The sequence below is a fragment of the Mobula birostris genome, chromosome 27 (assembly GCF_030028105.1).
Source record: "Mobula birostris isolate sMobBir1 chromosome 27, sMobBir1.hap1, whole genome shotgun sequence".
In the NCBI taxonomy this organism is placed as follows: domain Eukaryota; kingdom Metazoa; phylum Chordata; class Chondrichthyes; order Myliobatiformes; family Myliobatidae; genus Mobula; species Mobula birostris.
This window is the reverse complement of record NC_092396.1, coordinates 3,309,207-3,381,295: the sequence shown is the minus strand read 5'-3', so window position 1 is coordinate 3,381,295 and position 72,089 is coordinate 3,309,207. Positions and strand designations below refer to the sequence as shown.

At 42.9% G+C, this 72,089-nt stretch overlaps 2 protein-coding genes and 1 long non-coding RNA gene across 6 annotated transcripts; 1 reads left to right on the top strand and 2 right to left on the bottom strand.

Moving 5' to 3' along the window:
* Positions 1-19,117: 19,117 nt before the first annotated feature.
* Positions 19,118-31,478, bottom strand: taf10 (TAF10 RNA polymerase II, TATA box binding protein (TBP)-associated factor). Of its 3 annotated transcripts, XM_072245305.1 has the most exons (6): positions 31,324-31,478; positions 28,519-28,667; positions 27,381-27,445; positions 24,876-24,990; positions 23,282-23,400; positions 20,790-20,879 (listed from the first exon to the last, which is right to left on the bottom strand). In XM_072245305.1, the coding sequence occupies exons 1-5, from the start codon at positions 31,379-31,381 to the stop codon at positions 23,320-23,322; spliced, it is 468 nt and encodes a 155-aa protein (XP_072101406.1). In that variant the 5' UTR covers positions 31,382-31,478; the 3' UTR covers positions 20,790-20,879; positions 23,282-23,319. The 3 variants fall into 3 exon arrangements, with proteins under 3 accessions (XP_072101405.1, XP_072101406.1, XP_072101407.1); XM_072245304.1 differs by lacking the exon at positions 23,282-23,400 and having other exon boundaries at positions 19,118-20,879; positions 31,324-31,462; XM_072245306.1 differs by lacking the exon at positions 20,790-20,879 and having other exon boundaries at positions 23,281-23,400.
* A 3,750-nt stretch (positions 31,479-35,228) lies between these two features.
* Positions 35,229-65,164, top strand: ppih (peptidylprolyl isomerase H (cyclophilin H)). The gene is made up of 9 exons (XM_072245302.1): positions 35,229-35,328; positions 44,128-44,192; positions 44,298-44,321; positions 46,965-47,009; positions 52,489-52,531; positions 57,760-57,852; positions 57,985-58,072; positions 62,187-62,227; positions 64,565-65,164. Exons 1-9 carry the CDS (start codon positions 35,263-35,265, stop codon positions 64,631-64,633), a joined length of 534 nt encoding a protein of 177 aa, XP_072101403.1. The 5' UTR covers positions 35,229-35,262; the 3' UTR covers positions 64,634-65,164.
* LOC140188730 (uncharacterized) lies at positions 38,733-47,431 on the bottom strand. 2 transcript variants are annotated; one of them, XR_011883367.1, is made up of 3 exons: positions 47,292-47,431; positions 44,714-45,609; positions 38,733-38,962 (listed from the first exon to the last, which is right to left on the bottom strand). It is a non-coding gene; the product is annotated as an uncharacterized lncRNA (long non-coding RNA). The 2 variants fall into 2 exon arrangements; XR_011883366.1 differs by lacking the exon at positions 38,733-38,962 and having other exon boundaries at positions 44,613-45,609.
* Positions 65,165-72,089: the final 6,925 nt, after the last annotated feature.

Here is a 72,089-nt window from a genome sequence, read left to right as displayed (position 1 = left end):
AAAGCTGCTATGCAGGTTGACTCTGTGGTTAAGAAGGCATACGGTGTATTGGCTTTCATCAATCGTGCGATTGAGTTTAGGAGCTGAGAGGTAATGTTACAGCTATATAGGACCCTGGTCAGACCCCACTTGGAGTACTGTGCTCAGTTCTGGTCGCCTCACTACAGGAAGGAAACTATAGAAAGGGTGCAGAGGAGATTTACAAGGATGTTGCCTGGATTGGGGAGCATGCCTTATGAGAAAAGGTTGAGTGAACTCGGCCTTTTCTCTTTGGAGCGACAGAGGATGAGAGGTGACCTGATGGAGGTGTATAAGATGATGAGAGGCATTGATCGTGTGGATAGTCAAAGGCTTTTTCCCAGGGATGAAATGGCTAACACGAGAGGGCACAGTTTTAAGATGCTTGGAAGTAGGTACAGAGGAGATGTCAGGGGTAAGTTTTTTACGCAGAGAGTGGTGAGTGCGTGGAATGGGCTGCCGGCGATGGTGGTGGAGGCGGATACGATAGGGTCTTTTAGGAGACTCCTGGATGGGTACGTGGAGATTAAAAAAATAGAGGGCTATGGGTGACGCTAGGTAATTTCTAAAGTAGGTACATGTTCGGCACAACATTGTGGGCCGAAGGGCCTGTATTGCGCTGTATGTTTTCTATGTTTCTATGTTTCTAAAAACTTCTATAGATGTACCGTGGAGAGCATTCTGACAGGCTGCATCACTGTCTGGTATGGAGGGGCTACTGCACAGGACTGAAAGAAGCTGCAGAGGGCTGTAAATCTAGTCAGCTCCATCTTGGGTACTAGCCTACCAAGTACCCAGGACATCTTCAAGGAGCAGTGTCTCAGAAAGGCAGTGTCCATTATTAAGGGCCTCCAGCACCCAGGGCATGCCCTTTTCTCACTGTTACCATCAGGTAGGAGGTACAGAAGCCTGAAGGTACACACTCAGCGATTCAGGAACAGCGTCTTCCCCTCTGCCATCCGATTCCTAAATGGACATTGAACCCTTGGACGCTACCTCACTTTTTTAATATTTACAATTATTTCTGTTTTTTGCATGATTTTAAAATCTATTCAATATACATATACTGTAAATTGATTTACTTATTCATTTATTTTTTCTTCTTCTTCTATATTACATATTGTATTGAACTGCTGCAGCTAAATTAACAAATTTCACAACAGATGCCGGTGATAATAAACCTGATTCTGATTCTGATATCTCGAATCGAGTCCTCAGCGTTCTTTATTACCGGAAGGGTGAACAGCCAGAAATAATGGTCCATTGTAGGTACCAATTATGTGTGTAGGATGAGTGACGAGGTTCTGCATAGGGAGTTCAAGGAGTTTGGTGCTAAGTTAAAGGGCAAGACCTCCAGGGTTGTGATCTGAGGATTTCTCACCATGCCATGTGCTACTGAGACTAGAACTAGGAAGATTAAACAGTTTAATACGTCGCTAAGAAGTTGGTGTAGGAGGGAGGACATAAGATTTTTGGATCATTGGGCTCTCTTCCAGGGAAGTTGAGACCCGTATAGAAGGGACAGTTTGTACCTGAACTGGAGGGGGACTAATATCTTAGTGGGAAGGTTTGTTAATGCTGCACAGTGGGGTTTAAACTGGAGCTGCAGGGGCAATGGGAACCAGAGTGCCGGAAGACGAGATAGCTGGTTTACGAACAGAGGCAATGTGTAGTGAAGAGAGGCTGTTGACAGGGCAAAATTGCAGTCAAAAGGATGAGTTTCAATGTAAAATGTGGATAAAATCAAAAAGGGTGAATACAGGACTGAAGGTGTTACATTTGAATATGTGCAGTATATGAAATAAGGTAGATGAACTTGCTGCACAGTTACAGATTGGCAGGTATGAAAATGCATGCCAAAAGGGCAATGTTACAATAGATATGGGGGATTTCAATATGCAAGTTGACTGGGAAAATCAGGTAGGTGCTGGATTCCAGGAGGGGGAGTTTCTAGATTGCCTGCGAGATGTTTTTTTCAGAGCAGCTCATGGTTGAGCCCACTAGAGGATCAGCAATTCCAGATTGGGTGTTGTGCAATGAACCAGAATTGATTAGAGAGCTTAAGGTAAAGGAACCCTTAGGGAAAGTGATCATAATATGATCGAATTCACCCCGAAATTTGAGAAGATGCATCAGTATTACAGTGGAGTAAAGGAGATTACAGAGCCTTGATAGAGGAGTTGGACAGAATTGATTGGTAAAGAATGCTGGCAGGGATGACGGCAGAGCAGCAATGGCTGGATTTTCTGGTAGAATTCAGAAGGCACAGGATATATACATCCCTAAGAGGAAGAAGTATTCTAAAGAAAACATTACACAACTATGTCGAACCAGAGAAGTCAAAGCCAACAAAAAAGCTCAAAGAGAAGACATATAATAGAGCAAAAATTAGTGGGAAGTTAGAGGATTGGGAAGCTTTTAAAAACCAACAGAGGGCAAATAAAAAGGCCATTAAAAAGGTAAGAGTGGAATACAAAAGTAAGCTAGCCAATAATATCAAGGAATATATCAAAAGTTTTTCAAATACATAAAGTGTAAAAGAGAGATGTGAGTGGATATCGGACTACTGGAAAATGATGCTGGAGAGGTAGTAATAGGGGACCATGAAATTGCAGATGAACTGAAGAAGTATTTTGCATCAATCTTCACAGTGGAAGATTTAGCAGAATGGAGGAAGTTCCAGGTGTCAGGGGACATGAAGTGTGTGAAGTTACCATTACTAGAAAGGTAGTTCTTGGGAAACTGAAAGGTCTGAAGGTAGATACCTCACCTGGATCGGATGGTGTACACCCCAGAGTTCTGAAAGAGATGGCTGAGGAGATTGTAGAGGCATTAGTAATGATCTTTCAAGAATCACTAGATTCTGGAATGGTTCTAGAGGACTGGAATATTGCAAATGTCACTCCACTCTTCAAGAAGGGAGAGAGACAAAAGAAAGGAAACCATAGGCTGGTTAATCAATCTCAGTGGTTGGGAAGATGTTGCAGTCAATTATTAATGATGTAGTCTCAGGGTACTTGGAGACACAAAAACTTGTGGTTTTTGCATTGCTATATTTATGCTCTATTCTTGGTTGGTGCGGCTGTAACGAAACCCAATTTCCCTCGAGATCAATAAAGTATATCTATCTATCTATCTATCTGACACATGATAAAATAGGCCATGGTCAGCACGGTTTCCTCTCGGGAAAATCTTGCCTGACAAGTCTGTTGGAATTCATTGAAGAAATAACAAGCAGGATAGACAAAGAAGAATCGATTGATGTTGTGTACTTGGGTTTTCAAAAGGCTTTTGACAAGGTGCCACATATGAGGCTGCTTGACAAGCTACAAGCCCATGGTATTACAGGAAAGATTCTGGCATGGATAAAGCAGTGGCTGATTGGCAGGAGGCAAAGAGTGGGAATAAAGGGAGCCTTTTCTGACTGTCTGCCGGTGACTAGTGGTGTTCCACAGGTGTCTGTGTTGGGACCAATTCTTTTTACGTTATATGTCAATAATTTGGATGATGGAACTGATGGTTTTGTTGCAGAGTTTGTAGATGATGTGAAGATAGGTGGAGGGGCAGGTAGATTTGAGGAAGTAGAAGGACTCAGACATATCAGGAAATTGGGCAAAGAAACAGCTGATGGAATACAGTGTTGGGAAGTGTATGGTCATGTACTTTGGTAGAAGAAATGAAAGTGTTGACTATTTTCTAAATGGTGAGAAAATACATAAAAAACTGAGGTGTAAGGGGTCTTGGGAGACCATGTTCAAGATTCCCTGAGTGTTAATTTGCAGGTGAGGAAGGCAAATGCAATGCTAGTGTTCATTTCAAGAGGATTGGAAAAGAAAAGCAAGAATGTAATTTTGAAACTTTATGAAGCACTGGTGAGGCCTCACTTGAAGAATTGAGAGCAGGTTTGGGCCCTTATTTTAGAAAGGATGTGCTGAAACTGGAAAGGGTTCTAAGGAGGTTCATGAAACTGATTCCAGGATTGAATGGTTTGTCATATGAAGAGTGTTTGATGGCTCTGGGCCTGTATTCACTAGAATTCAGAAGAATGAGGGGTGACCTCATTGAAACCTATCGAATAGTGAAAGGCTTTGACAGATTGGATGTGAAGAGGATGTTTCCTCTGGTGAGCGAGTCTAAGACCAGAGAACACAGCCTCAGAATAGAGGGGTGTCTTTTTAGAACAGAGATGAGGAGGAATTTCTTTAGCCAGAGGGTGGTGAATCTGTGGAATTCAGACAACTGTGGAGGCTCGGTCTTTATGTACATTTGAGGCAGAGGTTGACAGATTCTTGATTGGTCAGAGCATGAGGAGATATGGGGAGAAGGCAGGAGATTGGGGCTGAGAGGAAAGTTGGATCAGCCATGATGAAATGGCAGAGCAGACTTGATGGGCCAAATGGCCTAATTCTGCTCCTATATCTTATGGTCTTTTGATCAGGTTCAGTTCCCACTGCTGTCTGTCGGGAGTTTGTACAATTTCCCTGTGACGGTGTGGGTTTCCTCTGGGTGATCCAGTTTCCTCCCACATTCCAAAGACATATGGGTTAGAGTTAGTAAGTTGTGGGCATGTTAGTGCCAGAAGCATGGTGATACTCAAAGACATGCTCTCTATTCAGACAGCGTCCTGGTAAATCTCCTCTGCACCCTCTCTACAAGTTCCACATCCTTCCAAAAATGAGGCGATGAGAACCGAGCACGATATTCTAAGCACAAATAATAGAAAATCTGCAGAAGCTGGAAATCCGAGCAACACACACACAAAGTGCTGGAGGAACTCAGCAGGTCAGGCAGCATCGATAGAAAAGAGTGAAAAACGGTTGATGTTTCTGGCTGAGACCCTTTAGCGGGACTGGAGAAAAAGCAGATGAGGAGTAGAGTTAAAAGGTGGGGGGGAGGGGACAGAGAAACACAAGGTGATAGATGAAACTGGGAGGGGGAAGAATGAAGTAAATAGCTGGGAAGTTGGTGAAAGAGATACAGGGCTGGAGAAGGGGGAATCTAATAGGTGAGGATAGAAGGCCATGGAAGAAAGAAAATGGGAGAGGTGCACCAGAGGGAGGCGAGGTGATGGGCAGAGAGTGGAAAGGGGGTGGGGAATGGTGGCGGGGGGGGGGGTGCATTACTGAGAGCCTGAGAAATCAATATTCATGCCATCAGGCTGGAGGCTACCCAGACAGAGTATAAGGTGTTGTTCCTCCAACCTGAGTGTGGCCTCATCACGACAGTGGAGGGAGTCATGGATTGACATGTCGAATGGAAATGGGAAGTGGAATTAAAATGGGTGGCCACTGGGAGATCCTGCTTTTTCGTAGGTGTTTGGCGAAGCGATCTACGTGGTGTCTCACTGATATACAGGAGGCCAGGCCGGGAGCACCGAACAGTTTCTGACCCCAGTAGACCCACATTTGAAGTGTCGCCTCACCTAGAAGGACTGTTTGGGGCTCTGAGCGGTAGTGCGGGTGGAGATGGGTGGAGGTGTAGCTCTTGTTCCGCTTGCAAGGATGAGCGCCAGGAGGGAGATCAATATTCTAAGTGTGGTCCAAACTGAGTTTTATAGAGCCGCAACATTACTTTGTAGATCTTGAACTGAGTTCTTCAGAGGATTTGAATACGTTCTTTCATCTTTACCTGTATCTGCCTGGTAGGCTCTCTCCGCTGGCAGCGGATAGAACCGAATACGATCTAATCTCGAGTCCATTTCACCGAAATAAACCCAGAAGTTTTAAAAGAGGCTCTACTGCGACGCCCAGTGGCCACTGAGTGAAACTTCAAGACAATTATTTAATTGTCTCGTATCAAACTAAACTAGGCAAGAGTGTTAAAAAAATACACGTGGACTAAGATGTTAACTGTCCTGTGCTATCACCAGTGGGATCATCAGTTGATCTGCCACCTGTCTTCAGGAGACTTGGCCCACTTACGATCAAGACTCCTTTGAGGTGGTGGGCCAGCAGTGCTAAAGCACCGCCTCCCACTGGTGAGCTTAAAAACTTGGCATCTGCCTCTATCAGAGTTGTTGGTCACTTCCATCCAACAGATAGTCTGTTCTTCAGGTGTCTATGCAACTACTGAAGGGTTTGCAAAAGATGTATACGCTGTCCGACTATCTGCCCCTCTGGACGTACTTGGTCCACACCCATGCTGATCCTTTCTCTGCTGCCTCAGCTACAGCCCTGCTGGTTGACTTGATCTCTCTTCTAGTGAAGCCAAGGTCACGCAGCCACTTCTGGAGAGTGAACGCAATAAACCCACGGCAGCCTACTTCGAATGGATAGCATGAGACCTTCCACCCTCTGTCTCTGCACTCTGATCTTAATTCTGCATACTTGGTTAACTTGCGCTCATGGGCTTCATCGATGTGGTCTTCCCAGGGGACTGTGACTTCAACAATAACCACTTCTCTACTAGGCAAGAATAGAATCAGAATCATTGTGACATCGGTTGTGTACATACATCTATTGATGCTTCCGGACACATCTTCAGTGATTTTCCTGGAATCATCGGGTGTTTCGGGTCTTTCAACATCATACAGGTGACCCAGCCGGGGCTGATCAGACCCCAGCTTGTGTCCAGATGGCTAGCTACTTATGACTCCATGGCTCCCCTCTTTTGAGCCACAGCCATCTTGAGGCCCTCTCTGCCGCATCGGTGGTACTGCGGATGGCTCTCCTCTTCCTCTCTCCCTCGATGCCCAAAACGCTGAAGGCTCTAAGTAAAGAATGGGCTACGAATCCCCTACAACCAACCTCCACTGAGCTGACAATGGTTGTTGTCATGGCGTGCAGCTTCCTGTCGACCCCTCCCTATCATTATCACTGACATATGTGGTGAAATTTGTTGTACTGCAGCAGCAGTACAATGTAGTAAATAACAAATACAAGATAAATAAATAGTGCAAATGAGGAATAGTGAGGTATAGTTCATGCACCAGTCAGAAACCCTTTTAGAAGGATTATTACAAAAATCTAATCAGATTGATTATCCTTGACTGAAATGACATGAAATGTGCTGTTTTGCAGCAGGGTACAGGGCAAATATATCACATTACTATAAAAAATTACAAAAATAGCAGACAAGGAAGTAAAGTGTTAGTGTCCGTGGACCATTCAGAAATCTGATGGAAGAGGGGAAGAAGCTGTTCCTGAATCACTGTGCGTGTGTCTTCAGGCTCCTGTACCTCCTCCCTGACGGAGGGCATGTCCTGGGTGGTGCGGGTCTTTAATGAGGGATGTCCTCGACGGTGGGGAGGGTTGTGCCCATGATGGAGATGGCTGAGATTGACAATAAACTGGACTGGTCAAAGAACACTGAGGCTGTCTACAAGAAGGGTCAGAGATGTCTCTATTTCCTGAGGAGACTGAGGTCCTTTAACATCTGCCGGACGATGCTGAGGATGTTCTATGAGTCTGTGGTGGCCAGTGTTATCATGTTTGCTGTTGTGTGCTAGGGCAGCAGGCTGAGGGTAGCAGACACCAACAGAATCAACAAACTCATTCGTAAGGCCAGTGATGTTGTGGGGACGGAACTGGACTCTCTGACAGTGGTGTCTGAAAAGAGGATGCTGTCCAAGTTGCATTCCATCTTGGTCAATGTCTCCCATCCACTACATAATGTACTGGATGGGCACAGGAGTACATTCAGCCAGAGACTCATTCCACCGAGATGCAGCACTGAGCATCATAGGAAGTCATTCCTGCCTGTGGCCATCAAACTTTACAACTCCTCCCTTGGAAGGACAGACACCCTGAGCCAATAGGCTGGTCCTGGACTTATTTCCTGGCACAATTTACATATTTACATATTACTAACTATTTATGGTTTTATTACTATTTAATTATGGTGCAACTGTAATGAAAACCAATTTCCCCTGGGATCAATAAAGTATGACTATGACTATGAGATTACAACCCTCTGCGGCCTCTTCTGATCCCGTGGAGTGGAGCTTCCATGCCAGACAGTGAGAGTGCTCTCCACTGTACACCTGTAGAAATCTGCTAGTCTTTAGTGACGTACTAAATCTCCTCAAACTCATAATGAATATACTTCAATTGTCATTCAACCATGCAGCCAAACAAAACCATGTTCCTCTGGGACCAAGGTGAAAAACACAGTCCATGCAGTCAAACACAGCACATATAATTATGATAGAACAAAATCCGACAGTAACAAAAAAAATAAAATATAATAATCGCACCAGTTTGCATGATGTTATTAAAGCTTGAGGTGGCAGAGTTCAGAGTTCAATTCCAACATCATCTGTAAGGAGGCTGAACATCCTCCCCATGCAAGGCATGGGTTTTCCTCTTGCCTGATATCCTCCCACAGTCCAAAGATGTATCAGTAGGATCACTGGTCATTATAAATTGTCCCGTGATCAGGTTAGGGTTAAATTGACGGCCGGGGGGTGTTGCTGGGTAGCATGGCTCAAAGGGTCTTTAGAAGGGCCTATTCTGCACTGTATCTCTAAATAAATAGAATCTAGCCCAAATCCCTGAGGGTCACGTCCTGCAGGTCGATGATGCATGGAATATTGTCCTGGAGCCTCGTTTCTGCAAGAACAAGCCCACAGCACACCAGACTGATTTTGTCACTAGCACGTTAAACATGATCACATGCATATTTAGTCAATCTATAGTAGAGATATTTGTGTACTTGGAGTCAGCCCTCACAATGGTAACTTTGGGTGTCTGTGTTCTCTGTCCCCAGAAGCTCTTAGACCATCTGCGTAAATTACTTAGTCGCAGCAAATGTTTTTCAACATGCAGAGCTGTCTCCCATTGTAACTCAAAGGAAGCATTGTCAGGCTCGGTGTATTACATAGAAGAGTACAGGCCCTTCGGCCCACAATGTTATGCTGACCACTCAACCTACTCACTTGAGTTAAACTATTTTATTGAAGCTATTGAATCACCTGCTTTTACCTTTGACTCTAAGAGGAATTTCTTTAGCCAGAAGGTGATGAATCTGTGGGGTTCATCACCACAGACGGCCGTGGGGACCGAGTCACTGAGCATCTTTAAAGCTGAGGTAGATAAGTTCAGGGCAGCAAATGTAACGGGGAGAAGGCAGGAGAATGGGGCTGAGAGAGATAATAAGTCAGCCATGAAGAAACGTTGGAGCAGAGTCAGTAGGGTGAATGGCCTAATTCTGCTCCTATGTCTGATGGGCTGAAGAGAATAAAAATTGGTTGTACTTTGAGGTTGGGAGACTCTCCCAACAGGATTTCCAGGAGAATGTCTCCTTGTGGTGAATAAGGGCTTCTAGATCACCAGCTTCAGTGTTTCTCTGTCTCAGATCATAGTCGTAATATTAAGAAGTATTTGCTGAAATTCAGGTGAGGCAAAGTGCCGTGGACATATCACCTGATCTCATCCAGTGCCTCCCCTACATCAGCGAGACCAGGCACAGACCGGGCCACCATGGGCGACATTTGCTCCCCTGACTCATCAAGAGCACCCACACACTGTCTGCCCTAATCATCCGAAGCTCCCAGTCGCTGTCCATTTCATCTCCCCTCCCCATTCCCACACTGACACTGATCATTGAATCTATTGTATTTCTCCATTCTGCTGTGGATGCCTTCAGGTTGCTGGAGCCTGGGGAGGTGGTGGGGATAAAGACCCACTAACTATTAAATGCTCCCAGTGGCGTGCATCTCAAACAGCCTCTCACAACAAGTCCAGCTCCTGGTCTTCACGTGTGGTTTAGCTACTAATCCTGGCAGAATTGTTTCTACTAACAGGAGAAGGGGCAAAGGCAGGTTACTGACACCCTAAGACCAGTCACTTCGGGCAGGTGAGGTTCATCAGCCGTGGTTGGCAGCTCATCTAGGAGAAGGAAAACTCTGATCTCAAACCTCCGCTGCCTTGTGACTATACCCACTCATGGGGGAGCCTTTGGGAGAGAACCGTGAAGAAAAATCTGGAACACTGACTGGCAGATCCTGTGGTGCTGCTGGTGCCAAACTGTGTCGGTCTCTGCCGTTCCTTCAGCTGCATGGAGAGAGGGAGCCTGCTGCACGAGCAACAGTTTGCTCTCCATATTGTACTGCCCAGGCTTGCATGCTGGCTTATATATCACCCACATAACCACTACACAACATCTACGATCAACCCCTGCCAACAGAGCGCTTCACTATGAATGCCTGCAAGAAAATGAATCTCAAGGCAATGTATGGTAACATATACATATCAAGATAATAAATTTAATTAGAACTTTGACTTTCCCATCCTTGCCCTTCACTCCTTCCAGAATGAAAGATGGGAGTGGTGAGTGGGCTGGAGTTGGGAACGGGCGAATGATAGATGCAGACAGCCAGTGGCTGTTATCTGCAATCCCAAATCTCTTGACTAATGACTGGGGCACATGTCAGAACCCCACATTAGTAGCAAAGGGAATTTAAAGTCAATTAATTAAACACACCAAGAACTAAAATGTATTTTTGCAAGACTGACCATAAAGCAGCTGAATTGCTAAATAAAACACCAAGATGTTTTGTAAAGGAAACCCTCCATTCATATACAAGGTACACGTAAACTCTTAACTGCCCTCCAAAGATACCATTTAACAGGTGTGGGCTGAACTTTGACAATCTCAGCTCCTCCTCTGTGTCAGTTCTCCACAGCCCCCAATTCCCTGATTGGTCAAAATCTATTTACTTCTACCTTAAATACTTCTAATGACCTAACTGCTTTATCTCTCTGGGGGAAATCACAAATGACCATAGCTTCTGAATTAAAAACAATGAATCCTTATTGAATTGAAACTCTGCCGTGGATGGTCCCAAGCCCGGCTGTGAAAGGAGAAGGGTTTGGCACAGGGCTAGTAACCCCATCCCGTAAAAACCCAGAGCTACAGAAGCACCAAGAGAAGCTCCACGGATCTCATGGCTGGGAGAGGAAGGATCTTTTATGGGCTACACCTTGAAAGACTGGCCCAGGACCAAAGTCTCTGGCAAGCTGTTGTCAGTGGCTTGACACCCCAGTAGGGTTGATGTGCTTAAGAAAGTGAGGTATTGAGTTAAAATTATAGTCTGCATACTGCAGTCAGTGTTTCTGAATGTTATCCTTTCCTATTGGAATCTGGTTTTCTGATTACATTAACGTCGTGTGGAATCTTCACCAGCTGAACGAACTGTGCGGTGGGCAACACAATAATGTAGTGCTCAGTGTAATGCTCTATGGCGCCAGCAATCACCATGCTGGGTTCAATTCCCATCCCTGTCTGGAAGGAATTTGTACATTCGCCCTGTGACCACGTGGGTTTCCTCCAGGTGCTCTGGTTTCCTCCCACAGTCCAAAAATGTATGGATTAGGTTAGTAGGTTGTAGGCAGGCACGCTATATTGGCGCCAGAAGTGTGGCAACACTTTGGGCTGCCCCCCAGCACAATCATCACACTGTGCTGATCATTGATACAAACGTTGAATTTCACTGTGTGTTTCGATGTACGTGTGACAAATAAAGCTGATCTTTAAATTACCCATGTTTCAGAGTGCCACTGATCTGAACAGTGACAGACTTGGCATCCCTGAGTACCTGGAAATTCGCAGAACCTAAACCACCAAGTGGTTCAACGCTCACTTTCACAAATTAATGAGTTGCATCACCGCCCACTAAATCTACAGTAGGCACTGACTCAGCAAGGCAACATCCATCATCAAAGGTCCTCACCATCCTGGCCACGCCATCGTCTCATAGCTAGCATCGGGCAGGAGGTACAGAAGACTGAATTCCTACATCACCAGGTCCAAGAGCCATTACTGCCCTTCAACAATTTGGTTCTTGAGCCGAGCAGCGAAACCCCAATCACCACAGTATAACAACGCCGTACCGTGTACCGCGGAGAGCACTCTAACTGGTTGCATCACTGTCTGGTACGGAGGGGCCACTGCACAGGATCGGAAAAAACTGCAGAAAGTTGTAAACTTAGCCAGATCCACCATGGGCACTAGCCTCCCCAGCATCGAGGACATCTTCAAAAGGTGATCTGGGGGCTAGATAGGCGATTCTGTGGACACAGTCCAGAGACCCGGATGGTAGTTTGCCTCCCTGGTGCCAGGGTCCGGGATATTTCTGATCGTGTCCAAGATATCCTGAAGTAGGAGGGTGAGGAGTCAGAGGTCGTGGTACATATAGGTACCAATGACATAGGTAGGAAAAGGGATGAGGTCCTGAAAGGAGAATATAGGGAGCTAGGAAGGGAGTTGAGAAAAAGGACCGCAAAGGTAGTAATCTCGGGATTACGGCCTGTGCCACGCGACAGTGAGAGTAGGAATGCGATGAGGTGGAGGATAAATGTGTGGCTGAGGGATTGGAGCAGGGGGCAGGGATTCAAGTTTTTGGATCATTGGGACCTCTTTTGGCGCAGGCGTGACCTGTACAAAAAGGACGGGTTACACTTGAATCCTAGGGGGACCAATATCCTGGTGGGGAGATTAGCGAGGGCTACTGAGGTGACTTTAAACTAGAATGGTTGGGGGGTGGGAATCAAATTAAAGAGGCTAGGCGTGAGGAGGTTAGTTCACAACAGGGGGATGGGAACCAGAGCAGAGAGACAGAGGGGTGTAAAGTGAGGGTAGAAGCAAAAAGTACTAAGAAGAAAAGTAAAAGTGGCAGGCCGACAAATCCAGGGCAAGCATTAAAAAAGGGCCACTTTTCAACATAATTGTATAAGGGCTAAGAGAGTTGTAAAAGAGCACCTGAAGGCTTTGTGTGTCGATGCAAGGAGCATTCGTAATAAGATGGATGAATTGAAAGTGCAGATTGTTATTAATGATTATGATATAGTTGGGATCACAGAGGCATAGCTCCAGGGAGACCAAGGATGGGAGCTCAACGTTCAAGGATATTCAATATTCAGGAGGGATAGACATGAAGGAAGGGGAGGTGGGGTGGCGTTGCTGGTTAAAGAAGAGACTAACGCAATAGAAAGGAAGGACATAAGCCGGGAAGATGTGGAATCGATATGGGTAGAGCTGCGTAACACTAAGGGGCAGAAGACGCTGGTGGGAGTTGTGTACAGGCCACCTAGCAGTAGTAGTGAGGTCGGAGATGGTATTAAACAGGAAATTAGAAATGTGTGCAATAAAGGAACAGCAGTTATAATGGGTGACTTCAATCTACATGTAGATTGGGTGAACCAAATTGGTAAAGGTGCTGAGGAAGAGGATTTCTTGGAATGTATGCGGGATGGTTTTTTGAACCAACATGTCGAGGAATCAACTAGAGAGCAGGCTATTCTGGACTGGGTTTTGAGCAATGAGGAAGGGTTAATTAGCAATCTTGTCGTGAGAGGCCCCTTGGGTAAGAGTGACCATAATATGGTGGAATTCTTCATTAAGATGGAGAGTGACATAGTTAATTCAGAAATAAAGGTTCTGAACTTAAAGAGGGGTGACTTTGAAGGTATGAGATGTGAATTAGCTAAGATAGACTGGCAAATGACACTTAAAGGATTGATGGTGGATATGCAATGGCAAGCATTTAAAGGTTGCATGGATGAACTACAACAATTGTTCATCCCAGTTTGGCAAAAGAATAAATCAAGGAAGGTAGTGCACCCGTGGCTGACAAGAGAAATTAGGGATAGTATCAATTCCAAAGAAGAAGCATACAAATTAGCCAGAGGAAGTGGCTCACCTGAGGACTGGAAGAAATTCAGAGTTCAGCAGAGGAGGACAAAGGGCGTAATTAGGAAGGGGAAAAAAGATTATGAGAGAAAACTGGCAGGGAACATAAAAACTGACTGTAAAAGCTTTTATAGATATGTAAAAAGGAAAAGACTGGTAAAGACAAATGTAGGTCCCCTACAGACAGAAACAGGTGAATTGATTATGGGGAGCAAGGACATGGCAGAACAATTGAATAATTACTTTGGTTCTGTCTTCACTAAGGAGGACATAAATAATCTTCCAGAAATAGTAGGGGACAGAGGGTCCAGTGAGATGGAGGAACTGAGCGAAATACATGTTAGTAGGGAAGTGGTGTTAGGTAAATTGAAGGGATTGAAGGCAGATAAATCCCCAGGGCCAGATGGTCTGCATCCTAGAGTGCTTAAGGAAGTAGCCCAAGAAATAGTGGATGCATTAGTGATAATTTTTCAAAACTCGTTAGATTCTGGACTAGTTCCTGAGGATTGGAGGGTGGCTAATGTAACCCCACTTTTTAAAAAAAGGAGGGAGAGAGAAACCGGGGAATTATAGACCGGTTAGCCTAACATCGGTGGTGGGGAAACTGCTGGAGTCAGTTATCAAAGATGTGATAACAGCACATTTGGGAAGCGGTGAAATCATCGGACAAAGTCAGCATGGATTTGTGAAAGGAAAATCATGTCTGACGAATCTCATAGAATTTTTTGAGGATGTAACTAGTAGAGTGGATAGGGGAGAACCAGTGGATGTGGTATATTTGGATTTTCAGAAGGCTTTTGACAAGGTCCCACACAGGAGATTAGTGTGCAAACTTAAAGCACACGGTATTGGGGGTAAGGTATTGATGTGGATGGAGAATTGGTTAGCAGACAGGAAGCAAAGAGTGGGAATAAACGGGACCTTTTCAGAATGGCAGGCGGTGACTAGTGGGGTACCGCAAGGCTCAGTGCTGGGACCCCAGTTGTTTACAATATATATTAATGACTTAGATGAGGGAATTAAGTGCAGCATCTCCAAGTTTGCGGATGACACAAAGCTGGGTGGCAGTGTTAGCTGTGAGGAGGACGTTAAGAGGATGCAGAGTGACTTGGATAGGTTGGGTGAGTGGGCAAATTCATGGCAGATGCAATTTAATGTGTTTAAATGTGAAGTTATCCACTTTAGTGGCAAAAATAGGAAAACAGATTATTATCTGAATGGTGGCCGATTAGGAAAAGGGGAGGTGCAACGAGACCTGGGTGTCATTATACACCAGTCATTGAAATTGAGCATGCAGGTACAGCAGGCGGTGAAAAAGGCGAATGGTATGCTGGCATTTATAGCGAGAGGATTCGAGTACAGGAGCAGGGAGGTACTACTGCAGTTGTACAAGGCCTTGGTGAGACCACACCTGGAGTATTGTGTACAGTTTTGGTCCCCTAATCTGAGGAAAGACATCCTTGCCATAGAGGGAATACAAAGAAGGTTCACCAGATTGATTCCTGGGATGGCGGGACTTTCATATGAAGAAAGACTGGATGAACTGGGCTTGTACTCGTTGGAATTTAGAAGATTGAGGGGGGATCTGATTGAAATGTATAAAATCCTAAAGGGATTGGACAGGCTAGATGCAGGAAGATTGTTCCCAATGTTGGGGAAGTCCAGAACAAGGGGTCACAGTTTGAGGATAAAGGGGAAGCCTTTTAGGACTGAGATTAGGAAAAACTTCTTCACACAGAGAGTGGTGAATCTGTGGAATTCTCTGCCACAGGAAACAGTTGAGGCCAGTTCATTGGCTATATTTAAGAGGGAGTTAGATATGGCCCTTGTGGCTACAGGGATCAGGGGGTATGGAGGGAAGGCTGGGGCGGGGTTCTGAGTTCGATGATCAGCCATGATCATAATAAATGGCGGAGCAGGCTCGAAGGGCCGAATGGCCTACTCCTGCACCTATTTTCTATGTTTCTATGTGATGCCTCAAAAAAGTGGCATCCAGCATCAAGGACCCCCGTCACCCAGGACATGCTCTTTTCTCAATGCTACCACCAAGAGGAGGTACAGGAGCCTGAAGATAGACACTCAATGTTTTCAGAACAGCTTCTTTCCCTCCACCGTCAGATTTCTGAATGGACAGTGAACTCAGGAACACAACTCACTACCTTTTTTATTTTTTTACTTTCATTTTAGACTGCTCAGTTAATTTTTTTATATATACTTCTTACTGGAATTTATAGTTTTTTAAATTATGTATTGCACTATACTGCTACCACAAAGCAACGTATTTCATGGCATATGCCAGTGGTATTAAACCTGATTCTGCCACTTTGTACTAACATGGACATTTTGTTCAAATTGTGTAAAAGTCATGTCTGTTTTTCTCGGGAAGGTTGTTAAAATGATGCTGTGTGCCTATGAATGTTGTATTTTTTTTCATTGCATCTGCACATACATGTACTTGTGCATATGACAACAAACTCTACTCGGAAAGGAGATCCGCAGCAGGACATGGGGACCAGGGACTGAACATTCACTGATCCTCGATAACAGCTATGAGGTTATTTTCCTTTATGGGAAGATCTTCTAGAACTATACACAAAACCAGTCAGAACACAACTAGGGCACTGCTAGATGTGATGTAATGGGGTGATTGCAGTGATACACAACGGTGTTAAAACCAGAAAGTGGTAGCTACGGAGGGAAGATTGGGTAGGGCGGGATATTCTTTTAAAGTGGAAGCAGAGAGAAGAACAATTTAGGTGTATGAAATATCGAGAGTCCTAGTTTTAAAAAAATATCCATTTCCCTTTAGCAGAGTGCTCAAGTGGGTAATTCCCTGAGCAGAGGGCTCACAGGCTAGAGAGTGGGTAAATAAAGAAATTGGAAGGATTAAAGTGGAGATCGGGAAAAAACAGATTTCACCCAGAAGGTGAAAGGGTTGGGAACTCATTTTTTGAATGGGCTGGTAGACCATAAACCTCAGTATGGAAAGCATTTGATGGTTTTGAACCTGTACTCACTGGAGTTTAGAAGAATGAAGTATGGGGAGGGAAAATCTCATTGAAACAACTGAAAGGAGCAGATAGAGTGGATGTGGAGAAGATGTTTCCTATAGTGGGGGAGTCTAGGAGAGAGGGTACAGCCTCAGAATACAAGGATGTCCCTTTATAACAGAGATGAAGAAGTTCTTTAGTCAGAGGGCCCTGTGGAATTCATTGCCACAGACAGCTATGGAGGCCATCCACTTCCTAAGGTTGAGGCAAGCAAGACTCCCACCCCACCACCGCCCCCCCATCTTGACTGCATTTTACAGGAGCACCATTGACAGCATCCTGCCAAGATGCATCTCCATCTGGTATGGGAGCAATCCACCTGAAGTCCCCACAAAGGACACTGAGAACAGCTGAGAGGATCATTGGGGTCTCCCTACCATACATCGGGGGGCATTTATCAGGAGCGCTGCATACGCAGGGCCCTTAGTATTATCAAGGATCCCACCCATCCATCCAGCATCCTCTTTGACTTTCTACCATTAGGCAGGAAACGATACATTAAAAACAAGGATGGTCAGGATGAGAAACAGTTTCTTCCCCCAGGCCATTAGGCTTCTGAACTCTCGGCCGCATCATATTCCGAGTGTCACTGCTTAATCTGTTCAGTACTTCACAATATTTAATAGTAATGCACTTTAGTTTGTTATTTATTTATGATTCATCTGTAGATTTTATCCTTACCTTCATAAGTTATCTGGTGTTGTGTATTATGTGTTTTACATGCTGGTTCAAAGAAACATTGCCTCATTTCTATCTACATTATATACACTACGTACATATATGTAGTTAAATGGCAATAAAACTCACTTGTCACTTGTTGTCACAGTCACTGGGTATATTTAAAGCAGAGATTGATAGGTTCTTGATTAGCAAGAGTGTCAAAGATTAAAAGGAGAAGACAGGAGAATGGGGTTGAAAGAGAAAACCAATCAGCCATGACAGAATGGTGGAGCAGACTCGATAGGCCGAGTGGCCTAATTCTCCTAGGTAGAGGAGATGTACCCAAGAAATACAAGATCAAGTGCTGATATGTGGCATTAGGCTGGGCAGCTCCATTTTTGACCACCACAGGCACAGCGGCTGAATGCCCTCCCTCCTCTACCATAAATGTTCCACAATTGCAACTCCAACCTCGGTTTAATTCATCAAACCACTAATCCTATCAAAACTAAAACATTCCTCAGTACTTGACCAGCTGTTATTTTGATAATGTCATCAAAACATGAAGTGCAAATTTATTCTAAGAACTTTAATAGAATTAAGTAATCTTTCTTAGTACAGGCTTGAAACCACAGATCTGCATTGGTCGGGTGATTAATAAGCCCTTGATTCTAAAAGAAGAGAAATATTTATTTTGTTTTAGAGATACGGAACAGCTCAGCCGCACCACCCAGCTATTTAACCCTAACCTAATCACAGGACAATTTACAATGACCAGTTAACCTTCTAACCAATTCATCTTTGGACTATGGGACGAAACTGAAGGAAACACACACAGTCACAGGGTGAACGTACAAGCTCCTTACAGACGCAGTCGGAACTGATCTCTGGTGCCCTGAGCTATAACACCACCACACTCACTCTGCAGTACCGTGGCACCCTAATTCCTGTTCTCAAAGGCTCATGGCGCATGCATCCAGACAGGGGATATGGGATCCTGAAGACACAGACTCAGCGTTTTAGGAACAGCTTCTTCCCTTCACCATCAGAGTTCTGAATGGACAATGAACATTACTTTGCTATATTTGCTCTCTTGTTGCACTGCTTAGTTTTTTTATTGTATACACTTAGAGGCCACTTTTGTCAGGTACACCTGCTCCTTGATCCAACTACCTAATCAGCCACTCATGTGGCAGAAACTCAATGCATAAGAGCATGCAGGCATGGTCAAAGCGTTCGGTTCAAACATCAGAATGGGAAAGAAATGTGATCCAAGTGACTATGACCATGGAATGATTGTCAGTGCTATATGGGGTGGCTTGAGCACCTCAGAAACTGGTGATCTCCTGGAATTTTCACACACTACGGTCTCTACAGTTTACAGAGAATGGTACAAAAAGCATAAAACTTCCAGTGAGCGGCAGTTCTGTGGGTGAAACCGCCTTGTTGATGAGAGAGATCAGAAGAAAAAAGTCAGACTGATTCAAGCTGACAGGAAAGAAGTAGCAACTCAGATAACCACACATTACAAAACTGGTGTGCAGAAGACCATCTCTGAATGCACAACACACTGAACCTTGAAGCAGCAGAAGACCACACTGGGTTCCATTTTTGTACCAAAAGTGGTCACTGAGTATAAATTTCTTATTGTAATCTATAGTATATTTTATGCATTGCACTGTAATGCTACCACAAAACAAATTTCAAGACACATATCAGTGATAATAAACCTGATTCTTACCCACTTTACAGTAAGAAAACCCAGGGCAATTCAAGCCAAATCAAATGAACACCAAAACACTTAAACAGTATTAAAGTAAAATTAGATTAAAACAATAAGTTATAGGACCAGAATTAGGCCATTCGGCCCATTGAGTCTGCTCCATCATTCCCTCATGGTTGATTTAATATCGCTCTCAAACCCATTCTCCTGCCTTCTCCCCGTAACCTTTGACACCCTGACTAATCAAGAACTTATCAACGTCTGCTTTAAATACACCCGATGATTCGGCCTCCACAGCCGTCTGTGGCAATGAATTCCACAGATTCACCATACCCTGGCTGAAGAAATTCATTCTCATCTCTGTTCTAAATGAATGTCCAATTACTCTGAGGCTGTTCCCTCTGATCCTGGATTTACCACTATCAACTATCTGGATTTACCAATGTCTCCTCCACATCTACCCTAGCCAGACCTTTCAGTATTTCATAGGTTTCAATGCAATCCCCTTCATCCTTCTAAACTCCAGCGAGTACAGGCCAAGATCCATCAAACATGCCTCATATGTTAACCCTTTCATTCTCAGAATAATTTTCATGATCCTCCTGTGACTCTGTCCAATGCCAGCACATCCTTTCGTAGATAAGGAGCCAAAAACTGCTCACATTACTCCAAGTGCAGCCTGACCCATGCCTTATAAAGGCTCAACATTATATCCTTGCTTTTATACTCTAGTCCTCTCAAAATGAATGCTAACATTGCATTTGCTTTCCTTACCACTGACTCAACCTACACATTAAACTTTAGGGATAGTTGAAACAAAAAAATTCACTACATATGTCAGTGATATTAAACCTGATTTTTAAAAAAAACATTCCCGTTCTGGGGGAGGCTAATTATTTTTATTGAGTTTTATATAGAACCAGACGTGTCTACATTCTGATAAATATATCTGCAGTGGTAGTTTGATAAAGGCTTCTCCCTCACTTTGTCTATAGCTAACTTCATTTAAGATGAACAGGAGGGGCACAATGCAAAACTGGAGCAGAGTAGAAAGGGCTTTGATTGCATCCACACACACCCTCTCCCTCCAGTACACATAAAAGGATTAAGAGTTTCCTTTCCCTTTAATCGACTACACAAATCATTTATTTTGCTCTATATCCATAACACATTTACAAGTAGACACTTTTCAAATGCATCTATTGCAAAAAAAGACACTATTGCATCTGAATATAACATTACTCTCTTCTTAATGAATGACTAAACTTGTTATTTAAAAAAAACTGTTATACAGATCAATCCTCCAAAGGCCATCAGATGTAGTTATAATTTTGATACTAATCTCATTTTTAACTTATATCCTATTCCAAATTGGATCCCAACAAAGCTTCACAGAAAGGAAAATAATACCTCGCAAACTCATCCTGTAAGATTTAATAGAAACGTCAAATCTGTTTAATCAGCTGACCTAATAATTCAAAAAAATATGCTACCATAATGTGAGAAAAATAAGCAATCCTTCAAACAATAAACTATGTTGGGTGGAGATTCAAAAATACTACAGCACTTGTCACACTAGGAAAAGTCCAAGTTGGCAGCATGAGTCCTGTTGCACTGCCATTAGCTGAAAGCATTCAGAGCTGACGGTATACAGTCCTTCACAGACGTTGGCAAGTAGTTAACAGTTTGCTGAAGGTGCTTTCAGGTCTTTATGTAAAGTAATGAGGTTTCTTCACATTTATCCCATATTCAGAGAGAGCAGGAATTAAATCCTCCATGGTGAGGGTGTATTTTTTATCCTGAAAAACACAAAAAAAACTTAAGCATCTTACAAGATACGATTTCCTTCAAATCACCAATTTAGGTTTTTTTTTCCTACATCTCTTCCATGAAGGCAAAACAAAATGGAACAGGAAATAACAGCAAATGATTTAGGACGCCATGGTAGTGTGGCGATTACCCCAATGCTATTGCATCTCGGAGCATCAGAGCTCAGAGTTCAATTCCAACACCGTCTGTAAGGAAATTGTGCGTTCTTCCCATAAACCTCGTGGGTTTTCTCCCATGGTCCAAAGACATATTGATTGGTAGGTTAATTGGTCATTGTAAATTCTCCTGTGATTAGGCTAGCACTGAAAGTAGAGTGCTGATTTCCAGAGAGCTTATTTAAAGCAGGCTAGGAGAGGTTTTAAGTATTAAGGGTTGTACTCCTGAGCTGCATTAGTTATTATGATACACAAAATTTATGAGAAGGCAGGAGAATGGGATTGAGAGGGATAATAAATCAGCCACGATGGAATGATGGAGCAGACTCGATGAGCCAAGTGGTCAAATTCTGTTGCTATGTTTTGTGGTCATAGTAAGAGTTCTTATAATTACATGAGAAAAGATTAAGGGATTATCTGATAGATGTTAGGATTACAAAAATGAAGCAATATAACCGTGTATGCATTGACGAATGGATCTAATACCATTGAGATAAACATTTATTTTTTATTTATTTAGTGATACAGCACAGTAATAGTACAGCCCAGGGTGTGGCAGAGCTCAATTCCAGCGCCGTCCAAAGGGAATCTCTTGTATGTCCTCACTGTGGAATGCATGGGGTGTCCCCAGGTGCTCTGGTTTCCTCCCAAATCCAAAGACATACTGGGCAGGTTAATTGGTCATTGTAAATTGTCCCGTGATTAGGTTAGGGCAGGGGTTCTCAACCTTTTTTATGCCATGGACCAATACCATTAAGCAAGGGATTCATGCATCCCAGGTTGGAAACCCCTGGCTTTGGGTAAAATCAAGGTTGTGGGGTCGCTGGGCGACATGATTTAAAGGTCTGGAAGGGTCTATTCTGCACTGTATCACTAAATAAATAAATAAAACCTGTGTTCTAAGACAATGAAGCAGCAATTATCTGAGTGGAGTGCTGACTTCCTGATAGAACCTCTCATATGCCAGGTGATGAGGGTTGTACTCCTGAGCTGCATTCAAGCTATGACAATGAAAATGTAACACAGCTGGGTACTGAGCCTACATTTCCATCACAAACCTGCTGGAGTTCACTTTAAAAGTGTCTTTTGTCTCTTTGTTTCCGCAAGTTGTTGTAGCAAATAACGTCAGGTGCGTGAGCAAGGGAAAAGCTAACGATCAGAAACATGAGGTTGTTCTGTTTAAAGGCATTTTGAGACAGTGGAATGAATAGCAGAGTTCACCACTGAACCAAAGACCATGTGTAACACTTAAGTTAGAAAGGTTAAAGCAGCTTTATCTGAGAAAAGACGTGCTGGCATTGGAGGGGGTCCAGAAGAGGTTCATGGGAATGAAAGGGTTAACGTACGAGGAGTGTTCGATGGCCCTGGGCCTGTACTTACTGGAGTGCTCCTCTTCACTGAGGGGGGAAATCTCATGAAACCTATCGAATATTGGAAGTCCCCGATAGAGTGGAAATGGAGAGGATGTTTCCTATAGTAGGAGAGCCTATGACCAGAATAGAGGGACATCCCTTTAGAACAGAGATGAGAAGGAATTTCTTTAGCCAGAGGGTGGTGAATTTGTGGAATTCATTGACACAGATGGCAGTGAAGGCCAAGTTATTGGATATATTTAAACTATTGGTTGATAAGTTCTTGATTAGTAAAAGCGTTGAGGGGGGAAATAAGTCAGCCATTATGGAATAGCAGAGCAGACACTGATCCAAATGGCCTAATTTTACTCCTATATCTCACGGTTTTATTGAGGAATTAAGGGATTGAAGAACATGGCAGGGCTATTGCTCGTGAGGAAGGCACCAGAATAATCATGTAAAATAGTGGAAATCTTCATCTGGTTGAGCACACACAGAAAACATTCCAGTTGGATTCTGCATGGAGACTTGATGTGAAGGGCAGTCACTTAAGTCTTAACCAATAAATGTCTGAGGTACTTTGTTTTTTATTTCAGATTTATCAAATCTGCAGGGTTTTGATTTTCTACCAAAATGCTGTGGATGAGCCAGAAGGTCTGTCTTCATCTCGCAGGCGTGTGATGCTGAGGTTGTATAAGGTACTGGCGAGGCCTCACCTTGTGCACTGTGAACAGTTTTGGGCTCCTCATCCAAGAAAAGGTGTGTTGTTATTGGAGAGGGTCCAGGGGAGGTTCACAACGATGACTCCGGGAAGGAAAGGGTTATCATACGAGGAACGTTTGACAGCTCTGGGTCTGTACTCACTGGATTTGGGGGAGGGCGCAGGGTCTCATTGAAACCTTTCAAATGGTGAAAGGCCTAGACAGTAGATGTGAAACAGATGTTTCCCCATGGTGGGAGAGTCCAAGACAAGAGACCACAGCCTAGGATAGAAGGACATCCATTTAAAACAGAGATGCAGAGAAATTTCTTTAGCCAGACGATGGTGAATTTGTGGAATTTGTTACCACAGGCAGTTGTTGGGTGTATTTATGGCACAGCTTGATCGGCTCTTGATTGGACACAGCATCAAAGGTTATGGGGAGAAAGCTGGGGAGTGGGGCTGAGGAGGAGAAAAGAAAAAGGATCAGCTATGACTGAATGGTGGAGCAGACTCAGTGGCCCAAATGGCCCCAATCTGCTCCCATGTCTCATGGTCCTTATGTTTAATCTTCTGTAAGACAAGGCCACGCAATCCAATTCCAGCACGATTCAACCAAAATCATTTTAATTTGGAGGTTAATATCAGAAACAAGTTTAATATCACTGATGAAATTTGTTTTACAGCAGTACATTATAATGCATAATAAAAGCTATAAATTACAATAAAATTCTGTACTGTGTCAAAGTCTTAAGCACATAGATATATAGCTAGGGGGCCCAAGACGTTTGCACAGTACTGTAATTGTCAACGCGGCACAGACAGTAAGTTTGTAAATCTGGCTGGAGCAAAGGACGCTGGGAATGGCGAGGGTGGAGAGCCACAGGAGGGGTGTGGGACAGGTGGCAGAGAAGGAGTGCCGGGGCGGGGGAGATGGATGCAGACACACCCAACCCCGAGACACCAGGCAAGGTCATTTGATTCCAAACAATTGGTTTATTGATCATTACAGAATGTCTCTCTGGTGCTTCCCTCTCCCTCCCCTCTCCCAACCATGATTCCCCTCTCCCTGACCCCTTCCCACTCATAGTCCACAACAGAGACCCATATCAGAATCAGGTTTATCATTACTTACACATGTCATGAATTTGTTTTTTGCAGCAGTACAGTGCAATACATAAAATTACATATTAAATTAGAAAAATCTAAAAAGAAAAAATAAGGAAATACCTTTTTGAGAATGCTTTTTCCAATGGAAAAGTTGTCTGGCATGAATTCACAGGTAACATGATGAAAATTTAACATTTGGCAATTCCCCTGGTCTCTATCTATGAAGACGTGTTATGGCTAAGTGTGGTAACTAATAAAGAACAACAGATCAGAGACTGAGTAACTCCAAATTACAGGACTAACACACAACACGCTGGAAGAACTCAACACGTTAAGCAGTATCTATGGAGGTGAATAAACAGTTGATGTTTCGGGCTGAAATTCTTCAAGTGACCTGACCTAATGAAGGGCCTCAGCCTGAAGCATCGATGCTGCCTGACCTGCTGAGTTCTTCAGGATGTCTGTGTTGCCTTGGACTTCAGAATCTGCAGGAGCTCCTGTATTATAAATTACAAGACTCCAGCCGTATAAAGTATATGTTTTCAAAAGCTGAAACCTGCACATCCTATTCCTAGAATATTCAGATGGACAGAGACATCCTACAGATGTTCATGATTGTTTGAAACATCACCCCAAGTATGAACAAACCTTGCTTTTGTTTCTGGAGCTTCCCGATGCAGTTCCTTTCATTTTGCAATGCTGCAAGGCATCATTTGCAATGTCTGAGATGAACTTTTGTGCAGCCAGTGATATTAAACGAATTCTGTTAAGAAAACAATGTGATCAAAAGCCTGTGCAGACAACCAATTTCATAGTAAATCAATGTAAAGTGTTCATGAATATGTGGTTGTGTGCAAAAGTCTTTGGCACTCATATATAGCAAGGGTGCCCAAGACCTTTGCACAGTACTGTATTTGCAGTGTATGGGATATCCAGGGAAGGCTGTTGAAGATGCTTGTCATGTCCATTCCAGGACAGCTCACTAACATTTGTTCCCTTCTGGACATTCAGCTCTCACCTGTTTGCATGTGACAGCAACCACACCCTGTACACCACTTCCATAGCCAAGCTATGCCAGGTAAGGGCAGCTGGCAGCCTCACACCCCAGTGAGCCAGGCTATGCCAGTTAAGGGCAGCTGGCAGCCTCACAGGCTATGCCAGCAAGGGCAGCTGGCAGCCTCACACCCCAGTGAGCCAAGCTATGCCAGGTAAGGGCAGCTGGCAGCTTCGCAGCCTGGTGAGATAGGGTCATGTCTGTCCTGGCAAGTGAAGTCAGCTCCGGCAGATTGGGTGGATGAGATCTACAGTGAGATCCAATCGCCAAGGTGGTATTGCAATACTCCGTGGAGAGCGAAGGGCATGACAAGCATAGAAGATGTCATGGTCATCGTCTACAATAAAGATCCCGGTTCATGACACTTGTTTGTACCACTGGACCCGAACTCCCAAGGTTGGAAGAATGGAAACTGCCCCAGTGTATTGGCTTTCCTACTTTAAAAACTCTCCCACACAGATTTCCTGTCACTGTCGGACACAATTAACAACCACCATTGTATTTGTCAACATAGAGCAAAGAGCAAGTTTGTAAATGGATTTTGGGAATGGGGTGTGGGAAAGGTGGCAGAGGAGTCCGGGGGTTGGGGGGGGGGGGTGCGGGTTGGCACAGGTGTAGACAGACACCAGGCAAGGACATTTGATTCTAAACAATTGGCTTATTGAGTATTACAAAATATCTCTTTGGTGGTTCCCGCTCCGTCACCTCTCCCTTCCCCCAATCATGATCCCCCCCCCCTCCCTGCACCCTTCCCATTCACCGACCACAACAGGGACCCACATCAGAATCAGGTTTATCATCACATATGTCATGGTTTGTTTTTTTTTGTGTGGCAGCAGTACAATGTAATACATAAAATTACTACTATACTGTGCAAGTGTCTTAGGCATCCTGGCTAAACGTGTGCCTAAGACTTTGCAGTACTCTATTTAAAATTAATTAAACAGCCTTCTGAATCAATATTCTTTCATATTACTAAGCAAAAGGTGTAGCTTAAACCCCCTAGTAATGTTCCATGAGGGAACATTTCTATCACAGCTCAGGGCCTTGAAGTTCAGAGTTCAATTCTGGTGTCACCTATAAGGAGATTGTATGTTTCCCCATGACCACATGGGTTTCCTCCCACAGTTCAAAGACACACTAGTTAGTAGGTTAATTGGCCTTTGTAAATCGTGCTGTGATTACGCTAGTGTTAAATAGGTGGATTGCTGGGCAGTGCTGGGCCTGTTCCACACTGCATCTCTCAGACATCCCACCCTGCAAAAACTCATTTCAGGGAGGTAGCATCATCAATTTGCAAGAGACTTCCGGGAGAGGTGGGATGTTTGCAATAGAGTAGCTCCTTAGCAGCTGGCCAGCTAGCTTAAACAACGTTAGCTATGCTAATGAACGAATGACACCTGTTAAACTCACCTCAACATGTCTTTTACAGTCTTAACCCACGATGGGCAATAGAAAAGTCACTGTTGCAAACAGTGCAGCGAGCAACACTGTCATTATTTTGACCCCTATTAGGCAGGGGTACACTTTAGTGTAGTCTGGGGTGACGTACGTTTTATATATTTGTTTTTAAACACTCTGCCATGGCGCACTCTCGCTCGCTCTCAAAAAAATTGATTTCTGTGATACTGTATATAATTTGCAGGCATCAGGGAGCCACTATTAATATGCGGGAGACTCCCGGACCTTCCGGGAGAGGTGGGATGTCTGATCTCTAAACCAGGGGCTCCCAGCCTGGAGCCCACAGACCCCTCTTAATATTATATATTAAAAAAAAAGGGAACTCCTGCTCTAAATAAATAACATTCAATTAAATGCCAACAATTATGACCAACAACCTTTGGATATCTATTCATAAACAGACATTGGGGGGGGGAAGGGGGCAGAGATTTCTTGAATTTCTTTATCCATTGAGGAAAATTTTGTTGCAAAGATAGGCACAACATGGTGGGATGAAGGGCCACTGTATTGTTCTGTGTGGGCCTAAAATTAAAATAACAAACTGAAGCTTACAACAACTTTGAAGCATTTTAAAGCAAGGGCTCTCACTGTAGAAACATTACCAATATTACTACTAGAATGTGAAAAGGCAAACTTACATGCGAGGATCAGAAGCCTCAAACCCTGCTCGATTCAAATAGTATCCTGTCACAGCATCTGGTATCTAGAGTGTTCGAGAAATAAACAGCATGTTCAAGTTCATTGTCACCTATCTGTACAAATATACATCCAAACAAAACAACATTCCTCCGATCACAGTGCACCCACAAAACACACAGCACACATAGCACATAACAGAACATATTACCACAAGTTAATAACCGATAATTTTATAGGTATGTAAAAAGTGAATTAACTATATGGTAGAAAATGTTTTACTGCCAACTGTCAATTTCCTAGGCAATGACAACTCAATAGAGATTTAACAAAGTCAACACAATACCATCTATACATTCTGAAACTGCTACAACATAAAGCATGCTTTCCAAAATGTCTGTACTCATACTAACAAGAACTCCAACACCAAATTTTAAAAAGATTTATTTCCAAAATAAAGAGTGTGGAACAAGTTGGCAGTGGAATTGGTGGAGAATTTTAGATAAGAACATGGATGGGACAGCTACAATCCAAGTTATAGGTTGATGGGTAACAGACTAGATGGGCCAAAGGGCCTGTTTCTGCACTGTAGTGTTCTATGATTTTATAATACCATGTTTAACCTGTGTGTGGTAGAACAAGGAATGCTATGGCCACACCCAAGGTGCTGTATTGGGTGTTTATTTTAGCATTGGCAGAAGAGCAGTAGTAAAGTTTAACCCAAAAATCACTGAAAGTGACAGGAATCAGCTTTGTCAAAGGTTCTGCTGATTTGAGAATGAGCAGACGTAACTTTTTTTCATGTAAACGTTCTACACTTTACTATTTCATCTGGTGTTTGTTTACTGCACAGGAAGATTATGCCTTAAACCAAGCAAAAAGATCCACACTTCCCTCAATCTTCTGCATTTTCAATCCTTCAGGTACATGCACCTGTAGCCCAGTGTTTTAATTTCACTGACTGGCACCTGGTTTTTGACTTATTGTCGAACAAGAATTAGAAGCTTGGCCTGACACTCACAGTAGAGTGGAAAAACTTGCCAAACCTTTCAGTAAATGGTTTATTTACTTAAGTGACATCATGAGGAGGAAATGGAGTGCAAGCCGCAACCTGCATGACTGAAATGAAGATAAACTTACTGTTGGTGTATAATCTTCTAATTGCATTAGGAAATCTGCCAGTGGCGTTGTTGATATAACAGGTTTGACATCCCCGTTTGCAATCCCTTGAGGAACGTAGACACCATTTGAAACCGATGTATCTGTGGCAGAGGCAGCAGCATTTGGAACTGAAGAGACAGGGAGGAAAGCAGCACTGATCAGCACATAGCAAGAGAAATCTAAACAGAAACAAATGCACTTTCCTTATACTCTCTGAAGCTAAATGTTAACTGTCTTATGTCATTAGGATCAACTGTATTTGCCAAATCCATTAACACGCATTAGAAATTTGTGAGTGTGTTGGTCAGGGCACTACATGCAAAATTATATTTTTAGAATTTTAGAGGTGGGTAGCGGGGTGGAGATACATCTCTACCAAAGGAGGTGTAAGGCGCTCCTTCCCTCCGCTAGCCTGCTGGTCACTCTTGGCCAAGGTGTAGCACCTGCTTTGCACCTCCCCCCCCACCCAACAAGGATCACATGAAGCTATGGAAGTAGGTGATGGTGGATGGTCATAAGAGCAGCTGGTGCATATCACCAGTCCAGGTTCTGCAACCACTGATACCAGGCAGACAATCTCTGAAGAGTATTGATAACAGCTGGGGTCACCCATCTTGTAACGACACTGCCCAGAAGGCGGCAATGGCAAACCACTTCTGCAGAAAAAAATTTTGCAACAACAGTCATGGTCACAGAAGGACCATGATCCCCCTTGTCATACAACACATAACAAATAAACAAATGAAAATTAGAGGTTAAAGTACAGACATGGAGTAAAATGTGTACAAATACATAAATACCAACATGTATTTACAATGTAAACAGCATTATAAAAAGTAGTTTAACGTGTTTACAGAGCAGTGATGGGGTAATCAATACAGAGGGGCGGGTGGGGCTAGCTAGAATGGTTCATTGGATTAATGGCCGGGGGAAGAAACTTTTGAGATAATGTGAAGTTTATGTTTTGCTAGCCCCAGTTCCAGAAGGGAACTTTTGGAAAAAGACTTTTATTGGATGGGTAGTGTCCACATGACTTTGCCTGCCTGCTTCTTTGTCCTGCACGTGTGCAAGTCCACCCCCTCCCTGCCCCCTATGAGGACTGGCTTGGGGACCTCTGGTTTCCTCCTCCTGAAGTCAATAATCAGCTCTTGTTCTGCTGCCATTGGAAGGGGTTGTGGCACCAGTCAGCCAGATTTTCAATCTCCCTCCTATATGCCAGTTCGCCGCCTTTCATTCAGCCTCCGACAGTGGCGTCAGCAGCAAACCAGAATATGGCATTAGAGCTGTGCTTAGCCACACAGAATCAGAATCAGCTTTATCACCGGCATTGTTGTGAAATTTGTTAACTTAGCAGCAACAGCTCAATGCAATAAATACTGTAGAAAAAAAATAAATAAGTTATAGTATATGTATATTGAATAGATGTTAAAAAATCATGCAAAAACAGAAATAATATATTTTAAAAAGTGAGGTAGTGTTCACAGGTTCAATGTCCATTTAGGAATCGGATGGCAGAGGGGAAGAAGCTGTTCCTGAATCGCTGAGTGTGTGCCTTCACGCTTCTGTACCTCCTACCTGATGGTAGCAGTGAGGAAAGGGCATGCCCTGGGTGCTGGGGGTCCTTAATAAAGGATGCTGCCTTTCTGAGATACCACTGCTTGAAGATGTCCTGGGTATTTTGTAGGCTAGCACCCAAGATGGAGCCGACTAAATTTACAACCCTCTGCAGCCTCTTTCAGTCATAATTGTAAGACAAGTAGAACGGGGGGCTGGGCACACAGTCTTGTGGTACACCTGTGCTGATGGAGTTTGTAGAGGAGATGTTGCCAATCCAAACTGACTGGGGTCTGTGTGAGGAAATCGAGGATCCAATTACACACGGAGGTATTGGGGCCAAGGACTTGAAGCTTATTAAATAGTTTTGACAGGGTCATAGTATTGAACGCCAAGCTGTATTTGATAAAAGGGATCCTGATGTATGCATCTTTGCTGTCCAGATGTCCCAGGATTCCAGGCACAGACTAGATGGGCTGAAGAGCCTGATTCTGTGCTGTACTTTTCTGTGACTCTGGCACTTCACTCAATCAATGAGCTGGCATCTGCTGTGGTCCTGTTGCTCCGGTCAGCAATTTGGAGCAGATCCAAGTCACTTCTCAGGCAGGAATTGATATGCTTCATTACCAACCTCGCAAAGCACTTCATCACAGTGGATGTAAGTGCTGCTGGACAACACTGTATTTATTGAGGCAGGTTACCACGTTCTTAGGCACCAGTATAATTAAGGTCTGCTCGAAGTGGCTGGGTACCTCAGCCTGCCAAAGCGAGAGGTTAAAAATCTCAGTGACCACTCCAACAGTTGATGACCAACAGTCAGGTACACTATCTGTGACACAGTGCTGCTCTTTGACAAGAACCACGGTGGCTGGATAAACGTACGGCTGGGTAGTGCAGCAAATAATTCAAATAGACTATAGACAAGAGTATAGCCTGGAAGAAGAACTCGAACTATGTAGCAAATCAAAATAATAGGACCGCGGAAAACTTCTAAAGGAAGGAAAACAGCACAATCCCCTTAAAGGCTGTCCCCGACCTCCGACCCCTGCCCCCTACACGCCCCTTAAACACCAGCCATACGCCATCCACTGTCCCGCTCCGGGCTGAGCTCTGAGCCGGTGACCCAGGCCCGACCCACACACCGACTCCTCTTCCCTTACTTCCCTCGGGATATAGGCCGCAAGCGCGCCGCCCATCCATCTACAGCCCCGTCCCTCCGTGTACACTCACCGTTGCCAGCCGCGGTACTAACAGCCGCGCTGCCAGGCGGCCCTCCCTCCGCGTTCATGGCGCTCCCGCTCACTAAGGTGCCACCATCCTCAGGCCGCCCCACATCCGGTCCGTCCCGCAAACCCCACCGGCTCCTCCCGACCACTCTAGGTGCGAGAACAACAATGGCGTCCCGGCTCTTCCTTTAAACCCCTCCGGGCGCTCACGCAGACCGAGGTGCCAACACTTCGTTCCACCTGTGAGGCTACTGTCGGTGGGAAGGTGTTATGTATTAAGTAATTACACCATAAAATATAAATATAAAATACCGTCCACATTCTGACGGTAATTAGAGACTAAATTATTAAACAAACCAGTTGAAAGAGTGAACCTCATCAGGAGAGACTCTGCATTGAAGTGGTGGATGTGGGTTCAGTTGTAACTTTTAAGAGAAGTTTGAGAAGGTACTGTACATAGATGGGAGAGGTGTGGAGGGCTATGGTCCCACTGCAGGTAGACTAGCTGGGACTACGCAGAAAACCAGGCCAGCATGGAGTAGATGGACCAAAATGCCTGACTCAATGTTGTAGTGCTTTTTGATTCCAAAACATTCAGCAATGTCACAAATGAATGGTTAACAACAGAAATGGCCAAATCTGATACAGATAGGAAAATGGAGATTTTAATTCTCTTTCTTCCCTCCCTCACGTGCCTATTATTCACCTGGCATTCACTTATCACCCACTAGACATTGTTCCGCTCATTTCCAAACCCCAAACCACACTTGCATACCTTGTTAAGCTAGCTCTGTCCCCTTTTCCAGTTCAGATGAAGGGTCTCGACCTGAAATATCTACTGCCTATTTCCTGCAGAAGAGGCTTTAAAATGTAGAGAACATGGGTCATGGTGGCTAGGACAAATATTTATATATTTATTTTATTGAGATACAGCGCAGAACAGGCCCTTCCCGGCCCAGCGAGCTGCATCACCCAGCAAACCACCTATTTAACCGCAGCCTCATCACAGGACAGTTTGCAACGACCGATTAAACTACCAAGTGGTATGTCTTTGGAATGTAGGGAGGGGGGGAACTGGACAAACGCCAGGCCCTCGTGGGAAGGACTTTCTTACAAAAAGCATTGGATTTGAACTCCAAAGTCCAATGCCCCGAGGTGTTACAGCGTCACACTAACAGTATTGCAGCTGGACAAGGTATTGATGAGGCCGTGCCTGGAGTTTCATGTACACTTTTGTCACCCAGTTATAGGAAAAAACTGGAAAGAGTGCGGAGATTTTCAAGGATGTTGCCAGGGCAAGAGGGCCTGAGTTTTAGGGAGAAGTTGACCAAGCTTGGTCTTTATTCCTTCGAATGAATAAGAATAAGAAACAACTTTACAGAAGTGGTTAAAATGATGAGAGGCAAGGTGGACGGTAACAGTCTTTTCCCCAGGGTAGGGTTCTCCAAAGCTATCAAGCGTAGGTTTACAGTGAGAGTGGATAGAGTTAAAAGGACCTGACGGGCAAATTATTTATGCAAAAGGTGGTGAATATATGGAACGAACTACCAGAGGAAGTGATTGAGGCCGATGCAGTTGGGAACAATTAAGAAGCATTTGGGTAGCTACGTGGAGTTCAAAGTACATTTATTATCAAAGTATGCATACACTATACAACCTTGAGATTCATCTCCTTACAGGCAGCCGCAAAACAATTACCTCAAAAGAACCCATAGAAACTGAAAGACGCCCACTGTGCAGAGAGAAAGAGAGAGAAATAAAACAAATCATACAAACAATAAATAAGTCAAGTCAAGTCACTTTTTATTATCATTTCAACTATAACTGCTGGTACAGTACACAGTAAAAACGAGACGAAGTTTTTCAGGACCATGGTGCTACATGAAACAATACAAATATAAAGTGAATAGTATTTAGAACAACAGTGAGTCTTCAGACATGAAGCCAGGGGAAGGCCTATCACCTCAGCCCATAGCAGAGTAAACATCGCGGAGCCCGTTGACTCAGAGTCTGGAGCAGGCTCGTGGCTCCAGCTTCAGTGCGGAGTTAATGTCATGGAGGGGAGCAGCTTGAGGGAACACGGGAATTTTTTTTTGTTTTTCACACCATTCTCTGTAAACTCCAGAAACAGTTTATAATGAAAATTTCAGTAGGTCAGCAGTTTCTAAAGTACTGAAGTCACCCTGTCTGGCACCAACAATCATTCCATGATCAAAGTCACTTAGATCACATTTATTCCCAATTCAGATGTTTGGTCTGAACAACAACTGAACCTCTTGACCATGTCGGCATGCTTTTATGCATCGAGTTGCTGCCACATGATTAGCTGATTAGATATTTACATTAATGAGCAGGTTTATCTAATAATACGGCCACTGACTGAATGACTCTTTTTCCTTGCCTCTTGAGAAAGACACACAGCTCTCTGACAAACTTATAAAACATTGTTTTCCATTATTGCTTTTCTATTTGACTGCCTCAATATGGGTGGCAGGGTGGAGATGTGTCTCTATCAAAGGAGGTGTAAGACACTCCTCCCCTCTGCTAGCGCAGGTCATCTTAGGGCAAGGTGTAGCCCCTGCATAACACTGCCCCCCCCCCGATCAGGGTCGTGTGAAGCCATGGGGGCAGGCAGTGGATGGTCATATGAGCAGCTGGTGCATATCACAAGTCCTGGCTATGTGACCACCGACACCAGGCAGACAATCTCTGAAGAGTATTGATATTGGCTGGGGTCACCTGTCTTGTAAAGACACTGCCCAGAAGGCAATGGCAAACCACTTCTGTAGAAATGTTTGCCAAAAGTAATCATGGTCATGGAAACACCACGGTCGTCCATATTGGATGACACGGCACATGTCAATCGAAGGAACCCCAGTGTAATCCTGTTTGGAGAGTATGGAAAACCAAGCAATTCACTGAACCTCGGTATGTCACAATAAAAAACTAACAGGCCAATTCCTTCCAATGGGAGCAGGAAGTCTCTCAAAGCTATTCTATTATTTAGTAAGGTCATGCCTGATATGCCAGGAACTTATAATTTGCATTATTGCCAGCTCATAATAATCACTCACACCGTGTTTGTGAATTGCTTCTATATTCTGGTTTTGTAAATGATCTAGACGATGGCTCATGGTTCAGAATGAGACCCTCCACCTCATGATGCTGGAGACCTGCTTTCGACCTCAATGTTGATAGGGATGGTGATGGCGTGTTTGGGAGGAGCAATGGAGTTGGAATGAGGAAGCATTTAGATCAGCCTGTGAGGGAGCTCCAGGACCAGCACAGTGGGTGTTGGCATGAGGGAGCTCCAGGACCAGCACAGTGGGTGTTGGCGTGAGGGAGCTCCAGGACCAGCACAGTGGGTGTTGGCGTGAGGGAGCTCCAGGACCAGCACAGTGGGTGTTGGCGTGAGGGAGCTCCAGGACCAGCACAGTGGGTGTTGGCATGAGGGAGCTCCAGGACCAACACAGTGGGTGTTGGTGTGAGAGAGCATCCAGATCAGCCCCTGGGTAGGAATGAGGGATTTTCGGGACCGGCACAGTGAGGGAGCGTCTAGATTAGCCTGTGGTGGGTGGGAGTGAGAGAGTACCATCAGCTCAGTGGGGATCGGCGTGAGGGAGCGCCGGGATCAGGTTGGGCGGGGTAAGTGAGGTTTTACCGATCCTGGAGGGGTGTAGGAAGTGAGGGAGTCGGGATCAGCCCGGTATGGCGTCGGGGTGAGGGAGCCCCTAGAGCAGCCGGGTATGGGTGAGGGAGTGTCGGGACCAGCCTGGTACAGGTTGGAGTGAGGGAGAGCCCGGCCGGATATAGGGTCAGAGTGAGGGAGCGCCCGAACCAGCCCGCGGGGGCGGGGTCTTCCGCTGTCAATCAGGTGAGTGGAGCGGAAGCCGAGTGAGGTCACCCGCCGCCCAGTCCCGCCCCTTTTCCTCCTGTGGCGGCGATGGCGGCGCCTCCGAGCAACCCTAGCAACCCGGTGGTTTTCTTTGATATCACCATCGGCGGCCAGGTGAGGGGGCCTGAGGCCGAGGAGCGGGGCGACGGGGCACCAAGGGACCCGGTGCGGCATTAAAATCAGGAGCAGTCCGGTCCCGGGGCTGGGGTCAGGGGATGAGGGCGGAACAGGCCGGGGCTGGGGTCAGGCATATTGGGGTTTTGGGAATGAGACCTGGAGCCGGGTATGGGACCATGTCCGTGGCTCCTGGGAGTGGGTTAAGATTAGATATTTTGCTGCCGCAAAACGACAGATTTCTCGACAGTGTTCAGTCGGTGGAAGATCAAGCTGGACCAGGCCAACTTGCCATCAATCTACAGTTATGCCACCCAGGGACTTGGGATATATATTATATTTTTCATGACTTTTTTTTCTGTAATCAAAACTATGTGCAGTGTGCTGTTGGTTATGTGTTTTCACCTTGATCACGGACGAACGCTGTTACGTTCCTCTATTTTCTTGTATTGTTGGATGATATTTCAACTTGATATTAGATCTGACTCGGATTCATCACTAAGCTGTTGGCAACGTTAGGTGGGTCTCACAATATTTGGTAATATTTTGCTTTATGTGGTCTGCGTCATATACGTTTTGTGGGTGCGCCGTGGTCCCAAGGAACATTGTTTCATTTGGTTGTATGATCAAATGATAAACTTGTATAGTCAAGGACTAGGTATTATAACCTTTATCCATTTTATAAAAGTCATAAATTAGGAGTATGATGTTGTTGTGGCGTGGATGAAATTACCGGAGAGACAAAGTCACTGGTAGATACAAAGCAGCTTCTTCATTCCACACAACAAGGTACAGCAGGCATCATACGGACGGAGACGCTTTCCGCAGAAAGGTCTGCTAGCCCAATGTGGGCTCGATATTTTTATGCTAAACACAAAGGGCAATTCCTATTTACAAAGTTATAGACAATGCTTTCTTTTGAAGCTACATACAAAACATCACACCTGACTTCATCCTCTCCTCCAGACGCCCGCATGTCTGGGTTGGTACTCACAGCCTTTCGGAGTGCAAGTTGAATCCACAATACACTTACTTGGTATTTTACATGCTGACATAGAAAACAATTCATATTTATAAAGTATAGATAATACTGTCTTCAAATCTACCTGTAAACTTCACACTTCCATCCGCAGCATCTGGCTAGTATTCTGATATTCACGGCTTTTAGGAAATGCATTGTTATGAACTCAATCCACAGTACTTGTCAAACAGAAGACTGGTGGCCAGAGTTATTTAAGTGTAAATGAATCATAACATCATTCCTATACTAACCTTCCACTGCTGGTGAACTGTGGCTGTTGGATAAACCACCTGCAAAGTGCACTGTGGTTACTCACTGAGGCTTATACCATATGACATTAGGCCATTCGGCCCATTACGCCATTCCATCCACAGTCTCCTGCCTTCTCCTGTAACCGTTGATGCTCTGACTAATCAAGAATCTAGCAACTTCTGCTTTAAATATATCCAAAGACTTGGTCTCAGCAGCCATCCGTGGCAATGAATTTCACAGATTCGCCGGCCTCTGGCTAAAGAAATTTCTCCTCATCTCTGTTCTAAATGGACATCCCTCTATTCTGAGGCTGTGCCCTCTGGTCTTAGATTCCAACACTATAGAAAATATTCTCTCCACATCCACTCTATTGAGGCCTTTCAATATTCAATAGGTTTCAATGCGATCCACCTGCCCCCCCGCCCCCATCCTCCTAAACTCCAGCGAATACTGGCCGCCCAGGGCCATCTAAAGCTCCTCACATGTTAATTACTGATAAAAGACATAAATTTGGGAGTATGGTGCAAGTTCTTTACAGTTCTGTATGAGGGCATCTTCACAGTCAATGCTGAAAATGAATCTTGCACCGCTGACACGGTGGCTGCTGTTGAACTAGCTGTAACCTGCAGTGTCGTCACTCAACAAGCTGTAAACTGCAGTATCGTCACTCAACAAGCTATAAACTAGCTGTAAACTGCAGTGTGGTCACTCAACAAGCTATAAACTAGCTGTAAGCTGCAGTGTCGTCACTCAACAAGCTATAAACTAGCTGTAAACAGCAGTGTGGTCACTCAACAAGCTATAAACTAGCTGTAAACTGCAGTGTGGTCACTCAACAAGCTGTAAACTAGCTGTAAACTGCAGTGTGGTCACTCAGCAAGCTGTAAACTGCAGTGTGGTCGCTCAGCAAGTCGCCTTTGCTTCCAGCCCAGCCTGGCAATCGTATCACAACAAAAGACATGGAGAACAGTCAACTCAAAATCAGAATCAAGTACTTGGCAGAATTTGTTGTTTTGCAGCAGCAGTACAGTGCAATACATAAAATATACTATAAATTATAAGAAATATATAAACATTAAGTAAGTAGTGCAAAAGAGAGCAAAAATAATGAGGTAGCGTTCATGGGTTCATGAACCATTCAGAAATCTGATGGTGGAGGGGAAAAAACTGTTCCTCAAGACATTGAGTGTGTGTCTTCAGGCTCCTGTTCCTCCTCTCTACTGGTAGTAATAAGAAGAGGACAAGTCCTGGTTGGTGTAGTTCCTTAATGATGGATGCTACCTTTTTGAGGCTTTGCCTTTTAAAGATGTCCTTGGTGGGTAGTCTAGTGCTATGAAGGAACTATCCGACATGTCACACAGCACTCTGAGCTGTAAATATATTTCTATTTCTTCAGTCAAAACCCTGGAATCCCCAACCTAATAGAACTGTGGATTACTGTTGCCTAGTTCAAGAGTGCCCGGACCACAGTATTCTCAAGGGTTGCTAGTGATGCACTAGTTTAAAGTTCAAGTTTAATTATCATTCAACCATACATGAACACACATGAATACAGCCAAACAAAACAGTGTCCCTCTGGGGCCAAGGTGCAAAACACAATACCAACAGTCATACACAGCACAGGCAAATATAGCACATATAAGATAGAAGTAAACATACAATCACACAAAAAATATAGTATAGGCCAAGTGCCTAAGTGAACTCTCCTGCAAGTTGCTGGTGCGTGGGTGTTATCGGTAAGAACAAGTAGTTCTCAGTAGTCTGTAGATGAACCATACTTGCAATCCGCTTGTCATGCCACTGATCAAACACTGGAGGGTGGCACCAATGGGAGGGGCCAACACACATCCTCTCACCCCCTCCAACCCCCAAATCCAACATGGACACTACACTACACTGTCTCTGGCATTTCCTCTCCTGGACTGCTGCAACGGGCAAGCCCACAGCTTGAGGCCTACTCCTCGCTACAGCAAGGCCACACAGCTACCCTGCTGTCTGTCTCACCAATAGACAAGAGAAACATCCAAAACAATCACTGGCTGTTAGACTGCTTTCCTATAGCAGGCAGCAACACGGTCTGCACGAAGTCCAGCTCTTCGGCCAATGATGGGGTAGACCTGCAGTACCTGAAGTTCTTTGTGGCTAGCATTGTCCAGCCATTATAAAAAAAGACATTTCAAATCACCTTTGATTGGCTCCCCAAAAGGTCACTGTGCCTGAACGCACCATCTTCTGACCAGAAGTCCCTCAATATTCCTAATTTCCTCAAAATTCAGAAATGCTCCAGGATAAACATGTATTTTCATCTTCATTTGATTTGGTAGCTAGTCTTACGTCAGTATTCTCTGCTTTTGCTCATTCCTGTAAGTAAAAATGGTTCTATTCAATTCATCAAGGCTTTCAAAATTTAACAAGCATCATCAAATACAGTCATAGAATTGGTACATTTCCAAAAGGAGATTCAACCCATTGTGTTCAGACCTCGTCTTCACTGCTTGTTCTTCCCCGCCACCCTCTCCCTTCCCTGGCTTCTCCCCTGTAGCCAAACAAATTATCTATTTAGCTGTGTTTTTTTCAATTACTACTTGCAGGTGCAATGCAACCTGTTCTCTACCATATGGGGCAGCATATCAGTGATCTTAATGTTTTACAACGCCAGAAATTGGACGTCATTTACTAAGGACCCCCATCACCCAGGACATGCCCCTTCTCACTGCTACCATCAGGGAGGAGGTACAGGTGCCTGAAGACACACACTCAATGTTTCAGGAACAGCTTCTTCCCCCTCCATCACTGAATTTCTGAATGGACAATGAACCAGTATACAGTACATCATTTTTTTTCTTTTTGCACTGCTTATTTAATTGATATTTAAAAATAAAAGTTCTTGTTGTAGTTTATAGTTTTTAAATTATGTATTTCAGTGCACTGCTGCTGCAAAACTACAAATTTCACATGTGCCAGTGATATTAATTCTGATTCTGATTGGTAGCTTAGGGTTCAATTCCTGTCCCTGTCTGTAACAAGTTTGTACATTCTCCCCATGAGCACGTGTGTTTTATACCTGATTATGATAACAGGCCCTTCCTGCCCAACGAGTTCCCACCACCCAATTAAACTCATTTGGCCAGGTAACCTACTAACCCATACATCTTTAACCAATTTCCCCGGGGATCAATAAAGTATGACTATGACTACTATGACTATCTTTGAGATATGGGAGGAAACCAGAGCACGCAGAAGAAAGCCAGGGGAGAACGTACAAACTGCTTGTATTCAGCTGTGAGAACTGAACCCTAATTAAAGTGTTGTACTAACCACATAATGATGGTGTACATGTCTGGTGCTATCGATGGGAGAAGCTGTAGTAGGTAACACTTAATCCTGATAAGTATTGACGGTTGTACTTGTTATTGTTGTTAAGTCCGTCACACCTACAGGCCACCGACAGCAGCTCGCCAGAGTCCTTTGTTGTGGTTCTGTCTTCGAGTGGTCCTGGCTTATGGAAGGTTGATTCGCCCATTTGCTTCCAGACTAGCAGCTCTCACCACATGACTTCATCTGTCTTTTTGGCAAAATTTGTTCCTCTACCAGGGATGAAGTCTTTGGAGCTTCTGTTGGAGTTACTGTAGCTGTGCATTTTTTACAGGATGCGGTTTCTAGCCTCATGCCCTTTTGCAGTCGGGCTAGGACTATAAAGATGGGGCATACACTAGTCCGAGTCTTTCAACTCAGCTGTCGTGGCTTTTCATGCCTTTTGGGAACTTACTCGTCATACTACATTGATGTCCAAATTGTCATTGATGTGGTCTGTATACACAGTATGCAAGGCAATCTTTTCAAAATATCTTGGTACATAAGACATAGAAACAGAATTAGGGCACTCAGCCCAACGAGTCTGCTCCAACATTGCATCATAGCTCATTTATTATCCCTCATTCTCTTGCTTTCTCCCTGACTAACCAAGAACCTATCAACCACCGCTTTAAAAATTCTCAATGACTTGGCCTCCACAGTGACCGTGACAATGAATTCCACAGATTCACTATCCTTTGGCTAAAGAAATTCCTTTTCTGCTGTTAACTCCCCCACCATAGAAAGCATCCTTTCCACATCCACTCTATCTATGCCTTTCAATATTCGATAGGTTTCAATGAGATCCCCCCTCATTCTTCTAAACTCTTAGCAAACATAAAAGCAATACCAATACAAGGGATGGTGGTAACACACACAAAATGCTGGAGGAACTCAGCAGGTCAGTTAGCATCTTTGGATAGGAATAAACAGTTGACATTTCAAGCTGAAACCCTTCACCTGGACTGGAAAGGAAGGGGGAAGGAGTTAGAATAGATGATGGGGGGGGGGCAGGGGGGGACACAAGCTAGAAGGTGATAGGTGAAGCCAGATATGGGAGAAGGTAGAGGAATAGTGAGAATTGGGAAATGGGGGACTGGAGACGCTGTAGAAGATGTTCATCAGAATATTGCCTGGGATGGAGAGCTTCAGCAATGGCAAGAAATGAAATGTATGGTTTCAATAGTACGGCCTTGTGCTGGAGAGGAAATACAATAATGAGGGGTATAGATAAGGTACAGTAGATAGTTAAAATCCTCTTAGCAATGGGCCTCATTTACATTTAGAGCTAGGGAGTTCAGATTAAATCTAAGGAATAGTTTTCACTCGGAGTGTGGCTGTAATATTGAACACACTACCGAGTGGATGATGGCAAAATGAACACTTGAATTCCTAAGGCATAGAAAGCTACAGACCAGGTGCTGTAAATGGAATCAGTGTAGATTTAGACATTATGGCGGCAAGTATATGGGTTGATACTGTTTCTGTGCAGTAGCACTCTTATTCCAAGGACAATCAGATTAATGTTGATACAAGTATATTGCTTTTGTAAGAATTTCTATAAACTTACTTATATTTTCTAATTGGTTCGTCCTGCCTTTCTAATTCTAATCTGCTTCTTATCCAATTATGCTAACAGCATATTTTGAAATTCTTCACTTTTCGATGTCTGAATACTAATAAAGTAGAAAACAAGTCAGTGAATATTAGGCAGCAGTCAATAGACAGCAAACTGTTAAAAATGTGCTTTTGAAAATTCAACATTATAGGTGAGAGAATTAATGAGCAAGATCATTAGATGCTTAATGAACATTGAGAGTTTCTAGAACAGATCAAAATCTATGAAAGTGTAATAGATTTTCTATTGTACTCTTATGTCTATAAAACTATAATAGATTTTGAAATTGGATTGTTTTCATTTTGTTATGTCTTTGGCTTAAAGTGGACTTTCTACACAATGGGAAGTGTTACTCAGACAGTTTATAGAATAGCTGCCTTGTCTGAAATTGAATATAGTCAAATATTTTAAAGGGAATGATTTACTTTGAGACGGATACTGATCTGGCTTATATTTCCACTTCTAAGTACAATATTAATCAGCTTCACATACATTTGTGTTCAGATATTTCACTGTATTCATTAAGATAGTTCATGCAGTAACTAGTGTCTGTTAGTTCTGTTTGGAATGTCTGTTTTCATACAATTGGAGGTTCTAACAGTTTTCATCCACAGAAGAATTATACGATAACTTCATAGTTGAGTAGAATTAGCATTTAATTACCCAAGTAAATGTGTTCTTAATCATTTGAATGTACACTGAATAATTTCAGCTCCACTATTTGTTGTTATTTTGAATCCTATAATTTTAATTAGAAGTAATTTACTTAAAAGGCCACTGTTATGAAAGTGTGCAATTAAGTTGAATTGAAAAAAAAATAGCATGTTTCTTGATTTTATTGATTAGTCATTATTTCTCGCAAAGTAAATAATCCAATCGTGTTAGAAGAACTTCTTAGTGATTAGGGTAATTGCTTCAGTAGAGATTGTCCCAATCCATTTACCAGAAGGTGGACCAACTCAGAACTAACCCAAAATGGAGAGGGGTCGCAGAGGTTAGTAATCTCATCCACCATTAATACAAGCTACTGAGCTTTTCTAATTACTGGATTCTTGTAAACACTGCCTTGCAGCAATTCATAATCTCTAAACTTGTAGGAATGTTCCTAGATGAGCCCCTAGATGAGTGGATCGAGAGAGGTACAAGATTAGGCACTTCTTTTGCTGAGTATTTACTATAGTCAGAGCAGAACTGCACTGAGTATCTAGATGGGTGATAGCTTAACATTTTCTAATGCTGTGATCTTGTTCCAGACACTAAACATGAAAATTTATGAATTATGTTGGTATTTTATAAAACTTAAACTTTCAGGGAATCCTTCATACAAACATTTGAACAGTAATGATTTTAAGAATAGACCCTCATACATATTTCACTTTTGACATTTGAAAAGATTTCTAATTGTATTTTAATCCTTGGCTGTCAATGTGGGGAAGACTAGCATAACATCCCCAGTAGCCTAACCTGATCCAACAACAACAGGTGCCACAGCCAAGAAAGCTCACCAGCACCCTTACTTCCTCAGGAGGCTAAAGAAATTTGACCTACCCACTTTGACCTTCACCAATTTTGATCAATATTCCATTAGAAAACATCCCATCTGAATGTATCACAGCTTAATATGGGAGTACAAGACCTGTGTTGCACTTGCTCACTTTCTTTTACATAAGATCAGAAATTTCCCACAGCATCCCAAGTGTATTTTCACCAAAGCCCTGCAATAAGATATCTTTACTGTTTTTCTCAAAACGTGCTAGTGCTTATATATTTATGCACTTTTTGTTCCATATCCATAGATTAACTATACATTTCTTTATATAATTATTTATTCTTGTTATTTTTGTGTTGGTGTGACATGCAACAACACAGCAAATTCCTAATACATGTTAATATAGGCGGTGAATAAAGTTGGATCCTTGATCATTTCGTAGAGCTGGGGTTCCCAACCTTTTTTATGTTATGGATCCCTACCATTAACTGGAGGGTTGGGAAGCCCTGACAGGGTGAAGTTCAACATACGGCTTACCTTCCTAACCAATTGCGCACCTGCATGTTTGCTTTCAGTAACTAATATGCAAAAGCATCCAGATCCTTTTGAGCATTCACATTTTCCAATCTAACGTTAGAGTAATACTCTGCCTCAATCTTCATGTTAGTGTTTGTTCAGCTGGCTGGCCATCCCAACATCATATCCTGGATTCTTTGGCATTTCAGCTCTCTGCAGTTTGGTTTGTTATCCCACTGAAACCTCCTTGGAAATGATTGTAATGGTGTTATAAAATCGGGATACAGTCATAGAATGCACCAACACAGAAACTAGTCCATGCCTAGTCACATTGATCTGCATCTGGACCTCCATTCCCCTTCTGTCCATGTACTTATCCAAATTTACCTTAAAAGTTGCAATTGAACCTGCATCCACCACTTCCACAAGCAGTTTGTTCCACTCTCTCACCATCCTCTGAGTGCAGATGTTCCCTTTAAACATTTCAGCTGTCGCATTTAACCTACGACTTCGAGTTCTTAGTCAAATGATCTCTTTGTTCTGTAACAGGAGGTAGGTCGGATGAAGATAGAACTGTTTGCAGATGTTGTTCCCAGGGCAGCAGAGAACTTCAGGTAAGATGCTGTTAAATTAGCCACTTTATTTCCCTTCCAAACTCTATAAACTACTGTAATTCATTGTTATGCTGTTACTCATTCAATGCTTTTTTTCCATTTTAGGCAGTTCTGTACTGGAGAATTCAGGTCAGTCTAAGCTTTGTTTACATGTGGAGTATTTGGCCTTGATTTGGTGTTCTTAAGAGTTTTGAAAACTAGATGCAGTACAATGTAATTCTACGCTCAGGTGAAGCTTACAGAGTAAAAACACACAAGTAAGAAATTTCATTGCAACCTGCAGTATATGACAAAAAATCTAATCTGAGTCTAGTTCACAAACCAGTTATTCAGTTTACCCAGTTCTTTTGGTTCTAAGGAATGTAATAGAACACAACTTAATGTGTTGACTATGAAAGTAATTGAGAAGGCATTGTACAGTTTATTTTTGTAATTTTTTTTATCAAGAATAAAGTTTTATTTGAGATATAGAAAAAATTCAGTTTACCCAATATTCACAGTAATGAAAAGATTTTCATTACCTGATGAAGGCCTCAGCCCAAAATGTCGACTGTTTATTCCCTTCCATTGATGCTGCCTGCCTTGTTGAGTTCCTCCAGTATGTCTGTGTTGCTCTGGAGTTCCAGCACCTGCAGAATCTCGTGTGTTTTTGATCAGTAGATGAGCTGGCTCTTTTGCCTTGAAATCAATGATGCAAAATTGCCAGATCATATTTCCTCGAATGGACTAATAACTTAACTCAATGGCTACATATGTACATATTATTTTGCTTTCTTTCCTGAAATTGCGCATTGTCTGTCCTTGGGTAAACCAAGTTGTTGAGCTTTATTCCGTTCCACAAAGATAATGTAAAGGTTTTTGCTGGGAGGAGTTGTTCAGTGGTCAAAGACCTGCTGGTTGATGTTGATGTTCTACTGTCACCGTCTCCTAATCCCCAACCACGGCTGCAGGGCTAAAATCAGATGACGGATCACCGAACTTCACACAGTGCAGAGCACTACATACAGTATAAGAAGAGTTGTGTCTCAGTAGTGCAATCACTCCGTCAAGTATGATCTCCTAAGGGGTTATCTTGGTGGGTCCTCAGCTGATGGTAGAGGCCTATCTGGGATCCACATATTCTGGTGAAGTGTGAGTAAGAGTAAGTGGTGGCTGTGGTTAGTGGTCGGGTCGTTTGGTTGTTCAGTCTGTCCTTTTGCAGTTGCCGCTTGCACTCTGGCGTAGTGGAGGTTGCTCTCATGTAACACAGGCTGCTCTTGAGCAGATTTCCTCCAGGTGAATCTATTGAGTGCAATGTCTTCCCAGTTTTTCTCCTTCCATTGTTGAAATTCTTCAGGCCGATATTGATGTTATCTTTGAAGAGTTTCCTTTGCCCACCAGGGGCTCGCTGACCGTCCTTCATCTTGGAGCACAGGATCTGTTTGGGGAGACGTAAGTTAGGCATCCGAACAACGTGACCTATCCATCGGAGTTGGAGCGATTTATCATGATGGAGATGTAGTTCGTTGACCTCCCCCAGTACGCCGGTGTGTCTGTTCTTTCAGCTGATCGTCAAAATCTTTCATAAGACTCTTTGGTGTTACTGTTTCAGGGCTTTTAGGTGCTGACTGTAGCTGATCCATGAATCAGCTCCATATAGACCAGAGGATCTATCTGTCACCATAGCAATGAAGTCACCACTTCAGTCTTATTCTACCTACCTTCTTAACTATTGACCTTGTGTAGATTAGCACAAAATAATTAAGACATGCCATTGCAATTGATTAAATAATGGGATCTTTTATATACCGCACGTCTGCGAATCAGCTGGGGTAGTCGAAGGCCCAGTGTCTGCTTCCAAATGAGAGTCCACTGGAGGCCAAAGAATACTGACTATCTTGGGGTTGCATATGTGGGTGGGAGGAAAGGAGCTTGCTTTACTGTTACTTGTTACTTTTGGGTTCTGTGTTGTTTTGCTGAACGTGGTGGGCATGTTATGTTGGCACCAGAATGTGTGGTGACACTTGACATTTCTTTAACTTCCTGTTACAGAACAAGGATCATTTAACTAAGAACTCAAAGTCATATGTTAAGTGCGAAAGATGTATTTCTCTGTATGTTTTGATGCCATCAGCATCATCATTCTGTGCCGTGTGGTATGACATAGACAATCATGGTCTTGCATCCTTGACCATAATTGTTCTTGTCAAATTTTTCTACAGAAGTGGTTGCCATTTCCTTCTGGGCAGTGTCTTTACAAGACAGGTGACCCCAGCCATTATCAGAGATTGTCTGCCTGGCGTCAGTGGTCACTTAACCAGGACTTGTGATATGCACAGGCTGCTCATATGACCATCCACCACCAGCTCCCTTGGTGTCATGTGACCCTCATTAGGGGGATGGGGGTCTAAGCAGGTGCTACACCTTGCCCAAGGGTGACCTGCAGGCTAGTTTAGGGAAAGAAGACTTCATACTTCCATTGGTAGACACGTATCTCCACCCCAACACCCCTATGTTTTGATGTACGTGTGATAAGTAAACCTGAATCTTGAACCTGTTGCTGAAAGGAATGTGACTAAACGCCGGCAGCTTTTCTTAAAAATGGTTTGGCTGCCTGTATCTTATCTATTCAGTGCAATTATTTCATACCCTTTTGCTGGCCTCTAATGATTTTGGAATGGAGTTACTTTAAGTTGGAAGTGCAGACTTAAAAGATTAACACCATGTTAGTTTCAAGAACTTGGGACTTACTGACACCATAGATTAAAAGTGATTTTTGTTTTGTTCCATCAGGAAGGACGGGGTTCCTGTAGGTTACAAAGGAAGTACATTTCACAGGTATGATAGTGCATTTTAATTTACAGCATTGGATTTTGTATTTTGGCATTGTTTCATGACTAGAGATCAGAATCAATCACCATTCCATTAGAACCTGCATCGCTGCCAAGGAAAATTGGGTAAATATTGCAAGACACAACCCACCCAGCAAACTGCGTTTTCCAAGACCTCCCTTTTGAAAAGCCCTAAAGCGCTATCAACAAACCGCGTCACCCATCAACCCACCTACTTAACCCTGCCCTAATCATAGGGCATTTTCCAATCAGCAATTAACCTCCTTACCGGTATGTTCTCGGAATGTGAGAGGAAGCTCACATGTCAGGAAAGAGAGCATACAAACTCCTTACAGATGGCGTGGGAATTGAACTCCAAACTTTTGATGCCCTAAGCTCCAATAATGTCACACAAACTGCTACCTGACGGTACTGTTTCTTCCCTCAGACATGTAATCTAATCAGCCATTCTAGTTAACCACTCCCAACACGTCTATCTGTTACCTCCAGACACTGGACTGTAAACACTTCAAACCACTTTTGATAAAGCTGTTAACATTGTAAACACATGCTGGTATTTATGTATTTATGCATATTTTGTTCCATATCTATACTTAATCTCTAAGTTTATTTTTTATATAATTCTGTATTCTACATCATTTTTGAATATTGTTTAATGTTGCATGTCACAGCAGCTAGATGTATTAGTAGGTCAATTGGTCAGTTATTTATTGCAATTTTTAGTTATTGTGTATTAACATGCCACAAAACAACGAATTTCATGACATCTACCGGTGATATTAAACCTGATTCTGATTCGGCATTTGTCCATCAATCTGAACCTGTGGCAACAGTCTACTAGATAAGTCAACCTGCACAACCACCTGTGGCGATGAATTTCACATTGAGCCACATGAAACTCTTAGTCAGGGCTTTTGACCGGAAACATCAGCAAAACTTCTCTTTTCCCCACCCCACCTCCCACCTCCCCCAGTGCTGAATACCTCCAGCAAATTCTTGCCCCAGACTCCAGCATCTACAATCTGCTGTGTCTGCTTTGTGCTCTCTGCTCCTCCAGCCTTTCACTAATGGCATCACTCTTTACCTTTTTAATCCCCACAAGATGTCCAACACCTCTAATAAATCTCTGCATTTTACTTGTTCCAAGCAGAACACCACCGGCTTCTCCAGTCTAACCTTGCAGCTGAAATTCCTTCAATCTGAAGCGTTTTTCCACAGGCTCACCATGATTTTTTTCTATGTTAAATAATTCATGAGGAATAAAGGCACAGCTGTATATACTGTATCATTTTACCTTTACTGTGATTCTGATCTGCAAAAAAAAGTAAATGTATGTTCAGTATTATCCAGCTTGTCGGACATTCTTGCTCGGGTGCCTGGTGTGTAAACATCACCATGGTAATCCTGCAGCTAAACTCAGTGTATTTAACCAGTTTATTGAGCTGCATGTATGGCTGGCAACGAGAGGTGGTGGAAGTTGTATAGCATCAGTTTGATTTCTTGGTTGTCAGGCCTCTTGTTCATTCATTTTATATCTTTCTAACAAAATACTGGTAGCATAGTGGTTAGCATTACATGATTACAGCGCTGTCCATGAAGTCAGTTTTCAACTCCTGCTGCTGTCTGTAAGGAGCTTGACTGCATGGGTTTCCTCTGGGTGACTGTCGGGAGAAGGAATGGGACGGTGAATGGGCAGTTAGTGCAGAGCACCCCTGTGGCGATTCTGCTCAATAATAAATATACAGTTTTAGGTACTGTTATGGGGGAATGACCTCCCAGGGGAATGCCATGGAGACCAGGTTACAGGCACTGAGCATGATTCCATGGTACAAAAAGGAAAGAGGGAGAAGAGGGGAGTGGTAGTGACGGGGGACCCAGTAGTCAGAGGAACAGACTGGAGATTCTTTGGGCGTGAATTGGACACCTGAATGATATGTTGCCTCCCAAATGCCAGGGTCAGGGACATCTCAGATCACATCCACAGTATTTTGGAGAGATGGAGGGAGCAACCAAATGTCTTCGTACATCTTGGTACTAATGACATTGGAAGGAAATGCAAAGAGGTCCTGAAGAGAGAATTTAGAGAGCTAGGCAGAAAACTGAGAACCAGGACCTTCAGTGTAGTAATTCCTGGATTGCTACCTGTGCTGTGTGCCAGTGAGGGTAGAAACAAGATGATTTAGCTTATAAATGTGGGGACAGGACTTCAGGTACTTGGATCATTGGGATCTCTTGGTGGCTGAGGGATAGTTGTAGTTGGGAGCTGAATGTTCAAGGTTATTGGTGGGATAGGAAGGTGGGTGAGGGCATGGCTCTGGTGGTAAAGAATGGCATCAAACCAGTAGAAGGATGTGACATAGGATCGGAAAATGTTGAATCCTTGCAGGTTGAGTTAAGAAACTGCAAGGTAAAAGGACCCTGATGGCAGTTATATACAGGCCTCCAAACAGTAGCTGGGATGTGGACTGCAGAATACAACATGAAATAGGAAAACATGTCAAACGGGGAGGGGGAATGTCGACTCAGACCATGAGAGGCCTGCGTCGGGCATTTTCATGCCTTACAAGGCGCAGATTGGAAGTCTGTGTGGGACACAGACTAGAGCAATGTGTGATTAAGAGCCTTGCTCGAGGGCACAAACACGCTGCCACAGCTGAGGCTCGAACTAGCAATCTTGAGGTAACTAGACGAACGCCTTAACCACTTGGCCACGTGCCCAACACAAAGGGACAATGTTATGATAGTCATAGGAGATTTTAACTTGCAAGTAGATTGGGAAAATTAGGGTGGTAATGGATCTCAACAGAGTGAAGTTATTGAATGCCTACGAGATGGCTTTTTAGAGCAGCTTGTAGTTGAGCCTGCTAGGGGATCGGCTACACTGGATAGAGTGTTATGTAATGAATTAGAGGTGTTTCGGGAGCTTAAGGTAAAGAAATCCTTAAGAGGCATAGATCATTATATGACTGAGTTCAACTTAAAATTTGATGGGGAGAAAGTAAAGTCTGACATAGCAGGAAGGAAATCACAGTGGTATGAAAGAGAAGTTGGCTAAAGTAAATTGGAAGGAGATGCTGGCAGGGATGACAGCAGATTAGCAATAGCTTGAGTTTCTGGGAAAAACGACAAAGGTTCAAGATAAATCTATTTGAAAAACAACAAAATACTCAAATAGCAATATAGTACAACATGGCTGACAAGGGAAGTCAAAGCTAATGTAAAAGCAAACGAGAGGGCATACCACAAAGCAAAAATTAGTGGGAAGATAGAAGATTGGGAAGCTTTTAAAAAAACTACAGAAAACAACTAAAAGAATCATTAAGAGAGAAAAGGTGAAATTATGAAAGCAAGCTAGCAAACAACATCAAGGTGGATATAAAAAGTGTTTTCAAGTATATAAAAATGAATGAGAGATGAGAGTGGATATAGGACTGCTAGAAAATGAGGCCGGAGAAAAACTAATGGGGTCAAGAAGATAGCAGATAAACTAAATGAGTATTTTGCATCAGTCTTCACTAAGGAAGACTCTATCAATGTGCCAGGTGTTGAAGGGTGTGAGCGAAGAGAAGTGAGTGCTATTACTATTACAAGGGAGAAGGTGCTGAAAAAGCTGAAAGACCTAAAGGCACATATGTCACCTGGACCAGATGAACTGCACCCAAGGGTTTTGAAAGAGGTAGCAGTGGAGATTGTGGAGGCATTATTAGTGTTCCTTCAAGAATCATTTTGGTCTCTGGCATGGTTCCAGAGAACTGGAAAATTGTAGATGTCACTCTTTAAGAAGAAAGGAGGGAGGCAGCGGTGAGGAAATTACAGACCAGTTAGCCTGACCTCAGTGGTTGGGAAAATTTGGAGTCAATTGTTACGGATGAGGTTACGGAAGTACTTGGTAACACAGGACAAGATAGGACAAAGTCAGCATGGTTTCCTTAAGGTAAAATCTTGCCTGAAGAAACTGTTGGAGTTCTTTGAGGAGATCACAAGTGGGGTAGATAAACGGGTTGCAGTGGATGTTGTATATTTGGATTTTCAGAAGGCCTTTGACAAGGTGCCACACATGAGGCTACTTACCAAGTTAAGAGCTCATGGAATTACAGGAAAGTTACTGGCATGGTTAGAGCTTTGGCTGATTGGTAGGAGGTAGTGAGTAGGAATAAAAGGATCCTTTTCTTGGCTGCCACTGACTAGTGGTCTGCAGAGGTCGGTGTTGGGATCACTTCTTTTTATGCATTATATCTATGATTTAGATGATGGAATTGATGGCCTTGTTGCCAAGTTTGCAGATGATATGAAGATTGGTAGAGGGGCAGGTTGTATTGAGGAAACAGGTAGGCTGCAGAAGGACTTAGACAGATTGGGAGAATGGGCAAGGATGTGGCAAATGAAATACAATGTTGGAAAATGCATGGAAGCCGGCTGGTGGCATAGTGGCATCAGCGCTGGACTTCAGGATGAGGGGTCCCGAATTCGAATCCGGCCGGCTCCCTTCCATGCTCTCTATCCGTGCCTGGGTTGAGTGTCAAGCTAACAACTCAATCTCGTAAAAAAAAACCTGGAGAGGGATGGGCTTTGCCAGGTTTCAAATGCCCAAGACACGCCGTACGATGTACGATGAGCATGCCAAAAAGCTTGCCATGACGGTGCCCCGACGACTCCACCAGGAATTAAGGGAGCACGCACACACACACACACACACACACACACACACACACACACACACACAGAAGAAATAAATGTGCAGACTATTTTCTAAATGGGATGAAAGTCTAAAATCTGTGATGCAAAGGAACTTAGGAGTCCTTGTGCAGAACACCTTAAAGGTTAACTTGCAGGTTGAGTCAGTGGTGAGGTCCAGAATACAAGAGCAGGGATGTGATGCTGAGGCTTTATAAGGCACTGGTGAGGCCTCACCTTCAGTATTTGGGTTCATTATCTAAGAAAAGATGCGCTGGCATTGGAGAAGATTCAGAGGATGTTCACAAATTTGGCTCTGGGCCTATACTTGCTGAAATTTAGAAGGATGAGGGGATCTCATTGAAACCTTTCGAATGTTCAAGGGGCTAGACAGCACATTCTTTGGTTGTGTTGGTTGTTAATGCAAACCTATGTTATGACGTACGTGTGATAAATAAATTTAAATTTGAATTTACGCTACCTTTGTTCTGTTCAGTTTTAAATCCTGTTCTCCAGTAATTCCACATGAAACATTCTGAGGACAGATACCAACTCACTGGCTGAGTAATTCTAGTAGTTTAACAATCTTTTAATTTTGCGTCATGCTCATTAGAATTTTGACTACATTTATGAGTGTTTCTAATAGGACATGTAACAGAACAGGAGTGTTTCTAACAACACACATAAAAGTTGCTGGTGAACGCAGCATCTGCAGATTTCCTGTTGTTTGTGTTTCTAACAAGTCATGTTTCTGCAGTGCCATTAAACTGTGCTCCGTTCAATTCTTTCAGAGTCATCAAGGATTTTATGATACAAGGAGGGGACTTTGTAAACGTGAGTAATTCGCTTCAGCAATAACATAATATTGTGCTTCAGATTTTACACTTAATTGCCTGGTCACGTTGAGGGTCCAACTGGGCTTTGCTTGTCATTGTATCTCTCGAAATTTTCTCTTTGTTGCACCAAAATGCAAATAGTAAATCAGTTGAAATGAGGTCTTAGTTCTGGTCTGTAAAATTCAGTTCTGAACCAGCAGTTATCAGTATAAGGCAAGGAAACGTGTTTTCTGTTAGGTACCCCACCATCTAGGTCATGCTCTCTTTTCGTTGCTGCCATTGGGTAGCAGGAACTTTAGGTCCCAAACAACCAGATTGAGGAACAGCTATTACCCCTCAATCATCAGCTCTTGAGCCAGCATGAATAACCTCACTCATCTGAACTCCGAACTGCTTCTACAATCCACAGACTCATTTTCAAGGACTTTACAACTCATGTTCTCAGTATTACAGTGCCTTGAAAAAGTATTCAGCTCATACAACTATTTTCACATTTTATTGTCCCATTTTCTAAATTTAAAATATATTGAAGTAGGATTTTTTGAGCTACTCTACAAAACATTGTGCATCGTGTCAAATTTTTAAAAATCCAAAACTTGTCAACGCTTTACTAAAAGTTAAAAACAAAAATTGTGAGGCTGAAAAAGTATTCATCTCCTTTGTAATTACTGTGCTAACTTTCCTCAGCAGCAATATTTACCTTATCTACTCACCCAATTTGTTCATGTCGAAAAGTGGTGGATCACCTGTTTTCAATGATAAATATCTCCTCTCTCTGTAAGGTCCAACAGTATGGTGGATTTCCAACAGACTAAACCAAAATGAAGACAAAAGAGCATTCAAGACAAGTCAAGGAAATGATAATAGAGATGCACAAATCTAGGGAAAGGTATAAGAGCATCTCAAAAGCACTGAACATCCCTTAGAGCTCAGTGCAGTCCATCGTTAAAAACCTTACTGCCTAGGTCAGGCTGCCCTTCTAAGCTTAGTCGCCACTGAAGAATGGCGCTTGTAAGAGAGGCTACAGTGATGCCAACAGTCACTGAGTGAACTGCAGAAGTCGTTGGCTGCAATTGGAGATGAAGTTCATGGTCCAAAGTCTCTAAGGCCTTGCACAAAAAGAGTATTTATGGAAAAGTGACAAGGAAGAAGCCCTGGCTATAAAAAAGCATATCATTGCTTGTAAACATTTTGTAAAGTGTCACGTAGAAGATACTGTAAAGATGTGGAAGAAGGTCTTGTGGTCAGTTGAGACTAAAGTGGAACATTTTAGCCTCAACACTAAGCAGTACATGTGGTGTGAATCTAATATTGTGTGTCAGCCAGGTAACATCATCCCTACTGTAAAGTATGGTGGAGGTAGCATCCTGCTGTGGGGATGTTTTTCAGCAGCAGGGACTGGAAATCTAGTCAGGATTGATGGGAAGATGAATGCTAGCCTCTGCCAGAAAAATTTAAACTGTGGAGGAAGTTCATCTTTCAACAGGACAATGAACCAAAGCATATTGCCAGAGAAACTATGGAATGGCTTCAAGTGATCTCCTTGAGTAGCCCACTCAGAGTCCTGACCTTAACCCGATCAAACTTCTCTGGCAAGTCCTCAAAATCACTGTCCACCGCTGCTCCCCAACTAACCTGGCACAGCTTGAGCAACCTTGAAAAGAGGAGTGGGCAAATCTTGCTCTGTCCTATAAGAGGTGGTTCAACAAAGTACTGAGCAAAGGGGGATGAATACTTTTGAACTGCTGGCATGTCAGTTTTTGAATTCTTAGTGCTTCATGCTTTACAATTTTCCCTGTTTTTGTTTGAGCTGTACTGTGAAAAAAGAGCATGTGATTCACAGATAAAAATTCTCAGTTAATCTCTGGTTCTAATACTCATCAGAATCAGGTTTAATATCACCAGCATATGTTGTGAAGTTTGTTATTATGTGGCAACAGTCCATTGCGATGCATAATGAAAACTGTAAATTACAGTAAGAAGTGTGTGTGTGTGTATAAATAAAATTAGTGTAACAAACGGTTCAGGGCTGAAAACTTTTCCAAGGCACTGTCTTTATTATTGCTGTTATCATTTTTTTAGTATTTGCATATTGGTTGTCAGTCTTTACTTATACGTGGTTTCTCATTGTTTCTATTGTATTTCTTTGTTCTGTGTAAATGCAAGAAAGTGAGTCTCGGGGTAATACATTGTGAAATGTACAGTACGTACTTTGATAACAAATTTACTTTGAGCTTCATTCAAAATCCTTGCCATGTGGTAATGAAGGGAAGCAAGTATGAAAGGCTGTTCTCCTCAAAAGATTTGAGGTGAACGGTGGCTTGAAGCTAGCCTGATTACAAATCTGTAGCAGCAGTGCCCTAACAAAGTGCATTAAGGACATGTCCTTGCTGTGGACTTCCCTAGGATGTCAGCCGCAATCTCCTTTTAGCGCATTAAGGTTCAAACAAGGGTTACGTTTCAGATACAATGCTTTCACAAAAATGTTTGCAGGGTGTATCAAGTCCCATCTTCTCTTCATCCATGTTTTTGCTAACCAACATTCTGTCCCATCTAAGCAATATTATCATTTCAATTTCTCATCCTCTTCAACACTCTGTCTCTGGCTGTAAACGACTCACGACTGTAAACTGCAGCTTTCTAAGGCAGTATTAGGTCTCTAAACTCAACCCAGTTTCTGATTAGCCTACCAGAGGTTGCTGAAGTTCAAAGTAAATGTATTATTAAAGTTACCTTATTTTGAAGGCATTTACAGGAAAAATAAAAAATTATTGTATAATAGAATTTATGAAAAAAACTATACATAAACAGACAAAGGCTGACAAATAATCAAGGTGCAAAAGAAGACAAACCGTGCAAATGAAGAAATAACAACTAAGAACATGAGTTGAATGTGAGTCAGAATTTTCTAACTGTATGTGCAATCATACTGGGCTGAAGTGAGACAGGTCATAGAATCACTTCAGAGTTGTGGTCAGTGAGTGTCTGAATCCTGAACCATCTGCCTGTGCTGCCAACTTCAGGCACCTTAGGACTTTTATACCAGTATCTCTTTGAACTTCAACATTCCCTAAGGACCAATCATTCACAGTATATATCCTGCCTATATTTTCATCCAAAATGTATCACCTCACACTTAACACGATTAAATTACATCTTCCATTCATCTGCCCTGCTTTCCAGCTGATCAATATAATTCTGTGACTTAAGTTTGCCCTTCTCTATAACAAACCCACTACTAATTTTGTGTCGTCTGCACATTTGCTCATCATGCTTCCTACATAGACATCCAAGTTGTTAATGTATACAACTAACAGTGCAGGTCCCAGCACCCATCTCTGGTAGATTATTCTGTTACAGAATTGGTAAGTTTGTTTCTTCTCTGATTACACAGTAATTGCAAAGATAATTACTAATCACTTTGCACTAAATTAGCCTTTGTGTTGGCCCGAAACGTCGACTGTACCTCTTCCTAGAGATGCTGCCTGGCCTGCTGCGTTCACCAGCAACTTTGATGTGTGTTGCTTGAATTTCCAGCATCTGCAGAATTCCTCGTGTCTGTGCTTTGTTTTTCTTGTTCTAATTCAGTTCTCGTAAAAATTTAATTAGTTTTTTCTTATGAATGCTGCTTATCTGAAGCTATGTGCCTGTGTTGTAATTTTTCATTGCACCTGTGCATACCTGTACATATGCTTGTGCATGTGACAATAAACTTGACTTTGAATGTCTAAAATGTATAAGCATATAATCTTGTGCCTAGTTTAGGGTATTCTTTATCATAGAGTATGGAACACTGCATGCACAAAAACAGGCCATTTGGCCCATCTAGTCCCTGCCAAACTATTATTTTACCTTGTCCCATCAACTTGCACCTGGACCATAGCCCTCCATACCCCTCCAATCCATGTACTTACGGAAATTTCTCTTGTATGTTGAAATCACGCCCACATCCACCACTTACAGTAGAAGTTTGTTTTACACTTTTACTGCCCTCTGAGTGAAGAAGTTTCCTCTCATGTCCCCTTTAAACATGTCACCTTTCACCCTCAGCCTATGATCTCTAGTACTAGTCTCAGGCAGCTTCATTGGGGGAAAAAAGCCTGCTTGTGCTTACCCCATCTATTCCATACCTAATTTGGTATACCTTTACCAAATCTCCCCTCATTCTTCTATGCCCTCATGCCAGAGTTTCCCAATCTGAGGTCCACAGATCTCAGTTAATGGTAGGGGTCCATGGCATAAAAGAGATTGAAGCACCTATTCTGTGCTCTGGGGAATAAAGTAATAGCCTATTCAACCTTTCCCTATAATTCCAGTCCTCAAGTCCCAGCAACATCCTTGTAAATTTTCTCTGTGCTCTTTCAATCTCATTATCGTTAGTAAATGGTTTATTAGCCAGATGTGGCTTTATTTATTGTGTCCAAATTTACCATAATTATTTCTGTTGTTAGACATCATGCAGAAATCTGTTATATGGACAAATAATAAATACCTGAAAGTCCAGTGTGATTACATGCGCACAGTTAGAAAAATGCAACTCATTTGTTAAGGCACTTCTGAAACATGGCCTTCTATTCCACTAAAATCCCTAGGATTTAATTTTTGGTTACAGGACAAAGTAGTTTTATTATCAATGGCTGCAGGGCTATTGTAGGAGTTCGGCACTCCTCTCCCTGCTGATTGGTCTATGGCAACTGTCACCTAGGTAGAGTGCCGCCTGCCAGCAGGTGAGCACCTGTCAATCGCTCCCCACGCACACGTCCACAACTTCCAAACAAAAGCTACTCTCTGTTAGAAAACTCCAAAGATGGCAAACTGAAGGACTGAAAACAGTTGGAAAAGCCCAAAAGTAAATTTATTATCAAAGTACCCATATGTCACCATATACAACCTTGAGATTCGTTTTCTTGCGGGCAGACTCAGTAAATCCAAGAAACACAATAGAATCAATGAAAGACCTCACCCAGCATTACAGACAAACAACCAATGTGCAAAAAAACAACAAACTGTAAATGCAAAAATAATTAAATGATAATGAATAAGCAATAAATATCGTGAACGTGCGATGAAGCATCCTTGAAAGTGAGTTGTTTGGTCGGTGGAACAAGTAAAGTTGAAAGAACAAATATAATTTTTACTGAAACATACGTTTCCTCCTTTGTGTTTGCTGATCCTTTATTTTTCTGTCTACACATCATAGTAATGCTGGCATCGTCTTGCCCACAGGGAGATGGGACTGGTGTATGTAGCATATACAGAGGACCGTTTGCTGATGAAAACTTCAAGATAAAACACACTAGTCCCGGTCTGTTGTCAATGGTAAGAGACACTCATGTTGCTTATGTAACATTTCAAGCATTCAGTCCATCAGAGCATTTTTATTTTTAGGATTAAAACCTCAAAGCTGCATTCTATTTAATGTCTATGGTAACTACATTTCTGTTCTAACAGGCAAACAGTGGCCCTAATACAAATGGGTGCCAGTTCTTTATTACCTGTGCTAAATGTGACTGGCTCGATGGGAAACACGTCGTTTTTGGTAAGGAAACTGCATCTCTCCACTTGGCAATATGATGGCAGCTGTTGTCCACAGGGTTAGCAAATCATAAACACCCAAAGATGCCAGAAATCTTGGAAAGGAAGGGGGCAGTAGCCAAAATAAGAATGTGGCAAGAGGGGAAAGAGGACAAGCTGGCAGGTGAGGGGAAGGGGGGGAGGAGATGAAGTAAAAAGATGGGAGGTAAAACGTTGAAGCAGATGGAATCTGATCGGAGAGGAGAGTGGACGACGGGAGAAAGGGAAGGAGGTGTGGAAGCAGAAGAGGGTGATGTGCAGGTACGGAGAAGGGAACTAGAGTGAGGAATGGAAAAAGAGAAGGAGGGAGGGTGCAGAGATTGCAAGAAGTTAAAGAAATCAAGGAGCTGGATGTTTTCAGGACTGTCCGGGAGGCTGAAAGTTCCATAGAGGTGGTCACACCCAGTGTTCAGGCTTCACATGGTAGATGAGTGACCAGCCAGAGGAGTACGGGGAGTAAGCCATCAGTACAGGAATCCCCTGTGGTTGTTCCCGTCAGCAACATGTGGCTCTTTGGATACTGCTGGTGGGGATGATCTCTCGGGGCTCAGCAGGGAAGGGTAAAGTCAGGCAGAATGGTAGTGATTGGAGACTCAGTAGTTCGGGGGACAAACAGCAGATTCTGTAGCTGCAAAAGGGAAACTAGAATGGCATGTTGCCTCTCAGGTGCTAGTCCAGGATGTCTCGGAGCGGCTGCAGAAGGTTCTCAAGAGGGAGAGCGAGCAGCCAGAGGTCGTGGTGTACATTGACACCAGTGTCATGGGTAGAAAGGGGGAAGAGGTCCCGGGCAGTGAGTATAGAAAGTTTGGAAAGAGGCTGGAGGGCAGGATCTCCAAGGTAGTAATCTCAGGATTACTCACAGTGCCTTGTGCTAGTCAGGACAGGAATAGAATGATATTACAAAGAAGATCATAGTTAGGAGCTTAATATCCAAGGATATACCTTGTATCAAGAGAATAAGCGGGTAGGCAGAGGTGATGGTGTAGTTTTGTAGGTTAAAAAAAAGTGAAACTAAATCCTTAGAAGAGGTGTCATAGGTTCAGAAGATGTAGAATCTTTGTAGGCAGAGTTAAGAAACTACAAGGGTAAAAAGACCCTGAGGGGGGTTAAATACAGGCTCCGAAACAGTGGCCAGGATGTGGGATGTAAATTTCAATGGGAAATAGAAAAAGAATGTAATAAGGGCGGTGTTATGACAGTAATTAGGGATTTCAATATGCAGGTAAATTGGGAAAATTAGGTTGGCGCAGGGTCCCAAGGGAAGGAATTTGTAGAATGCCTTTGAAATGGCTTTTGAGAGCAGTTTATTGTTGACTCCACTAGGGGAATGACAATTCTGGATTGGGTGTTATGTATTGACCCAGATTTGATTAGGGAGCTATGGTAAGGGAACCCTTGGGAAGCAGTGATCATAATCAACCTGCGAATCGAGAAGGAGAAGATAAAGTCAGATGTACCAACATTAAAGTGGAGTAAAAACAGTTACAGAGGCATGAGAGAGGAGCTGGCCAAAGTTGATTGGGAAGGCACACTAGCAGGGATGATGGCAGAATAGCAATGGCTGGAGTTTCTGGTCAATTCAGAAGGCACAGGATAGATGCACCCTAGAGATGAAGGAATATTCAAAAGAGAGGATGAGACAACCGTGGCTGACAAGGGAAGTCAAGTACAGCATGAAAAGCAAAAGAGAGGATATATAGTAAAAAAAGTTAAAGGATTGAGAAGCTTCTAAAAACACAACAGAAGGCAAGTGAAAAATACAAAGAGAGACGATGAAATATGAAGGTGAGCTAGCTGATAAAATCAAAGAGGATACAAAAAGTTTTTTCAAATATATAAAGAGTAAAAGAGATGTGAGTGGATATTGGACCAATGGGAAATGATGCTGGAGAAGTAGTAATGGGGGGGGGGGTAAAGAAATGACAGAGGAACTGAATAAGCATTTTGTGTCAGTCTTCACTATAGAAGATACTAGCAGTATGCCAGAAATTCAAGAGTTTGAGGGGGCAGAAGTGAACGTAGTTGCTATTACTCAGGGGAAGATGCTTGGGAAGCTCAAAGGTCTGAAGATAAGTCACCTGGATCAGATGGTGTGCATCCCAGGGTGGTGAAAGAGTTGGCTGAAGAGATCGGGGAGGCATTAGTAATGATCTTTCAAGAATCACTAGATTCTGGAATAATTCTGGAGAATTGAACATTTGCAAATGTCACTCCACTCTTTAAGAAGGGAAGGAGGCAGAAGGCAGGAAATTATAGGCCAGTTAACCTGACTTCAATGGTTGGGAAGATGTTGGAGTCAATTGTCAAGAATGAGGTTTTGGGGTGCTTGGAGATGTGATAAAGTAGGCCAAAGTCAGCATGGTTTCCTTAAGGGAAAACCTTACCTGACGAATCTATTGGAAATCTTTGAGGAAATAATAGGCAGGAAAGACAAAGGAAAATCGGTAGATGATGTGTACTTGGATTTTTCAGAAGGCCTTTAACAAAGTGCCACACATGAGTCTGCTTAACAAGTTAAGAGCCTATGGTATTACAGGAAAGATGCTAACACAGAAAAAAGATTTGCTGACTGGCAGGAGGCAAAGAGTTGGAATAAAGGAGGCCTATTCTGGTTGGCTAGCAATGACTAGTGGTGTTCCACAGGGGTCAGAGTAGGGACTGCTTCTTTTCACGTTATATGTCAATGATTTGGATAAGAATTGATGGTTGAGTTGAACTGTTCTCTGATCTTGGCAATTTAATTGCAAAAGTTTCATCACCATACAAGAAGACATTATTAGTCCACTGTTGATTGTGGTGTGTCCTCCGAATGTTTGACCTTTATATACTTTTCAATCTGCCGATTGGTGATAAACTCATTGGAGTTTAGAAGAATGAGAGGGTGGTCTCATTGAAACCTATTAAATATTAAAAGATCTGGATCTAGTTGGGGAGTCTAGGACCAGGGGATACAGCCTCTGAATAGAGGATTTTCCATTTAGAACGGAGATGAAGAGGAATTTCTTTTGCCAGAGGGTGATGAAGCCGTAGAATTCATTGCAACAGGCAGCTGTGGAGGCCAAGTCACTGGGTATATTTAAAGCAGAGGTCGTTAGGTTCTCAATTAGTAAGGGCATCAAAGGTTATGGGGAGAAGGCAGGAGAATGAAGAATAATAAATCAGCTATGACAGGCTCAGTGGGCCGAGTGGTCTAATTTTACTCCTTTGTCATATGGTTTTCTGGTCTAAGTCGATGTTCCACTTGAATGTGGTCTCATCGTGGCAGTAGAGGAGACCACGGACTGATAGAGGGGAATGGAAAGCTGAATTGAAATGAGTAGCCACCAGGAGATCCTGCCTTTTATGGTGGGTCAATCTAACCCTTCCTTCCTACATATCCCTCGATTTTTCTATCATTTATGTGCCTATTGAAAAATCCCTTAAAAGTCTCTAATGTATTTGCCTCTACCACGCCCCACTAACATACCACTTAACCTCTGACATACCCCCCCACCCCACCCACCCATACTATCCTCCAACCACCTTAAACCTATGCCCCCTTGCCTTAGCAATTTTCACCCTGGGAAAAAGCCTCTGGCTGTCCACTCGATCTTTGCTTCTTGTCATCTACTACACCTCTATCAAATCACCTCTCATCCTCCTTCACTCTAACGAGGAAAGACCTAGCTTGCTCGGCCTATCCTCACAAGGCTGGATAGAGCAGTATCAGCAAGGTGTTCATGGTAGGGTAAGAGTGGTAAAGCTGTCTCTGGGTCTTTCACAGAAACACTGCCATGGCCTGTACCATTCCACCTCGCCCGTGAGGTTATCAGTAAAGCCTTGACATTTCATTTAGTCTTTAAGCAAACAATTTTGAAAATCATTCCCCCTCCCCCACCCATCTGGCTTTACCTATCACCTTCTATCTTGTACTCCTTCCCCTCACCCCCACCATCTTCTTATTCTGTCTACATCTCCCTTCTTTTCTGGCCCAAAACGTCGACTTGTTTGTTTATTCCATGGATGCTGCCTGGCCTGCTCAGTTCCTCCAGCATCTGTGTGTGTTGCACTGAAAATCTTGTTTTCTTTTTTTAATCCAGGTAAAATCGTTGATGGATTGCTCGTAATGAGAAAAATAGAGGTTAGTAATGATTCATTTGAATATTTTCATAGCTGAGAAGCAAATAACGTCAAGAAGTTAAATGTTGGCTCTGCAAATTGTTTACATTCTATCTACTGCAAGTATTTTTACTTCATATCTAATGTGCACTTAAGCTTAAAATAAACTGCGGGGTTTTTTGTAAGGAATGTGCAGCCTCGAAGCAAGGTGCCTTATAGTGCCTGTTCTTCTCCACTTCATTAAACGTAGACAGGGTAGACAAGATGTGTGCTCTCCAACAAACTGGGAGTGGCCACAAAGGGAATTTTTCAGTGGACATAATAGTACAAAAAGATGGACCTTGTCAAACCTCAACACATTCCCTGTACCAATCTTTGAGCAATAAACCATAATACATAGGGGCAAAACTGAGCCAGTAAGCCCATCGAGTCTGTTCTTCCATTACATCATAGCTGATTTCTTATCCCTCTTAACCCCATTCTCCTGCCTTCTCCCTGTAACCTTTGATCCCCTGACTAATCGAGAACCTATCAACCTCCACTGTAAATGTACCCAGTGAGCTGGCCTCCACAGCCATCTGTAACTATAAATTCCACAGATTCACCGTGCTCGGGCTCAGGGTTCCCAGACTCTTTTTATGCCATGAACCAACACCATTAAGTAATATTTTCTAGCTAAAGAAATTAAGCCTCATCTCTGTTCTAAATGGGCATCCTTCTATTTAGAGACTGTGCCCTCTGGTCCTAGATTCCTTCACCCCCACCCACACACTATAGGAAACATCCTATCCACATCTACTCTGTCTCAACCTTTTAGTATTCGATAGGTTTCAGTGAGAAATAATGACTTGAGCGCTTGCCGTTTGTATTTGCAATGACTGAAGAAAGAAGTATTTACTGTTGCTACAAAATGAAAGTGACAATGACATCGGAAACATAGAAAAGCTGCAGCACAACACAGGCCCATCGGTCCACAAAGCTGTGCCGAACACGTCCTTACCTTAGAGCTACCTAGGCCTACCCATAGCCCTCTATTTTTCCAAGCTTCATGTACCTATCCAGGAGTCTCTTAAAAGACCCTATCGTTTCCACCTCCACCACTGCTGCCGGCAGCCCATTCCACACACTCACCACTCTCTGCATAAAATACTTACCCCTGACATCTCCTCTGTACCTACTTCCAAGCACCTATGCCCTCTTGTGCTAGCCGTTTCAGTCCTGGGAAGAATCCTCTGACTATCCACACGATGAATGCCTCTCATTATCTTGTACACCTCTATCAGGTCACCTGTCATCCTCCATCGCTCCAAGGAGAAAAGGCTGAGTTCACTCAACCTATTCTCATAAGGCACGCTCCCCAATCCAGGCCACATCCTTGTAAATCTCCTCTGCACCCTTTCTATGGTTTCCACATCCTTCCTGTAGTGAGGCGACCAGAATTGAGCACAGTACTCCAAGTGAGGTCTGACCAGGGTCCTATACAGCTGCAACATTACCTCTCGGCTCGTAATACCATCCTTTTCCTGTCTCATTGGAACATACCTATGTAGAACCCCATGCAAATATCCCCTGAACATTTGCCACATTTCTTCCATGCGTTTCCCTGAGAACATCTGTTTCCAATTTATGCTTCCAAGTTCCTGCCTGATAGCCTCATATTTCCCCTTACTCCAATTAAACTTTTCCCTAACTTGTCTGTTCCTATCCCTCTCCAATGCTATGATAAAGGAGATAGAATTGTGATCACTATCTCCAAAATGCTCTCCCACTGAGAGACCTGACACCTGACCAGGTTCATTTCCCAATACCAGATCAAGTACAGCCTCTGCTCTTGTAGGCTTAGCTACATACTGTGTCAAGAAACCTTCCGGAACACATGTAACAAACTCCACCCCATCTAAACCCCTCACTCTAAAATCTCCCACTACAACAACCCTGTTATTATTACACCTTTGCAGAATCTGTCTCCCTGTCTGCTCCTTGATGTCCCTGGTCTATAAAAAACACCCAGTAGAGTTATTGACCCCTTCCTATTCCTAACTTCCACCCACAGAAGTTCCACTGCAAAGTTAAACAGGCATTGTTGCCCTTGATTACCCACTCACCTGTAGCTTATATTCCCTTAACCATTCTCGTACTTCCAGTCATTAGTCACATCGTTCTCGGTCTGTTAATCGCTTACTTGTCCTGCATCTGCGTCTAATCGACACATTTAGCTTTGATATACCTTGTCCACCAGTGTGAAAGATTGACCAGCAAATTGTCAGGTTACAGGATGATCGGGTGTTTTGATAGCAAATCCTGTAAATGTGTGGACAGTTTTGTTTTATCTACTCATTTCTCTACCTTCTACCTGCAGAATGTTCCCACAGGCCCCAGCAATAAACCCAAGCTTCCTGTGGTGATTGCCCAGTGTGGAGAGATGTAAAGCAAGCTGACAAGAGAAGAGCACCCTCACAGCGCCGCGCCACACCGCACTGAGAGAGACTTACTGAATAACCTGCATACTCCTCAGCTGGGAAAACAGCAAGTGGCTGATCAGGCTGATGTGGATGCTTTCCACTTCAGAAAGAAAATTTTATGTACTACGTACATCAGCTAGCTCAAACCATATTTTTATTGGTGTAACTACTTGATGCCTAGTCTTAAACCTCATCAGTCACAGTATATCAACACAGCCTGCTTTTGATTCGATACAGACATGCACTACCCTTCCTTTTTCCAAGTAAAATATTGGCTTACCCGCCTTTGTGACAAGTTTAAAAATCTTAGATTTTGATTTTGAAGTAGTCTGCTCGCTGTGACAAATATCATAAATTATAATAGAAAGTGGCTTATTGGAGTTCTTATTAACTGTGATTTTTGTACACATTCAGTTACTTTTACTGTTTTAATCAGACCAGTTTTTTGAAGAACCCTTTATGTATTTTGTATGAAAATAAATATAAAAGGCTTTTGACTGTGGTGTTTTTTGGCAGTGATTGGTGCTAATTCGCAGGCTGCTTCATCACATGGAGTCCTTTCTGTGAAGTCTTAATGTGCCAATCCCATGTGTGTGGACAGTGTAGGGTGTGTGTGTGTGTGTGCGCATGTGTGTGGACAGTCCTGTGCATGTGGGTGTGTGCGTGGACAATCCCATATGCGTGTGAGTGTATCTGTGGACAGTCCAGTGTGTGTGCATGTGCATGGATAATTCTGTATGAGTGTGTGTTTGTGTGGACAGTCCAGTGTGCATGGATAATTCTGTATGAGTGCTTGTGTGTGTGCGCATGCGCACAGACAGTCCAGTGTGTGTGGACAAGCACCGAAACACTGAATTTTATCTGTGATATTTATTGCAAAAACATCATAGTGGCTGGATTCTGATTGAAGTTCAGACAATGGCAGCAAGAAGGGATTTGCTCCAAAATTACAGGGTTGCAGTGTGTTCAAATGTGCTGGTAAGCACATCGAGTCCAAACTCAGGTTGTAGGAGCAACATCTCGTGTTCATACCCTCCAACCTGATGGCATGAAGATCAATTTCACTAACTTTCTGTATTCACTCCTCCCTCTCCCCCCCCCCCCCAGCTGTTTCCATTTGCCTTTCTGGTTACCATTTGGTTATAGCATGGTAGCATAGCGGTTCCGGTTCAATTCCTGCCATTCCATAAGGAGTTTGTAATCTCTCTCTGTGACCATGGCTTTCCGCCAGGTGTTCCAGTTTCCTCCCACATTCCAAAGACATACGGTTTGGAGCATTATTGTTGGCTATCCACTCGATCTATGTATCCTATACATCTCCAACAAGTCCCCTCTCATCCATCTCTCCAAAGAGAAAACCCCTAACTGGATCAACCTACCCTCATAAAGACAAGTTCTCCAATCCAAGCAGCATCTGAGTAAAACATAAACATGAGATACTGCATATGCTGGAAAACCAGAGAAACAGATGCACACAATGCTGGGGGAATTCAGCAGGACAGCATCTATGGATGGGGAATAAACAGTTGACATTTTGGCTAGTAAATCTCTGAACCCTCTCGAAAGTTTCCACATCCTCCTCAAAACCAGGCAACCAGAACTGAACACAATATTCCAATTTTTACAGAGCTGCAACATTGCTTCATGCTTTGTTAATTAAAGAGAAAAACAGGTTTCGGAATGTTCTAGTTTGCATGAGTCCTTATTATTCATGACAGAAGGGGAGGAACCTTCTGCAGTTGAGGATACCATTCCGGCTAACAGTGACAGTGGGTAATGGAGAAAGTCATTGTTTTCTTCGTAAGGTGGGATCATTGTGTGGGTACAGACACCAAATGGAAGAGAATTTCATGGGAAAGTTCTAGTGTAAGGGGTTTGGAAGGGTATAAAAACGGGACAATTCCTCGGTGCAAGAGGAGGGTGAGAGAAAGAGAAGGGGAGAATCTTCTCTTAGTGGTAGAGTTGAGAAGATAAGGGCAAGTATGTCGTGGGGGGGGGTTGTGAGTACATTGGGAGAGAGAAGGCTGCATGGAAGTTTGTCGGCGTGCTGCACCTCGGCTCCTTTGGTAAGTTCAGTGTGTTTTTTGTACTTACTTCAATAACCATTTGTTTCCCTTTTCTAAGTTTAAATTAAATTTATTATCAAAGTACATATATGTGCATAAAGTATGAATCTCGGGGTTGTATATGATGAGTACTTTGATAATAAATTTACTTTGAATTTTGATGAAATTATCTGAATGGATGCTGAGCAAGTTTTTCACTTCTGCAATACATGTGATCATATACTACCCTGCACGTTTTATATAACTAGCAAAGTGATTTCTTGTGATTTAACCTGTGTACAGTGCCTCCTTTGAGACTGAATAAGCGAATGCTTATTGCTGAATCAGGAAAGAGCACAGAATGAATTTTAAAATAATTTTTGTTACACCTAGTTCAGTAAGATGGATGTTGGACCTCACAATCTATGTCATTATAACCTTGCACCTTATTGTCTGCCTGCACTGCTCTTTCTCTGTAGCTGTTACACTTTATCCTTCCTGCATTCTGTTATTTTGTTACCTCAGATCACCAAGGTGATGAAATTATCTGTGTAGATAGTATGCAGAGATAGTACATTTAATAATAGACCAACTTTTTCATTTAAGGTACTATTGAAAAATATTGTTGAGACCCCACCTGGTAAATTTGTTTCATTTTAAGCACTAAATATCCATCCTGGTTCAAGGTTCAGGCACAGTTATTACCCCTCAACCATCAGGCTCTTGAACCAGAGGAGGTAACTTCACACACCACAGCACTGAACTGATTCCACAACCTATGGACTCACTTTCAAGGACTCTTCATCACATGTTCTGGATACTTATTTATTTATATATTTACACAGTTGGTTTTTCACACATTGGTTGTCTGCCTGTCCTGTTGGGTGAGATCGTTTATTGATTCTACTGTGTTCCTTGTATTTACTGTGTATGCCGCAGAAAAATGAATCTCAGGGTTGTATATGGCGACATGCTATGTACTCTGATAATAAATTTACTTCGAACTTTGATGAAGTTATCTGTGCAAGTTTTTCACTTCTTCAGTACACATGACAATAATAAACCAACTTATTTTGCTAAATGTTTCACTTGTTTTAATATTGAAAATTGCCATTGAGACCCTAGGAAAAATTGTTTTCTTTTCAGTGCTCATGCTCCATGCTAGCATAATGTCCAATATATTACATTTCTACGTCATTCGTTTTACTTGGAGACTGTTGTTTGTCATGTTTGGAGACAGTCTGTTGGATAGTGCAGTTTGTGTGATCCAGTGGTAGCCACACAGGAGTTGTAATTCTCAATGTGCACACTGTACCATCAATTGAAGATACAAGATTGTTTAATGTAACTTCCAGTACACAAGTGTAAAGGAGAACAAAGTAATTTTCTGCCCTCACCATAAGATATTGCTCCCTGAAGATGTCCTGGGTACTTTGTAAGCTAGTATCCAAGATGGAGCTGACTAGATTTACAACCCTCCGCAGCTTTTTTTGGTCCTGTGCAGTAGCCCCACCCCCCACATACCAGACAGTGATGCAGCCTGTCAGAATGCTCTCCACGGTACATCTATAGAAGTTTTTGAGTGTACTTGTTGATATGCCAGATCTCTTCAAACTCCTAGTGAAGTATAGCCGCTGTCTTGCTTTTCTTTATAACTACATCAATATGTTGGGATGAGCTCTGTCTTGGGCACTAGCCTTCAAAGTACCCAGGACAACGTTAGGGTGCGGTGTCTCAGAAAGGCAGTGTCGATTATTAAGGACCTCGAGCACCCAGGGCATGCCCTTTTCTCACTGTTACCATCAGGAAGGAGATACAGAAGCCTGAAGGCACACATTCAGCAATTCAGGAACAGCTTCTTCCCCTCTGCCATCCAATTCCTAAATGGACATTGAACCCGTGAGCACTACCTCGCATTTTTAATATACAGTATTTCTGCTTTTGCACATTTTAAAAAATCTATTCAATATACATAATGGATTTCCTTGTTTATTTATTATGTTTTATTTTATTTATTTTCTCTCTCTCTCTCTCTCTCTCTCTCCCCCCCCCCCCCCCCAGATTATGTATTGTATTGAACTGCTGCTGCTAAGTTAACAAATTTCACGTTACATACCGGTGATAATAAACCTGATTCTGATAAGGGGTCCAAAACTTCAAGTGAGGCCTCACAGTGCTTTATAAAGTCTCAACATTACACCTTCGCTTTTACATTCTAGTCCTCTTGAAATGAATGCTAACATCCCATTTGCCTTCCTCACCACAGACTCAACCTGCAAATTAACCTTTAGAGAATCCTGCACAAGGACTCCCAAGTCCCCTTGCACCTTAGTTTTTTTTTGTATTTTCTTTCCATTTAGAAAATAGTCAATGCTTCCATTTCTTCTACCAAAGTGCATGATCATACACTTCCCGACACTATAGTCCATTCTCCTAATCTCTCTAAGTCCTTCTGCAGCTTATCTACTTCCTCAAAGCTAACTGCTCCTCAGCCTATCTTCATACTCAGCTGCAAACTTTGCAACAAAGCCGTCTGTTCTGTCATCCAAATCATTGACATACAATGTAAAAATAATCGGTCCCAACACAGACCCCAGTCAAACGCCTCTAATCACCGGCAGCCAACCAGGAAAAGGTTCCCTTTATTCCCACTCTTTGCCTAATGCCAATCAGCCACTGCTTATTCCATGCTAGAATCTTTCCTGTAATACCATGGGCTCATAGAGCTTGTTAAGCAGCCTCATGAACGGCAACTTGTCAAAGGCCTGAAAATCCAACTACACAACATCAACTGATTCTCCTTTGTCCATCCTGCTTATTATTTCTTCAAAGAATTCCAGTAGATTTGTCAGGCAAGATTTTCCCTTGAGGAAACCATGCTGACTACAACTTATTTTATCATGTGCCTCCAAGTACCCTGAGACCTCACCCTTAATAATCGTTTCCAACATCTTCCCAACGACTGAAGTCAGACTAACTGGCCTATGGTTTCCTTTCTTCTGCTTCTCTCCCTTCTTGAAGAGTGACATTTGCAATTTTCCAGTCTTCCGGAGCTATTCCAGAATCTAGTGATTCTTGAAAGATCATTACTAATGCCTCCACAATCTCTTCAGCCACCTCTTTCAGAACCCTGGGGTGTACAGTAATCTTTTGGTATCCTCTTTATCATTACTGGCTAGCTTACTTTCATATTCCACTTTTACCGTTCTAATGACTGTTTTTAGTTACCCTCTGTTGGTTTTTAAAAGCTTCCCAATCCTCTAACTTCCCACTAGTTTTTGCTCTATTATATTCCTTCCCTTTGGCTTTTATGTTGGTTTTAACTTCTCTTGTTAGCCACAGTTGTGTCATCTTACCTTCAGAATGCTGCTTCTTCTTTGGGATGTATATATCATGTGCCTTCCGAATTGCTTCCAGAAATTCCATCCATTGTTGCTCTGCCATCTTCCCTGCCAGTGTTCTTTTCCAATCAATTCTGGCCAACTCCTCTCTCATGGCTCTGTAATTCCCTTTACTCCACTCTAACATTGATACATATGACTTTAGCTTCTCCTTCTCAAATTTCAGGGTGATTTTTTTTCATATGATCACCTGCCCTGAAGGATTATTTTACCTTAAGCTCTCTAATCAATTCTGGTTCATTGTATAACACCCAATCCAGAATAGCTGATCCCCTAGTGGGGTTTTCTAAAAAGCCATCTCGTAGGTACTCTAGAAATTTCCCTCCTGGAAATCCAGCACCAACCTGAGTTTCCCAATCTTCCTGAATATTGAAGTTTCCCATGGCTATTGTAACATTGCCCTTTTGGCATGCATTTTCTATCTTCCATTGTAAATTGTAGATCACATCCATACTACTGTTTGGGGATTTGCTTACAACTCCCATCAGGGTCTTTTTACCCTTGCAGTTCCTTAGCTCTATCCACAATGATCCTACACATTTGATTTCTCCTCATTTACTTTCTAAATGGATGCCCCTCTATTCTAAAGTTGTGCCCTCTGGTCCTAGACTCACCCACTGTAGGAAACATCCTCACTATATCTAGGCCTTTCGATATTTGATAGGTTTCAATGAGATTCCCCCCTCATTCTTCTAAATTTCACTGAGTACAGACCCAGAGCCATCAAGTGCTCCTTATATGATAAGGCTTTCTTTCCTGGAGTAATTTTTCTGAAATCCCTTTGAACTCTCTCCAATGTAAGCACATCCTTACTTAAATAAGGGGCCCAAAATTGATCAAAATACTACAAGTGAGGCCTCACCAGTGACTTATAAAGCCTCAGCATTATATCCTTGTTTTTATGTGCTAGTTCTCTCAAAATGAATATTAACATTGCATTTGCCTTCCTTGCCACTGACTCAACCTGCAAGTTACAGTTTAGGGAATCCTACACAAGATGTAGGATTCTTCGTACCTTGGATTTTTTTAAATGTGTCCTTGTTTAGAAAATAACCTGTGCTTTTATTCCTTCTACCAAAGTGCATGGTCTTCCTCATCCTGACGCTGTATCCATCTGCCACATCTTTGCCCATTCTGCTAATCTGTCTACGTCCTTCTGAAGCCTCTCTGCTTCCATAACGCTAGCTGCCCCTCCACCTATCTTCATATCGTCCACAAACCTGGCCACAAAAATCATCAATTCTGTTATCTAAATCATTGACATACAATGGAAAATGAAGTAATCCCAACACAGATCACTGGTCACTGCCAGCCCATCAGAAAAGGCTCCCCTTATTCCCACTCTTTGCCTTTTGCTAATCAGCCAATGCTCTGTCCATGCTAGAATTTTTCCAGTAGTTCCATTAGCTTTTAACTTGTTAAGCAGCCTCATGTGCGGCACCTTGTCACAGGGGTTCTGAAAATTCCAGTATGCAAGAAGATCTATTGATTCTCCTTTGTCTGCTTGTTATTTCCTCAAAGCATTCCAACAAATTTGTTGGAAACCCATGCTGACTTTTACCTATTTTATCATGTGCTGCCAGGTACCTCAAAACCTCATCCTTAACAGACTTCCCAACCACTGGGGTCAGGCTCACTAGCCTATAATTTCTTTCTTCTGCCTCTCGCCCTTCTTGAAGAGTGAAGTGTCATTTGCAATGTACCAGTCGTGTTTAAGTTCAACGATCATTTACCCATACATGAGTCCGCACAAACACAGCCAAATGAAACAGCATTACTCTGCTTGAGGCCTAGTCCTTTCGATGACCAAGGCCATGCAGCTTCCCCACCAACCACCAATAAATCAATGAATCAGACTTGCGGCACTCCACATTGACAATGTCTAACAGGACCTTGTGGTCACAAGGAAAGTAACTGAGATGAACGCTCACTATTATACTGCTTTCACGCACCCACTCCTATGATGTCGCTAGAAC

Coding starts and splice junctions, on each gene's coding strand:
- ppih (XM_072245302.1), top strand. CDS start 35,263: ATGGCGGCGCCTCCGAGCAACCCTAGCAACCCGGTGGTTTTCTTTGAT. Junction 52,532..57,759: donor AAGGAGGGGACTTTGTAAAC/GTGAGTAATTCG, acceptor TCTTGCCCACAG/GGAGATGGGACTGGTGTATG. Junction 58,073..62,186: donor TGGGAAACACGTCGTTTTTG/GTAAGGAAACTG, acceptor TTTTTAATCCAG/GTAAAATCGTTGATGGATTG.
- taf10 (XM_072245304.1), bottom strand. CDS start 31,381: ATGAACGCGGAGGGAGGGCCGCCTGGCAGCGCGGCTGTTAGTACCGCG. Junction 28,668..31,323: donor TAGTACCGCGGCTGGCAACG/GTGAGTGTACAC, acceptor CTGTCTCTTCAG/TTCCAAATGCTGCTGCCTCT. Junction 24,991..27,380: donor GAGGCTTCTGATCCTCGCAT/GTAAGTTTGCCT, acceptor TTTTCTTAACAG/AATTCGTTTAATATCACTGG.